The sequence below is a fragment of the Vairimorpha necatrix genome, chromosome 10 (assembly GCF_036630325.1).
Source record: "Vairimorpha necatrix chromosome 10, complete sequence".
Classification (NCBI taxonomy): domain Eukaryota; kingdom Fungi; phylum Microsporidia; family Nosematidae; genus Vairimorpha; species Vairimorpha necatrix.
Window position 1 is genome coordinate 480,629 of NC_088825.1, and position 64,633 is coordinate 545,261.

At 29.7% G+C, this 64,633-nt stretch overlaps 9 protein-coding genes and 1 non-coding gene across 10 annotated transcripts; 3 read left to right on the plus strand and 7 right to left on the minus strand.

The window, feature by feature from the left end:
- Positions 1-5,017: 5,017 nt before the first annotated feature.
- Positions 5,018-8,174, minus strand: VNE69_10058 (reverse transcriptase domain-containing protein; the record flags this gene model as incomplete). The annotated part of the gene is made up of 3 exons (XM_065474780.1): positions 5,018-5,021; positions 5,155-5,381; positions 8,169-8,174. 3 exons carry the CDS (start codon positions 8,172-8,174, stop codon positions 5,018-5,020), a joined length of 237 nt encoding a protein of 78 aa, XP_065330852.1.
- Positions 8,175-20,034: 11,860 nt separating this feature from the next.
- VNE69_10059 (uncharacterized protein) lies at positions 20,035-22,311 on the minus strand (the record flags this gene model as incomplete). The annotated part of the gene is made up of 1 exon (XM_065474781.1): positions 20,035-22,311. The coding sequence occupies one exon, from the start codon at positions 22,309-22,311 to the stop codon at positions 20,035-20,037; it is 2,277 nt and encodes a 758-aa protein (XP_065330853.1).
- A 5,364-nt stretch (positions 22,312-27,675) lies between these two features.
- On the plus strand, positions 27,676-28,164 carry VNE69_10060 (uncharacterized protein; the record flags this gene model as incomplete). The annotated part of the gene is made up of 1 exon (XM_065474782.1): positions 27,676-28,164. One exon carries the CDS (start codon positions 27,676-27,678, stop codon positions 28,162-28,164), a length of 489 nt encoding a protein of 162 aa, XP_065330854.1.
- A 1,043-nt stretch (positions 28,165-29,207) lies between these two features.
- On the minus strand, positions 29,208-31,250 carry VNE69_10061 (ubiquitin conjugation factor E4 (UFD2); the record flags this gene model as incomplete). The annotated part of the gene is made up of 1 exon (XM_065474783.1): positions 29,208-31,250. One exon carries the CDS (start codon positions 31,248-31,250, stop codon positions 29,208-29,210), a length of 2,043 nt encoding a protein of 680 aa, XP_065330855.1.
- A 300-nt stretch (positions 31,251-31,550) lies between these two features.
- On the plus strand, positions 31,551-31,622 carry VNE69_10902. Its single transcript has one exon. It is a non-coding gene; the product is annotated as a tRNA-Glu (tRNA).
- A 226-nt stretch (positions 31,623-31,848) lies between these two features.
- On the plus strand, positions 31,849-32,601 carry VNE69_10062 (alpha/beta-hydrolase domain-containing protein; the record flags this gene model as incomplete). The annotated part of the gene is made up of 1 exon (XM_065474784.1): positions 31,849-32,601. One exon carries the CDS (start codon positions 31,849-31,851, stop codon positions 32,599-32,601), a length of 753 nt encoding a protein of 250 aa, XP_065330856.1.
- A 279-nt stretch (positions 32,602-32,880) lies between these two features.
- Positions 32,881-33,975, minus strand: VNE69_10063 (SWI/SNF complex component; the record flags this gene model as incomplete). Its single annotated transcript, XM_065474785.1, has 1 exon — positions 32,881-33,975. The coding sequence occupies one exon, from the start codon at positions 33,973-33,975 to the stop codon at positions 32,881-32,883; it is 1,095 nt and encodes a 364-aa protein (XP_065330857.1).
- A 164-nt stretch (positions 33,976-34,139) lies between these two features.
- Positions 34,140-35,099, minus strand: VNE69_10064 (pyruvate dehydrogenase E1 component subunit beta (ODPB); the record flags this gene model as incomplete). The annotated part of the gene is made up of 1 exon (XM_065474786.1): positions 34,140-35,099. One exon carries the CDS (start codon positions 35,097-35,099, stop codon positions 34,140-34,142), a length of 960 nt encoding a protein of 319 aa, XP_065330858.1.
- A 3,054-nt stretch (positions 35,100-38,153) lies between these two features.
- On the minus strand, positions 38,154-39,578 carry VNE69_10065 (uncharacterized protein; the record flags this gene model as incomplete). Its single annotated transcript, XM_065474787.1, has 1 exon — positions 38,154-39,578. The coding sequence occupies one exon, from the start codon at positions 39,576-39,578 to the stop codon at positions 38,154-38,156; it is 1,425 nt and encodes a 474-aa protein (XP_065330859.1).
- Positions 39,579-53,344: 13,766 nt separating this feature from the next.
- On the minus strand, positions 53,345-54,586 carry VNE69_10066 (putative SP-containing protein; the record flags this gene model as incomplete). The annotated part of the gene is made up of 1 exon (XM_065474788.1): positions 53,345-54,586. One exon carries the CDS (start codon positions 54,584-54,586, stop codon positions 53,345-53,347), a length of 1,242 nt encoding a protein of 413 aa, XP_065330860.1.
- Between the last annotated feature and the right edge of the window lie 10,047 nt (positions 54,587-64,633).

Genomic DNA, 64,633 nt, shown 5'->3' on the forward strand with positions numbered 1-64,633 from the left:
AGGATTTCTTCATTAAATGTATTTTAAAAAGTTCTAACTTATTTGCAAAAGAATTAATTAAGCTCATCATATCTGCAATATGTGAATTCTTTTGTTGTAATTTTAAATTTAGTTCGTTAAATTTCATTGTGATATCCGCTAAAAATCCAAGATCTAATAGCCAACTTTTGTTTTCTAATTCTATATAAGTTTCATTTCTCATTGCAATAAATTCCTTTAGTTGAGGTAAAAGCTTAATAAAGCGTTCAAGAACTTTGCCTCGGCTAAGCCATCTCACTTTTGTATGAAGAACTAAATCTTTAAAATCTGCTTTTTCTTCCTTCATAAGCAGCTTAAATAGCCTATGTTGAGTGGCTTTGGCTCTTATAGAATTTATAATTTTAGTAACAATTAATAAAAAATGATTTAAATTAACACTTTTTGAAAATAAATCTTGTTGATGAATTATACAGTGATATGAAATAAACTTTGGAAACAAAGAATCTTTTCTACATAAATCAATAAATCCGTTTTCTTTTCCGACCATTGCTCGTGCACCATCAGTAGTAATAGAAGAAAGTTTTCGAAGTGGTATATTTTTATCGACAATAAATTTTTTAAATAAAGAAAAAATGTCTTTTCCCGTTGTACGAGCAGTTAAAGGTAGAATTTTTAAAAATTCCTCTTTAGTTGAAAAGTCATTAAATACCATTTTTATAGAAACAATTAGTTGTGCTGTGTCAACTACATCGGTAGATTCATCAAGCTGAAAAGAGAAATACATACAATTATTTAAGTCTTTATCTAATTTTGATTTTAAATTATTAGCAATTAATTCTATTCTTCTTGATGCAGTTCTAGCTGATAACTGCAACATATTAATAGCTTTTAAAATTTCTGTCTTGCTTTCAAAATCTTCAAAAAGAGAATCCGCCGCTGTTATCATAGCCTCTTTTATAATTTCTGCATCAGTAAAGGGTTTTTTTTTTCTTAGCCAACAGATGTGCAACTTTTAGTGAAGCTTCAGTGGCCGCCTTTGAAAGCTCTTTTGGCTTTGTAAAACATCTCTGCTGTTTTACAATTGCTGATTTTAAAGATATCAACTTACTTTTTCGCAGTTCGGACTTCAGTGGGCATTCAATATTTATATTTTCATGCAAACTATTGAAGTGTCGTTCTAAGTTACTTTTTTTGCATATTGCAATGATTTTGTTGCACAATAAACAAATGCACTTACCTTGAAATTCTAAAAAGAAAAAATCTTCATCCCATAAATTATTGAATTGATAATTTCTTCCTTTTTTTTGAAGGTTCCATAAAGGGTAAAAAAATTTGTAATAAATTTTTAAAATCTATTGAATGTTGAATTAGCATTTTTTATGGCAAGATTATTGTCAAAATAATTATTAAAGAACTTTATAATTGAAATATATAAGTTTATTGTTACAATCATCGGTTAAATTGCGATGTTACCCCCCGCCCCTAAAAAAAATAAAAAAGGAATAAAATTATGCTCCTAAAATGAACATACAAAATTTTAGAAAATTAATATATAAAAAAGAGGAATTATTTTTATTTCTTCTTGAAAAAAATATATTAAAGGTACCAATGTGCAATAAGTGCATGACACCCATGACCAAAATTAGAAATAATTTGGACAAATATCGTTGTTACTTACGACGAATTGGGAGAAAATGCCCAAACAAAGGTAACATTTACAAAGAAAGCATTTTTAAAAGTTCTAGGTTAGACATCGAAGATCTTTTAATTTTGCTGTGTGAATGGGTTAAAGGTGTAAGCAATGTTTCGGCTACTATCGAATTGGATATAGATAGTAGTACCGTATCTCGCTGGTTTACGCGTTTTAATAACGCTGTATTCTTATCCTATTTCGACTACCTTCAAAACAAAACCATAGGAGGTTTAATTGCGTAGTTGAAATAGACGAGACATTGCTTGTTAAAAGTAAAAACCATAACGGTAGAATCCTTCAATACCAAGTTTGGGCCGTTATTGGAGTTGTACGAGGAGACAGCAATTCTTTTTTTTTCGAAATTGTTGAAAATCGATCAAGAACTACTCTTGTCGATTTAATAAAACGGAAAATCGCACCTGGATCTACAATTATTACTGATTGTTGGCGGGGTCATGAGGGGTTTTCGGAACTATGTCCGGATTATAACTATTTACATTTAACTGTAAATCATAGCCAAAATTTTGTAAATCCAACAACAGGCGCCCACACCTAACAATTGAGGGAATGTAGTCTGTAATTAAAAGGGAATTGCGCAAAGAAGGAACAAGCCATGGTTCTTTAATGAATCTCATTCGAAAACTTTATATGGCTCGTTTTAAGTTAATTTATAGAGAATCACTACTTGAAAGAATGTTATGCTTTTTTGAGATTAATAATATATCTGTTACCAGCGAAGGAGCTGGTGGTGGGAGAAGACTTGCTTTTAGAAGTAACTTGTTTATTTGGCATGCGTATTTTAGGGGTCTCCCTTAAATACTTTTCTTTGTTTGTTTGTTTACATGACAAGCGATGACAGTAAACAAACAAACAATAATGTTAGGGAAGGCACTTTAGCCTTATAACAAGCGGATCTGATATATCCGGTAACACTCTCCCCTCCTTAAGACAAGGCTTCACTTCCAGGGAAGAGGTAGTATCTTCTAACATTTTTCCGTCCTTTTCATACACTACGAAGTCACATCGATTTATAAGATGTTCTATTCCATTCTCTAGGCTTTTTACTTTATAAGCGCCTTTAGTCTTGTTCTTTGTAACGATATACGGTCCTATATATTTCTTGTCTAGTTTACTAGACATGTTCCTGTTTTTGATAAAGACAAGAGACCCTTCTTTTACGTCGTCAGCAATCAGTTTCCCTTTCATCTGTCCTTTATGCTTCTTAATCTTACTATTATTAATATCACATATAACTTCTTTTATCTCATTAGTTACTGTAGTACGCTCATTAAGGTATTCTGCTGGATCTATAAATAGCATTTCAAAGTCACTCGGAAGTTCTTTGATTATCTTAGGCAATGCGCCTTTCCTCCCATAAAGCATTTCAAAGGGGGACATCTTTAGTTCACCGATTGGGGACAGCCTATACTGCATAAGGATCAGTGGTAGTATTCTATCCCACTGATTTTGATAATCTGTTACCGCCTTTGCAAGTTTTACAATCAGGCTTTGATTGGTCCTCTCTACAAGTCCATTGGATTGAGGGTGATACGGACTGGAATATCTAAAACGAGCGCCGAAGAGTTCCGAAATCTTCCTAACAATCTGATTTGTGAACTCTAGCCCTTGGTCACTTCTTATTACGTCTACCGTTCCATGCCGGCTGAAAATATCCTCAATAATAAATTTTGCTATTTCAAACGCAGACTTATGTTTTACCGCCTTGGCTTCTACCCATTTAGTCATGTAGTCCGTTGCTACGATGATAAACCTTTTTCCGGAGGAACAATTGGGCAGGGGCCCTATACAATCGATTCCAATCATTTTAAAGGCTGACTCGAGTTTTGAGGGAAGGTTACAAAATTTTTCCTAGGTTTCTTGTGCTCTATACGCGCCTGACAACCGTTTTTTCTCTCCTGATATCTTTGGGGCTAATATCATTAGCCAGGTTCTGCGATTTTAAGAAGAGATTGTGGCCTCCGTACCTCCATGTCCTATGTAATGATGATTTTCTCTAATCATATCGTCTTTTGTTAATTTCGTGTCGGAACTTACGATATCCATACTCGACGCGTAAACCCTTGACAAGCAGTCTGGAAGGGTATGAGATTTCCCCTCCTTATATTCTATTTTGAATCTTAAATCGCTTAAGAACATAAGCCATCGTGCAATTCGTCCCTGGGGGTTCTTAACTTTATACAGCCACTGTAGAGGTTTTTGGTCGCTTCTTATCAGGACCTCGTCGTGCAGATACATTTTAAAGGTTTCTACGCAGAATATTATAGCTAGGGCTTCTTTCTCCAGCGTCGTGTAGTTCTTTTCATGCTTATTAAGCTTTCGGCTAGCACAACGAATCGTTACTTCTTCTCCGTCTTGTACCTGTTTCAAAGCACCTCCTATACATTCTTCTGATGCATTTGCTTCAATGATAAACGTCAGCGTTAAGTCTGGGAGTGCCAGCCATGGCGTGAAATAAGTTCTTTCCTTAATGATTCAACGTCATTCCGCACTTTCTCTGTAATTTGAAGCTTTTCGTTGATTGTTCGATGTATTTCTAGCGCCTTTTTACTAAAGTTGTTTATAAACATCCGATAGAATCCCAGAAGTCCGATTATAGAGTGTTATTGTTTTGCATTTTAATTTCAAATTCTTTTTCTAAAGGTCCCATACGAGATTTATCTGAAGTGAGCTATCCGGATTTTACACTGTATCCCAAAATATTGATATCCTTTGTCATAAAGTTGCTTTTATCAAAGTTTACCTTAAGCCCGTTCTCTGCTAGAATTTCCAATACTTCTTTTAAGTGCCCATAATGCTCCTCTAAAGTCTTTGAGTATACAAATATGTCGTCTAAATAAACGACTGTGGTCCTATTTAGCTGTTTCCTGAATATCTTGTACATTAGGCTCTGAAAGGTAGCTGGAGCATTAGTGAGACCAAACGGCATTCTCTTAAATTGGAATTTGCCTGACGGTGTCATAAACGATGTGTACTTCTTAGATGTCTCTTCCATTGGTATCTGGTAGTATCCCTTCTCTAGGTCTAGTTGAGAGAATATTCTTGCACCGCTTAGATATGTTAAGCATTCTTCAATCAGCGGTGGCTGACATACCTCTTTCACTGTATTATCATTAAGCTCTCTAAAGTCTATACATAGCCTATATTCACCATTTCTTTTCGGAGCGACAACCGTTGGGGCATTCCAAACGCTTGTGCTTTCTTCTATCACGTTCGACTTTAGTAACCTCTCCACCTCCTCTTGGATAAACTTTCTTTTGTCGAGGCTCAGTGGGTAGTTTCGCTTGCATATTACCTTCCGTTCACTCAGTTCGATTTTATGTTCCACTAACTTTTTCTTTCCTTTTGCGGTTTCCAGCTTCCTTTTGTAGTCATTAATCAATTTATGAACATTATAATTCGAAGATAGATCAGGTTTTGATAACTTTGACGGTGTCTTTTCTAAATTAAAAAGTTTATAGCACGTAATCGTTTTATTATCGATTTTAACTGACTGACTTCCATAGTCTATTTGAACATTATGTTTCCTCATAAAGTCTATTCCTAATATTATATCACCTTCAAGGTCTTCCACTACAAATAACGCTGTTCTGTAGTCATCATCATTAATTTTTATTTTAGTCTCCACTGAGTTTCTGATCTCAGTGCTAGCAAAGGCAGCTCTTAGGTTCACTCCTTGAACGGGTATGAGCTTTTCTCTTCTGACAAGATCATGATTAATGAATGAATTTGATGCTCCCGAATCAAACAGTATCTTCACTCTCTCTCCTCGGAATAACCTACTACTATATTAAAGTTATTATCCTCGGACGACGGAACTGCATTCATAGACAACACTTTCTTTCCTTCGTGTTTGCAGTCTCTAAATAGGTGCTCTCCACCACACTTGTAACATTCTAACTTTCTCTTAGTGTTATTAGTTTTCTTTTTCATATCAGACTCGGAACTCCTCTCCTTTTGCTTTGAGTTTTCGTTTCTTGTTCTTACTGTCTCGATTAGTTTTATGTTGTTGCTGTGAATCTTTAATAGATCATTCCACGATGTGGTTTCCTCCACTCTTTCTTTTAATGATAGTGGGAAGTACCTAGATAATTCTCCAATTATCTCAGTAACGTCAATTTTAGCCTTTTTGTTTAGCTTGATCAATTCGTAAACAAAGTCTTCTAAGTTCTGCGACTTCGGTCCAGTATACAGTTTCTTATAGAACGTTTTTACAGAGATGCTCCCTTCTCTGAGCTCTTCATTCCCATACTTGTTAAGAAATCTCTGTTTAAAGTCTGTGTAGGTTTCTACCTCATCTTCAATCATAGCCTCGTACCATAGTAGAGCCGAATCTCTTAAGTACTTCTTCGTGTACTTCATCAGCTTCTGATCCTTCCACTCTCCTTCAATGTAACTGAATTGGGTTAGCCATATCAAGGCATCCTTCCCAATTTCTCCTTGAAAATACAACATTCTGCTAGTTGTAACTCCCAGTTTTTCCATCATCGCTTCTAGTGTGTTGGTTTTGATCCCGTTGTCGCCAATGTTACCAGCGAAGGAGCTGGTGGTGGGAGAAGACTTGCTTTTAGAAGTAACTTGTTTATTTGGCATGTGTTTTTTATGGGTCTCCCTTAAATACTTTTCTTTGTTTGTTTGTTTACATGACAAGCGATGACAGTAAACAAACAAACAAACAATAATGTTAGGGAAGGCACTTCAGCCTTATAACAAGCGGATCTGATATATCCGGTAACAATATCATTTTTAAATTACGATTTAGCGCCCGAATTTGATTTTGAATTAATTGAATAAATTTTGTTTCCCCTTTTTTTATTTTTTCCCCTTTTTTTTATTTTTTTGGGGGTGGGGGGGGGGTAACATCGCAATTTAACCTAATCATCATATGTAAGAAAATTTTTGTTGAAAGGTCTTTTTGCTTAACGAAAAGTAGCCTAACTCCTTATAATGTACTCCCAATATTTAGCATTAAAAATGTAATTGATCAAATTTTTTTCAAAAAATTAAAATTATAAATTTTTAAATTTCTTCTCAATATGAAAAATGAAAACGGGCGCTTCGTTGCCGACCTTTGATCTAAGGCATAGTCGAATTTGAAATATTTCGACTCTCACTTCTAATGCTCGCTCGTTTATTGACCCTACAATCATGTACAGTTTTTAATTGTACTATCTTTCCGATGACGATTTGACAAATCGCTGTATATACTATAATCGTATCGTCGCCCTACCTCACTTCTTCAATCCTTTCTTTTCTTATTGGGTTTGATATTTTACTTTTTCAATACTTCATAATTTTTTAAGCCCTAAAACACTGGAAAATAACACGGGAATTTTTGTAGACTAATTTTCAGTTAATGAAATTGAGGTGCTCCGGAGGAGCTACCCCTGGATAAAAAAAGCTGTAGTAAATTACAGGGTTGTTTATTATTTTAGGCTCTTGGGGGCTTCTGTCAGGGATATAATCCCTGGCTTTGTAGCTCTTCTTTGATTGTGGGTTCCAAGGAATTATACATCGTTCCTCTGTTTCGAGATGTCTTTGGGGTTGATAGCCGAAAACGAATAAATAATTAAATTGAAAATAGATTGGTCAAAATGGCCTATTTCCAAAAAATGTAATCGATAATGTTAATATGTTTATTGTTATTATCCATAAAAATTAGGGGTTACATATAAAATATTTAAAAATTATCAACATCTCCCTCTACAAAATTGGCTCATCAACTAAAAGCTTTACCCGAGAAGCGTGTCTTTTTATTTTCTTTTTTCCTATCTTGATTATAAACGCATTATTTTTTAAAGCTTTATAAACACATCCCCGAACATTAAACTTGGGGCTTACCTTTTCCTATATTTCCTTCTTGTCTGATTAGCACAACCTCCCCTGGTCTAAACAATGTTCTTGCATACCTTTTCCATTCTTTTTATTGTATGTTATGATATTTTCCCTTTGAATCTGTCTTAGTTTGTCTTGTACATTTAATAAGGTTGCATCTTGTAGAGTCATTAAGATTTCTTTATGAAATGTGTTGTTGTAAATCTCTATAGCTCTTTTTAACTTCGTTTTTAAAAAACTGTCTTCCTTATTCTTAAAAGTTAGATCTTGTAGTGTCCTATTAAATCTCTCTACTCTACCATTAGATTGGTGATGGTAGAGAGACGTATAATGTAACTCAATATTATGATGCTTACAAAAATTGACGACCTTTGAACTTAAATTTTCTTTCGACTGATCTAATATAAGTGTTTTTATCTTAACCTTTTCGTTACTTCTTCTATAAATCTTACTACCTTTTCATCGTTTTTTGAACTAAGAACTTTTGCAAAACCTTTTATAGTAAAATAATCAATAGCCGATATAATATATTGCTTCCCTATTGGGCCTATTATATCCACCGCAACCTTTTCTCCTCTTTCAAACGCCGTAACAAAAATAAACTTTTTTCTCTTTTTTGAATTATATTAACAACATATCTCACATTCATTTACTACTTCCTTAACTAGTTTTTCTACCTTATTAATTTTGAGTCCTCTTTTTGTAATTTCATACTCTAATGAATGTTTCCCTCTATGTAATAGTTCTAAATGAATAGCTCGCACAATTTCTTTTTCTTCAACCTCATACTTCTCGATTTCTATATCCTTTCTGTTTTCTTTGTCTTCTTCCTGTTGTTTATTATCCTACATTATTTCCTCATCTTCAACGAAATCAAAATTTCTGCTTAGACAATCTACGTGAGGTATGTCTTTGCCTTGTCTGTACGTCGCCTTAAAGCAATATCTAGACATTCTATCTAACCATCTTTGAATTATTGGGGAATTTATTTCACCTTTAATAAGCACTTCTAATGCTTTATGATCTGTAATTACCTCGAATTTTGCACCATATAAAAAGTAATTCTAATTTTCCATGCCCTATAACATGGCTAAACACTCTTTCTCACTAATACCGTAATTAATTTCATGATCTTTTTGTTTTCTAGAAGCAAATGCAATAGGTATCTCCTCTCCATCAATGATCTGATTAAGCACTGCCGATTCCATACTTAGAAGCGTCAGCTGTCAAAATAAAATCTCAAGTATAAATAGGTTGAAATAATTCTATGTTCGTTTGAGAATCTCTTTGATCTCCTTAGAAATTTTCTCTTCTTCCTCTGTTTAAATGAACTGTTTCTTGTCTTTTAATAATTCATACAGTGGACTACATATACCGGAGCAGTCTTTAATAAATTTTATATAATAGTTATTAGTTTCAAAAATTCCTGTAACTGTTGCTTATCCCTTGGTGATTTTAGATCTTCTATTCCTTGTAATTTATTAACTAACAGGAGTACCTTATTTTCTTCTATATGGTGTTCTAAAAAGTCGATTTCACGCTGTCTAAAACTAGATTTGTCTTCATTTATTTTAAGCTTGTTTCTATCCAAAGCTTCTTTAATTCTTTTGTATGTCTCATCATGTTCTTTTTCATCTCTGCCAAAAATTAAAATATCATCACATAACAGAAACAGCTCTTTCCTATTTCTTCTTTAAGTGCAAAATCCATGAACCTCTGGAATATTACAGGTGAATTTTTGAATCTCTTTGGTCACACCTTCCATTCATACAGTCTATGTTTGAATCTAAATACTGTCTTGAATCTATCTCTTTCAATCAACTTAATTTGAAAACCCCCATATTCCAGATCCAACTTTGAGAAAAATTTTCTTCCACGCAAATTACATAAAATCTCGTCTATTCTGGGGATGGAATACCCTCCAAGTTCAACTATTTTATTTAACGCAACTAAATTTGTAGTCACTTGAATAGAACCATCTGGTTTTATTACCGGCCGAAGATTATTAAGCCATGTAGACTTAGACTCCTGAATGTATCCCTTGCTTAAAAGCTTCTGAATCGCCATTCCAACGCCTTCTTCCATGTTCTTTGACAATGTATATAAGCTCTACTACTTTTTTGCCCGCTTCCGTCTTGATTTCACACACATATCCTTCATCTTCTGTTTCCATCGTCTCCCTCATCCCATTTTTCCCGATCAATATTTTTTCAATTCTCACTTTGAGTAAAATAAAAAATTTTAAACGATAAACTTGGGATTTATACGTCAATTCAATAAATGTATGTTTGTTTACTATGATAGGCTTTTCAAGGTAGGTCTTAAATACCATTTCTTTAGAATTCCATTGAAATGGTAGATTAAACTTTTCAGCTACCGCGTTACTGATAAAGTTGTACGTTGATCCAGTGTCAAAAGTAACAGGAACCTCTTGTCCATAAAAATAAACTGAATTTTCTTTATTTTTAATAATGTCTGATAATTCGGTGCTTATTTCATTCACTTTCTTACTTCCCTGTTGATTATAATTGGTTCCCATACGACAGTTTCTTGCAATATGTCCTAATTTTTGACAGTTGTAACATTTAATGGTTTGTTTAGTAGTTTCGATTTTTAAACTTTCAAGTTTCTTCAGTAAATCTTGCATTTCTTGTTTTCTCTTATTTTCTTCTAAACATTCTTCTTCTATGATTGTCAACTTATCAATAATTTTTTCATCCAAAGATCCACTAATTTCCAAAAAATTTTTTACTCTTCCAAGTTCATCTCTTATCCCACCTGTAATAATCTCAATTATTTCTTCCTCTTTAAGTTTAAACATCCGTGAGGACGACTTTACATTCTCGATGTACTGTTTAATGCTTTCGTATTTGTCTTGCTTCATTCGGTAAAGTTTTGCTAAAGACACTTTTTTACGTCCGAATGTTTCTGAAACCTTCAAGTATTTCACAAAGTTCATTTTTGTACAACCTAAAATAGTCTCGTAGTGCCAATCGAGTAAATCGTAACTGGCTCTACTCACAATCAATTCAATCTTTCTCTCGTCCTCCATATTCTTAAAGAAGGACATCAACTCAAGTCTTCGTATCTCATTTACTATATTATCTCTATTAATCTCTTTATTCATGGGTTCTCCCTCATTCTCCACCATGTTAATATGTTTATTGTTATTCATTCTAAAATTAGGGGTTACATTTAAAATATTTAAAAATATATCAACAGATAAAATAAAATAAAATAAAAAAATTTAAGGTAGTTATAATACCTCGAAATAATATAATATTTTTTGGTCTAATATCTTACTTACTAATTACTTAGCACAATAAGGACTCACAATCTCTTCTGTTATCCATAAATTTCCTTCTGAAGTCCACAAACAGGAGTTCATATATCCCGTGCTGATTAGTATCAAGCCATTGTCTGATTGACATAGTTAGGATTTACAATATCATTTTAAAAGCTCTTTTTCGTATATTTACTTCTGTTCTGTATTTTAATTGGATTTCTTTGACATGGATGTGGAAATTTGTTTACTATTTAATCCCAAGCCATTAAGTAAGAAATAATTTTCAGTTTGTGTTTGTAGAGAGAAGCCACATGATTTCCAAGCAAGTCGAATTGAGGGTTATTTTCTGTTTCTACAGAATGAAGGTTGTTATAGCTTGTCATTGAAACCTCAATAACAATCACTTCCTTAAATCAAATTGTCCACATTTAGTATATCAGGCCCGTTATACATTATTTTAATACTTGAATGTATTCTACTGTCGACTCTATCTCGACATACTCGTTAGATACTTATTCTTGGACTATGTGATTCTTGATTCTTTCCGCATGGGATGGCTCATAAACCATACAAACTGTTAAAGTATGATCGAGTGCATCATTCAGCTATCTCATCTAAACATGCTAAACATACGATCACATTGTGTGGCATAAGATCTATCGTCATTGCAAATTCGTGACAGTGGGGGCATTTATCTCTTTCTCAAAGATAACATTTGGTCCTGTAATGGACATAAATCACCTATCTATCTTGGGCTTCGATTTCCTAAGCCCCTTTGCGGCCTGTTTTATGTAATAAGTGGATAGTCTCGCGGTCTAAAAAACTTCAAACGTTTTATTTTTGTTTTTATAATTCTATAAAGAGTTTTGGTTTGTGACTTTATTTAATTTTGACTGTGACATTTTGCTTAAGTCTATATTTATTTTTTATATATCTGTCTTAGTTGGTAGATATGTATAGCAAGTTTTCTTGGAGTTAAAAATCACTTTGCGCCTTAATACAGATTCTTTTGAGCTTTCAAATTCTTTTGCCAAATTATAATTGATATCTTTCTTTTTTATGTTCTATGCATTAAAGACCTCTTCCAAGTTCGGCTCCGAAGAGATATAATCTTTTTTGTTGAAGGCAATTGGTGGACGTGATTGTTAGTCGATAATTTTCTAACGTTGTCGCCTTTGTTTTTGTATTCTTTTGGTTCGAATCTATTATTCCTAAGTAATAATAAAAAGGATCATTTCATGTATAATAATTGCTTTGAACAAATGTTTCGCATTTGGCTTTGTTTTACATAACTTTTAAAAAATTATAAGATGGCCGCCCATGGGTTTCTTTGTTCTTCATTATCTTACCGCCGAGGCTTTCCGCAATGCCTAGATATTTATATTCCTCATCCCACTCTAGCAAATTATCTCTATATTTAACATTATAATTGTCGTAGTTACTTACTCTTTAATCGAGCATTTATAATTCTTGGATTTTTTTATATTCTTATAATATTTTAACCTCATCTTATGGAGGAAGATAACCAAATAAACATTTCACTAGCAATAATATTTGCAGCCGATTTTCTGCATTAATTTCTAGACCTACAGTAATGAAAGAAATATTTAATAAAAAGCAAATAAAAGATTTATTGAGTTAATTTAAAATTAAGATTAGATATTCATAGCACAGCTTTCCCCAGTATCGCTCATGGAATTCAGGTCTTCACAGACTTTGGTTTCCGTAGAATTATTTTGTTTTTTATGACTTCAAACTTAAAGCTTCATTCCCTTTTGCCGAAACCACTTCTTTAATAGTTGCCATATTCGCTAGTGCGCTTACATCTCTAGCCACTTCTTCCTCTCCTGCATCCCCCTGATCGTATCCTCGTCGTCGTTCCAAAGAGATAAACTCCAGAGTCTTCTTCGTCTTGATAAAAAGCAACAAATATTATTTAAAAAAATTGTTTTCATGATTCTGACTTTTGACTTTAAATTATATCATTGAAATTTAAAAACGCTTAAAAATTATCTAATCTCGAGCAAAATACACTAAAAACGAGAATTATGATTTTTACTTTACATACAACAAAATATATTGTACCCAAAAAAATTTAAAGCCTTTATATTTTTATATAAGATTAAATATGTTTAGAACAAGTAGCTAGAGGTGTAACAAACTAATTCGAATTTAAACTTTTGAATAAGAAGTGCTATATATAAAGACAGAAGGGCATTTTAACGCTCGTGAATTAAAATACCTAAATGGTAACTTAACTTATTACATGTAAATTATATGATCGATGTCGTGATTTATATGATAAAAATTGTTATAGTTAAGGTATTTTGAATGAAAAGTAAACAAAACATTCTGTAAAAAGTACTAAACTTAAACAAAACAAAACCAGATGAGGCTGAAGAAAAATCAACCACAATACAATGTACCCAAGAAGTAAACGCCCCAGAAAGCCGCCCATTGCTGTGGTCATGGCTTTTGGCAACTAAATTAAGCTGCCCCATTTTTGAGTGGCCAATAAAGATGCTGGAAGGTGTGCTAAGAAGATTTGGACAAATGCCAAGATATAGTTGGAAAGCTGTACATGGAATATATTTAGGAAATAATAACGTAGATATAAGTATCACGGATTTAAAGAAGAAATCCTAGTAACAAAGTAACCAATGTAAATGGAAATAGTGTTCACAAGCAAAGTTTAAGGAAGATCAGTGTAAAAGCGTAAAGCACTAGATTCGATTTGTAATCACATCTCTTTTATAGAGGCGAAACAAGATAACATGAATAAAAAAACTCTACTCAACTTTTTTTGAAGTAGTAAATATACAGCCTCTTAGGAATCAGAAAGAACCTATAAGATACCACTTGTTTTTCTCGATACAGAAGTTATTACATGTATTAATAAACAAATAGGAAACTATCTACAGAGTCATAATCCTGTAACTCTTGTCCCTCATAGCTAAGCTATTTCAAGCAGCTCAGCTTACTTATAAAGTTATTGTTATGAAGAAAAGAAGAAAGTTTTGAAAAATTGATAAAATCAGTAAATGGATTAAATTTTAATAAGAGAAAGTTAATTTTACTAACAAAGAAGAGAATCTCGGGGATTAGAAAGCTTTAAAATCATTTTTCAGCACAAATAAGCTTTCGTTTAAAAGTAAAATAGATAAGGTCAAAGTAATCGCAATACTATATAAAAAGAAGACAATATACTGTAAAAGAGAAAATGTTTTACAGGATATGTGAATACAGAAGAAAAAATCACAGTTTTGAATTGAATAGGAGCAGGTTTTATAGAAGCCTTGGCCAAGAAGAAGTAGAGACTCAACACAATGTGGCGGAAGAAGAGATTAAAGAATTTTGGTCAACGATGTGGAATGCAAGCAGCGAAAAAAAAACAGAACAATAGGGCAAGTATCTAAAAGAATTTCTTCCGTTACAAGACCAATCAATAACATATCCATCATTTAAAGAATTTGAGAGCATTATTAAAAGACTTCCAAATTAGAAGGCAGAGGTTAAATGGAATGTTCAATTTCTTCAAAAAAAGATTGACTGAATGCATAGATGCCTATACGAAAATATTAAGAATTTCAGCCTAGAAGAGATTGAAGAAGAAGAATAGTTTTACCGTGGGCTAACATATTTGATACCCAAGGGAATTCCCAAGAAAGGTGGCGAATTTAGAACAATAACGTGCATGTCAAATTTTTCAAGCTCACCGCCAAATGCAAAACATAAGTAATGCAATTAGAGATAGATTCAAAAGACCTTCTTGGAACTGTGAGAGGAGCCCAAGTGCTAAAGAACAAGTTATGCTTAACCTCTGCATCAATAAAGAAAATAGTAATGCATTAAGGACTACATGGATCGATGTGAAAAAAAGCTTTTGACTCTATCCACCATGAATCTTGTGAATTGTTCAAAATGTCTCAATTTCCCCGAGTGGATTTACAAGACCCTAAGAAACGTAACATCGAAATGGTCTGTCAATCGTGGATAAGGAAAAAAAAATCCTAGACAAGAAAATATCCAAGGGAAATTCTGTAAGGAGATAGTCTTTTACCCCTATACTTCGTATTATGCCTAGATTCGCTCAAAAGATACCTAAATATGAGACATCCAAAAGTCGGGGGTCGCTGGAAGGCGAAGAATAATAAACCAATCACCTATGTCGATTGATTGAATCGAAATTATTACAAAAGAAACCGAAACCGCAAAGAATATATCACTAGACGTTGATTAGTTCATTTGTAAAATAGGTCTGGAAATAAATATAACTTAGTCTGCTGCTAACAGTAAATCATGTAAAAATTTGGCCGATACAATTGATATTGCAAAGAGATATAAGTATCTAGGAATAAAGAGACCGATCAAAATAGAATAAAGCCCTGGACATTTAGAAAACTAAAAGAAGAAATTTCAAAAAGAGTAAGGACATTGGCACAGATGCCGATGAGCGGAAAGAATATGTTTAAAGCGATTAATGAATTTGTCATAAGTAAGCTAAACTATTACATTGGGGTTATTAATCTTGAACCAGAGGATTTTATAAAACTAGACACAGAAATAGGGGACTGCTAACAATCCTTAATGTACACAAACAACCTGTTTGTTAGGAATGGCTTTATTTGGCAAAACCAGATTTAGACAGGTGGCTAGTATGCAGCGAATTTAAAAGTTAATCGGCACTTTTAAATCTCTTATTAGAACAGAAAGAATAACAAAAGAAGAGCGACCATATTAAAGGTAGAAACTGAAAAAAGTCACATTTAGCTTTCTTTTTTGCCTTTTTTAAAGAAAAGTACGAATTGAAAGACCAAGTAAGCGATGCGAAAATGTTTAATGACAAGCAAAAAAGCAGACTGAATAACGATATTGAAAACAAAATATACCATAAAAAGGGTTCTAGGATAATTCACCGACTATCAATTCACCATAAACCAATTCACCAAAAAAATTGAAACATATATTTTATGGGATATCGATGATATATATATATATATGTTTAATTTAAAATTTTTTATGTATGGATCATATATATTGTGCAATATAGCATTTAAATATTATAATATTTATATCACTGGCGTGTTTACCGGGGAGCTTGCCTGTGGCAAGGAGGCATTCAATGATGCTACGGTTTGGAGTGCCGTGAAAACCGGAGCTTAGATGGTTTAAAGGAAAAGATTGTTTATTGTTACAGAAAGAGTTTGGCTTATCTGATTATAGAAGGAAGAGTGTTTGTTAGTGTTCGAGTGATGTAACATGTCGATAATGGATTTTCTTTATTTATAGTTAGAGTAACCATAGAAGCAAATGTGATATAACTAATCAATAATAACTGCCAATCATTGATCGTTCCGGTGAAGGATTGGCGTTTTAATTTTCATTGGTTAATTATAGAACATGTGGTATAATCCATTATACCACGATCACTAAATGAATTAAAAAATGTAAAAAGTATAAAAATGTTGATAAAAATTAATCTGAAAATGATAGATTATGGACAACGCGACTTCAATTCCTCAAAATTAGGCCATACAATGTACTAGTATATTTGTAGCATTAATGTTTTTACATTGCATTGCGGTGTAATGTTCTATCTAAAGATTTTGTAAAAAAGTCTCATCCAGTTCGATACCAAAGTGCAATGAAGGTATCTAGGCACACTTGGTAAGGCGCAGGTTTGAAAAAAAGATGTATGTTTCCATAAAAATTATGCATTGTTTTTAGATTTTTTAACATTTTAATTCTGAACCCCAAATTTTAATAATGCAGATCGAATATTTACCCTCAGAAAAAGGGAAGAAAAAATTAATTCTAGAAGGTCATCTTTTCTTTAAAGAAAAATAGGGTTGGGAAATAGCCAAAATATATTGGAAATGTGAATATTATCAAAAGTACAAGTGCAAATGTAGAGTGATTACAATGTGTAATGGGGCAATTAAAGTGTGCGGCGAACACAATCATTCTGAAGATGCTGCTATAGTCGAAGCCGATAAAATATAAGCAAATGTTCGAGCCTTGGCAAAAACCTCTAGAGATGCGCCACAATCAATTATATCGGATTGTTTGTTCCTATGCAGCCAAGCTGCAGCTCCAAATTGCCTTTGATTGACAATATGAAGCGTAGCGTTCGTTATATTCGACAAATTGCAGAAACCGGCCCGCACTCCCAAATTCGCGGCAAAAAAATTGAATTTACAGACGAATTTAAGGAAACGGCAAGAGTTGACCTCTTTCTATTGTATAATTCTTGAGCAGATGAAAACAGAATTTTATTTTGTCGACGAATCACAATTTACGGCTTTGGCAGATAGCCAACACTGGTACGCAGATGGCACCTTAAACCCCGTACCATTATTATTTCATCAATTGTGCACATATTACGGTCTAAAACAAAGAGCCTCTATTCCCTTGGTCTTCGCTTTATTGCCAAATAAATTAGAGCAAACCTATCTAAATTTCTTTGCACTTTAAAAGATTTGAACCATCATTAAATCCGCAATCCATAACTGTAGATTTTGAAAAGGCCATGATGAATGCTATTTCAGTACAGTTTCTAAAAAAAGTGTAAAAGGATGCTTTTTCATTTCCCACAGTGCATTTTTCAAGCCGTTCAAAATCATGGATTCAAACTACTGTACGATACAGATCCAGAATTTGCCCTGCAAATAAGATTCTAGCAGCCATCGCATTTGTACCTTCCAATTTTGTTGTTGAAGTTTTTGAAGAATTGTGTGACAGAATTTTGCTTTCGAAGCTCTGGCCGTCTATAGATTATTTTGAAGATACTTGGATTGGCCGCCCAAACCGAAGACAACGTCGAGCCCCGAAATTTGCATAGCACATATGGAATATGTACTCTGAACAATAGATGGTCTTCCTAGGACCAACAACTCGGTCGAATGTTGGCATCGTGGGTTCGAGTCGCAAGCTGGTGGTACTCACCTGAATATTTGGAATTTATAAATTGCTTAAAAAAAACATTTTTTAAATAAAGTTCGAATAGAACAATTATTGTCTGACTTTATAGCTCCTCCTTCTAAAAAAAAGTATCGCGATTGTAGAACGAGGCTTCTAAATGTAGTGTCCAATTTTAATCGAGAAAATATTATAGAATATGTTGGTGTCTTTATAATATTTAATTAATAAACCCCTTATGCTTGTTAACTCCTTCAAAAGAATATATTCGTGCCATTGCCCATAATCTGTCATTTTAATATTAAATTAATAGATTTTAATATTTTATATTATTTTTTTATTTTTATAAACATTTTGATACTTTTTACATTTTTTAATTCATTTAGTGATATAAATATATATTAATATTCAAATGCTATATTGCACAATATATATGATCCATACATAGAAAAATTATAAATTAAATATATATCATGATTATCCCCATAAAAAAATATATATTTCAATTTTTCGATGAATTTGTTTTCAGTGAATTTGTTTTCGATGAATTGATGTCGGTGAATTGATTTTTGGTGAATTGATGTCGGTGAATTCTCCGGACACCCATAAAAAGTTATATGAACAGTCTATAAATCCTAATTGTCTATCAGGGAAAGTTTTTTTGTGGTAAGAAGAGGAAATATAGAGCAACAGAAGAGGGGGGTTTATGCTTTGTGCAAGATAGAAATATTGTTCTTGGAGAATCAGTGAATTGCCCACACTGTAGAGGAAAAAGAAAGACAGTAGACCACCTAGCAACAAGATGTTATCGTATGCTATAATTTGGTTATACTAGAAGGCATAATAAAGCGGTTAGATGCATTCACCTCCAACTTTGCCTAAAGTATGGACTTAAATCATCTAAGAAAATACGAAACCACGGCGTGCAAGAAATAATAGCCATTGATGACGCAGAAATTTGGGTAAACAACAGGATCAACACTGATGTAAAGATACAATTTAATAAGCCTGATATATTTGTACTGGACAAAAAAAATAAAAAATAACGCTAAACGAAATAGAAATAACCTCCTATGATAATTTACAGAAAGTATAACAGTAAAAACTTAGAAAGTCTAATATCATAGCAAATGAATTGGGCCTAATGTACAAGTGCTTAGTTCAAATAATGCCATACGTCATGACATTGTTCTGGGTTTGTGACGAAATACCACAGCAATCATATTAATGCCATCAGCCTATTTACTATTACCGAAGCTTACATCCAAATGAGAATTATATAAAGAAGAAACTAGAGAGCATCTCCTTTGAACACCGGCAGGGACATGGCGAAGGAGGATCTGGAACCAAGAATATAGTAGAGGTAAAATGAAGATGGTGTGACCAGATAGAGTGCGCGGCAATTGATGTAAATTGAAGAAAAAAAAAATTCAATAGTAGCTTTTATATATAAATGAATTTAAAAAGGGTATGCTTATTGAAATTTATATTTTTAGTTTAACAAGGATAGGTTCCGCGTTAGCGTCTCCTGCTTGTAGGTGGCTTCTCGTCTCCATAGTCTTTTCCACATCGGCTTCGTCTCCTCTCCTTTGGTAGTCCAGAGAAATGCTTTCGCTTCAATATATAAATTTTACATTCTGGTAATTTAACACATGATTTTTATACTTTTCCCTTTAATTAAAATACTTAAAAAATATCAAAAAGCTTAATTACATGATGGTATTTTAACACTTCAAGATCTAACAAAAAACAAACAAAATATGTGGAAATATAAATCTATATTTAATCAATAGTCTCAAGAAAATGTTAAATGATTTTTTTGGATAGATATTGTGAACGTATACAATAAAAGAGTACGGAAGATCGAATATAGAGATGAGAGAAAAAGCTAGAAGCCTCACTAAGACAATTGCGATTTAGACATAGGTATATAGAGGATTCACATTTTATTGATTTTTTATACAATCAGATATCATAAATGATGTGTTATTTATCTATGAATAGATTTTATACAGGCTATAATTTAATACTGTTTTTTTAAAAAATAATTAGAGTTCGACCATGTTAAGTCACTTGTATATGAAAACTAAAGAGTTCTTAATAGAACTATTTTAGTTAAACCGAGTAAACATAACACTAAATTAGAACCGACCATTCAGAAATCACATTTTTTTAATTTAATATTCAAAATGAAACGATAATTTAAGCATATGACATTTCTAGTTGGTTATAAATATTTTAAACTTTTTCGTAACAAATATCATTGTTTTTATGCTTAACAATATTATTTATTAGTTAATTTTTTCTAATGATTTTCCAATATTTTGATCAACGTCTCGTTTATTTTTATACTAATATCATTATGTAGATAAGATATTAATATATCTTCTTCTAATATGGAGAGTGTATTTTTCATATTATTTTCGCACTGTTTTATTTCAATTGTGTCATTATAAAAAAAACTTCTAAATAAATCTATAATTACTTTTTGAAAATATATTATACTGTTGGCTCTAGCATTTTTTTCTATATTAATCTTTATATTTTGATATAATTTTAACTTTGCTTCCTTTTTATAATCATTTAACAAATCTTTATCAACACTTTTAACTACATTTTCTAGTTTTTCCATAAAATAATTATTTTTAAAAATCTTTTCAAGTTCTATATTCACTAAATTTCGTAATTCGTTCTCAAAATTTGCTCTATTCTTATAATCAAATAAATTCCCTGCGTCTCTAAGTAAAGCTTCGTCTATTATCTTTGTTATGTCTTCATTAAATTCTATCATATTTATGTCTATCAAAATATTCTTTACTCTATTTTTAAAATATTTTATTTCTTCCATTGATGTATTTTTATCAATTTTCTCTACGTCCTTCTTTAAACTATTTAAGATATCAAGTTTATTAAAATCTAAAAAGTTTTTAGATAATCCTCTTCTTATTGATTTATTGTTACGTTCTATCTCGGTTTCATCAAATCTTAAAACTTCGAGGACTTCGCTTTTTTTAGCGTTAAATGTATACCATGAATTTTTACAAGTATTATTTTCTAATCCTGTAAACAAGGACGTTATTCTAGATAAATATGTTGATGTGCTTATTCCGTAAACTTCAATAGTATTCATGTGGGAATTTACTAGTTCTTGAAATATCGTTAACAGGCTAGTCTTTTTTAATTTTCCTAGTATATATAGTTTTAAAATTTTTAAGGAATTTTGTGAAAAAATTTTAACTAATATATTGTTTCCAATATTTTTTAAAGTGCCAAATATCGAGTTATTATCGTTTTCAATTTCATTAATGAGGTTTTCTGCTTCGATGAAAAGACATATTTTCATTATATATGCATTAGATATGTATACATTATCGTTTAAATTGTCCAATAAATTTTTTATAAGTTCCTTTCTATTACATTCATCAAAATCTTCATTTTTTATGATTTTATCTAATTCATTTTCTTCTATCAACCCTTGATTCAATAAAAGATGACTAAATAATATATTTAACGCTGTGCGTGGTTTATTTAGAATTCTATTGGCGAGAAGGCCTATTTTGTTATGGCTATTCATTAATCTAAAAAATAATATAATTATTCTAAAATTTTCATTTTCTTCTTTTAATGCTAGAAACCTTTTAAAAATTTTTTGAAATTCATTAAAGCATCTCTTATCAATGTTTTTAATTCTCAAAGAGTATATAAAAACATCTTTTTTATGAGAAAAATAAATTTTATGATTTTTTATCTTGATCTCAAATGTACCATCAACAGACTTAATTTTGTTATATGTACAGTCCGGAAAAAACCCCTTGTAATTTGTTTTAATATTATTAATGTAGACATAATCAAACAATTCTCTAAAATGCTTAGATATAGTCATATCTATAATACCATTGAATGATGAGTCCGCAGAAACCAAATTGAAAATTTTTTCGGCGTATAGTTCTTTGACATTTACTTCAAAGAAACAATACACATGATTAAAAGTGATACAAAAACCTATATGTTTTATATCTTTATTTTCTACGTATGCAATATATGAATGCTGTTTAATGGGATCATAGTTATAATCATGAAAAATCTTCATTTTTGTTAACACTGTTGACAATAAAGAATATTCATCGAGAATATATTCATATGAAAGTTCGTCGTCAGAATTTCTATTAATATTTACTTCTTTGAATTTATTGATTATTTTTTTGAAAATAATATTATCTTCAAAATATTTTGGTTTGTAAATTAGTACAATAGATTCCATAAACTTAGAATTTATCTCGTTTTTTAATAAATATTCAAACTCGTATACTATAATTTGGACTGATTTATTGTCACAATGTAAGGTAATAGAATTTAAATTTTCTCGAATAGTGGCATTTGGCTGTATTCTCGAGATATCCGCATTAAGTTCATTTTTTGATGTATCAAATCGTATTATTACAATAACATATTGTTTTAAAAAGCTTAACGTGAGATAATCTCTCTCTTGTATCTTATAGTTTATCTTAAAATTCAAGCTATTATAAAATTGTTTACAATTTTTAATAATAAAGATAAAGTAAAATATTACAGCGATATTCATGGGTATTTCATTAATAACATATAAATAGATGAAAAGTTAAATTTTAATTTAATTTACAAACAATAAAAATTAATAAATAATTGTAAATATTGCTAGTTATATTTGGCCGTTCCGATCGACATGTTATTATCCTCGAATATAATGATGTATTTACAGCGCAATATTTGTTGAGTCAACTTTTTCCTACATATCATGGTGCAATATGAAATTGAAAAAAAAATAAAATATACTCTTTTAATACATAAGACAATTAGAATATTTTCAAATATATTGTTTTTTTTGTATTCTATAAATATATTACCTTTGCCTTATATAACTTTACGAAAAATTACGAAAATATTTGCTATTTTGTACAAACTTATTAATATGTATTTTTCAGTCTTTCGTTCAAATGCATATGCTACAACAAGTAATCCCATAAAAGAATGAGAAATACATTTTAGTAATTATTCTATGTTAGATGATGTTGTCGTTAAGCTGAATTTAAAGGTGGTCGAGCCATTGGTTATAATTGTGTATACCTTTAATGATTGGTTTATCATTAGATGTGTTGTACATCATAATGATAGAATGTGCAGATAGTATATGGTCATGAAATATGAAACTTGTAAACACCAAGATCAAATGCATATACTCAAGTCTAGAGCCCAAATTTTTATAAATTTTGAACTTGACTTACTTTCTTTATATTTATACGTAAAGTATTATATGGGTTATATAAAAACTTTTTGTTAGAGCACTTTGTAATTAGATATTTACGTCATCATAATTCTCGACAAAATAGGAAAGAGAGATCACATGTGTCATGTATCCGGGGTACATGGCCATTTTTATAATATCTCTCTAAATAGTTTTTAATGTAAATATGTTTATTGATGGTTTTAGTCTCTCTCTTGGATTCTATATATTCCATACCCTTCACAGACAGACTTTCTTTTATAGTTTATTTTTAATTTATTAATTGTTGTCAACGCTAAACACAAACATTGGCGTACTTACGAATGTAGTAACGACCATCCAACTTTCGTTTGTTTGTTTGTTTGTGTGACTCATCATTACATGCCGTTTAAGATGTTTGACAGCTGATCGTTTTGACAGTTGTCTATGTGATGTAGTCATGTACATCACATTCTGCCCTCTCCTAAAGCTTTAAATTTTTTAAAGATACCACTTCATTCTTATATATTCCTGACCACTCTTCATGTTTCAATATTTCGTCCGGCGGTTCTACTATTATATTATTTTTATTAATTTTTATTATTTCCTGCTTATTCTTCGTGTTTATATTTTCTAACTTTTCTTTGTGCTTATTTCTTATTTTATATGTCTTCATTTGTTTATCTTTATCACGGTATTTTATTTTTGTTAATTTAATATCTCGATTTCTTTTATTGTCATCTTTATTATTTTTTATCGCATTGGCAAACTTTTGGTCAATATCTGTGTTTCTTTTAATATTTTTATCTTTTACTTTTAATATGTTTGTTCCAACTACATTCTGTAGTTTCTCATGGCTAAGCGTTTTCGCTATTATTTCATCATTTTTCGATGTTTCATGTTTTGTTTTCACTTCTTTTGAATTTTTTTTATTAGTTACTTCTTGATTTTTTATTTTAATATTCTCGACTTTATTTTCTCTATTAAATACTACCTCTTCTGGTATGTTATTTTTCTTTATTTCTCTAATTGTAAATAATTTTTTTGGAACAATATTCGGCATTTTTATGTTTTCTAGATTTTTCTTAAGCTGCTCTGAGGTATTGTTTAGTCTAAAGCAATCCTCTGTATTGTGCGTACTGTTTTTATGGAGGCGGCACCATTTATTTTTCTTATAACCGTCCTTTTCGGTTTCAAATTTGGATCTATCATTATGAACTGATTCATATTTTATTCCACGCCTTTTTCCTTCAAAAATCAAACACTCTTCCACTGTTTCTAAATACGTCATGGTTTCTTCGACGTTATTTTTTCCAAGCTCTAATATCTTAAGACGAGTGGAAAAACCTAATCCCAAGAAAAAACTCTCTCTTAACTTTCTTTCGTATTCTTTTCTCGTTAAGTTTTCTAGTCTAGCATACTGATCTACTAGATTCTTTATTTCAAACAAATATTCTTTAATGTATCTAAAATTAATTTGTTTGCATGCCTGTAGCTTTAAATGTAGCATCTCAGGACTTGATCTTTGACTTAAATTTTTCTCAATATATCTTCTTATTTTCTCTAAATCTGGTAATGCAAATATTTGTTGCAATGCGGGATCTCGCACTAATTCTGCTAAGGCGATTTTCTCTTTTTTAAAATCCCATTTTTTGTTCTTAGAAATTTGGTTGAACTCTTCAAACCATGTATCTAACTCTATTTCATTAAATTCTTTGATATTTTTTATTATGCTTAAGCTTTTCTTAACTTCTAAATCGATCTCTTCGATCGTATACTTAAATTCTAACGCTTCCTTAGTTACTGCGTTTTTGTCCCCTTTCGATACTTTGTGGGAATTGAATTCAATTATGTCATGTATCCGGGGTACATGGCCATTTTTATAATATCTCTCTAAATAGTTTTTAATGTAAATATGTTTATTGATGGTTTTAGTCTCTCTCTTGGATTCTATATATTCCATACCCTTCACAGACAGACTTTCTTTTATAGTTTATTTTTAATTTATTAATTGTTGTCAACGCTAAACACAAACATTGGCGTACTTACGAATGTAGTAACGACCATCCAACTTTCGTTTGTTTGTTTGTTTGTGTGACTCATCATTACATGCCGTTTAAGATGTTTGACAGCTGATCGTTTTGACAGTTGTCTATGTGATGTAGTCATGTACATCACAACATGGACACTATTTTTAAAGATATTGTAATCCGCTGGCCAAATATTATGCCGAGTGAGCCCAGCGCAGCAAATATATAAAGAGTAGTCATTTTGGCATTTTTGAAGATGATATTAAGTCTCTCTTTTTACTAGATGACATCCTCTTTAGGCTAATCTAGAAGTATTCGATAATATATCTGTTGTAAATCATTCTGGCATATATGTATAAATTGTAAATTATATTTACAGAGTAAAAGTCCAGGTACCACATCGAAACTTAATAACGGTTCTACTTAATAGGAGATATTTTTGATTAGCAATTTACAAATACAAGTCTCTCTGATTCCTATTTAATATTTCTCCCTACATATTATCTGCCCAACAAATGTACTTTGTATTTGTTCATAGGTCTTAACGCTTGTTAGAAATCGTATTTTCTCGTTGCATGAGATTAGAATTCAAAAGGCTGTCTTGAAAAATTATTAATAACTAAACATAAACGCCAATATAAAAATATTCGACTTACTATACCAAATCCCCAAATTCTTTGTGCACCTCTTTTAAAATATCAATAAAACTATACTATGATTATTTTTTTTTTATATTTCGATCTTTTTTCTATTTTTTTGTATAGAAGATAGTTTTTTCGAAAAGAGCACATAATGATAAATTTTTATTTTGTTGCAAAAAACGTTTCAATAGTCTCGTATCACAATCTTCAATTATAATTTTATAGTACCTAATTATCTATATATTTTTTTTGTATAAATATAAATTACTCTATAAATGTTTATATTTATTATATAGAATATTTCGTACTATAAAGGTAGATATTTAAACATAAACAGCTTTTAATACTTTTATAAATTCAAAGTAATGTGTTATGAAATAAAATAATAGAAATGCAGGTAGTCCCACTTTTTTGAATAATTTTTTTTGCACGATGTTTTAACACTAACCTAACGAAAACATAAATCACCAAATTTTTTTTTGAATATAATATAAAGTTATAGCGAGGTATGTTACGCCCAATCAAAGTGTTATTTTGTTCCTCTTAAAAATTTAAAAAATGTATCTATTTTTTGCAGTAAAGTTTACTGTGGGAAGTTACGTAAATATCAGAATTATTTTTTGCAAAATTTTTTGGAGATCAAATATTATTCTATATATAGTGCGTAGATATATAAGTCACGGAGAGATTATAAAATAGTCAATTCAATTATAAAAGTCCGCTACATTTGACTAGCATAGATTACTTTGAATGCTCAAAACATTCTTAAAAGTATTTGCCATACAATTTAATATTATTTTTTTTACATTGCATTTGAAAATAGTAAAAAAAGATTTTAAATTAAATACATATTAATTACGTTTTTTTATTTATTCGTTTAATTATGGAAATTGTGATTTGATAATCTTAATAAATGTATATTGTAATTATTAGACGAATATAAAAAACTTTCCATTATAATTTATAATGGAATAATTTTATCGGATACTTTAAGATGATAATAAATTAGTACACATATGCTCAAGTTCAATTAAAAATTATCTTTGTTACTAGAAGGAGAGCTTTTATTACAGAATCTTTTTATCTGACAAAAAACCATATAAAGTTAGTATATTTAATAGAATTACGATCTCCTTATAAGTTTAGTTTCGTATCCGAAATCAGAGGTTTTAAATTTTTGAGCGACAGATTTATCATATTTGTGCAATACAGCCAGTAACAAGCGCTTCATAAATTCTTAGATATTTTTGTTTAAGATGTTCGAAAGCTCTTTAATTCAAAAACTTGAACTTTTACTTATTTTTTCCAGTTAGCGCACTGTAGCTCCAGCCACTTCTGGTCGTATCCTAATCTTCGAATTAAAGCGAAAGACGATAATGTGTTCTTCAGCACAATTTAAAGATGTATTATGCTCAGATTTTTTAGTTCGCTTTTGTCCGTTGCACTTTCTATAATATTTTGTCATCACTTCATTTTACATGAATCCTTTCTTGTCGTGACTTATACTTAGATCATTTTCCTCTTGTCTATTCCTATTTGGAATTTTTATATTTCTTTATTCTTATCAATAACAAGAATATTCGGGTTGTTAAGATTATCTTGTATATGACAAGATATTAAAGTCTGCTCGATCACTTATACAAATTTCTGTATCAAGCTTCCTCTATGATTAAAATATTTATATTTTGAGTGTTTTTTTTGATATTCATTAAATCTCATCATAATTATTTATTCGTTGATTCATGTATAAAAGCCTTAGAGAAAGCATTATTTCTACAGAGTTTTTATTTAACATTACTATAACATACAGTTATCCTATCCCACAAGATATTTTTTTTAAAAATAATTCCAAGTTTCTTCCTTACAAATTAGTATTTGAAATTTTTATTTAAATTCACTACAAGTACAGAGAAGTCTCTCCGACTTGTTATGACAACTTTAAAAAACATAACTTTACTATAAATAAGTTTTTACACGTTATATTCTATTCTTTGATCAAGAATCTTGATATATTTTTTGATTAAACAAATATGCCCATGAATATGATTTTTTTATTCATTACTTATTCAACACCAACTAATCACACTTCTGTACCTTCTATTTCCACTTTAATTTGCGTCTTAGAGTCAAATTTGTACAACTTAAGAGTTAATTTTTACAATGATCGAGAATTAGAAAGAAATAATTTGTTTATTAAAATCAATAAAACTAACATGTTGTATAACAAGTTAAAGAGTTCTCTAGTACATGGAATTAATAGATTAATTTTTTTATTAATAAAAAGGACAGAAAAAAATAAGTATGAATTAGTTAGTAAAATTGAGAATTCTATAAATATGAATAATGCTTGTATTGAGAATTATATTAAAGTATGTAATGAACATTTAAATAGTATAATAAATTTGAAGAAGGAGAGTTTTGAGAATATTGAACTTTTAAATCGTAAATATTCCCAAGATGTAGGGAATATTAAGAAAGAGTTAAATAGATTGAGAGAGATAAAAGCTTGTATGCGCAAAAATTAAATAAATTTATATAAGATTTATTGAGTTATTACAAATATAATGAGTTTTTTATGTTTGCTTAGAATATTATATTTTATTTTTTATATAAACTTAGATTTTTTATATAAACTTAGATTTATTATGTTGGATTATATTTCTAATATTCGCTTAGATTTTTTTATATTAGCTTTGATTTTTCTATAAGCATAGATTTACTATGTTAGCTTAGATTTATTATTTTAGACTAGATTTCTAATATTCGCTTAGATTTATAATGTTAGCTTAGATTTTTTCTATAAGCTTAGATTTATTATATTTTATTTTACATGTTAGCTTAGGTTTGTTATGTTAGCTTAGGTTTTTTTATGTTAGCTTAGAATTATTATTTTAATGATTTTTTCTATAGGCATAGATTTACTATGTTAGCTTAGATTTTCTTATGTTAGCTTAGATTTCTAATTTAGCTTAGAGTTATAATGTTAGCTTAGATTTATTATTTTAGACTAGATTTCCAATATTCGCCTAAATTTATAATGTTAGCTTAGGTTTTTTCTATAAGCTTAGATCTATTATATTTTATTTTACATGTAAGCTTAGGTTTATTTGTTATCTTAGATTTGTTATATTTTTTTTTACATATATACAAATTTTTTATATTTTTTTTTATTTTACATCTATGATTAGCTTTCTTTGATTTTTATAATAGCTTAGATTTTTTTATTTTATCTTATAATTTTCTATAGTTTTTTTTACATATGTATATTTTTTATATTGGCTTAGATTTATTAGTTATCTTAGAATTTTTTTTTACAAATTTAATCTTTATTTATAATATAAGCTTAGATTTTTTTTACAAAGATAAACTTTATTTATTATGTTATCTTAGATTTTTTTTACAAATTTAATCTTTATTTATAATATAAGCTTAGATTTTTTTTTACAAATTTAATCTTTATTTATAATACAAGCTTAGATTTTTTTTAAATTTAATCTTTATTTATAATATAAGCTTAGATTTTTTTTACATATATATATGAATTTTATAAAATTTTTTTTTTACAAATTTAATATTTCTTTTTATTTTTGATTCTCTCTATTTTCTTCTTCACCTCTTCATCTTCTTCTATTTGACTCTCATTAATTTCTTTCCTATTAAATGGGTCTATTCCATCATTAAGCATTATCATATTGTATGTACTCCTGTCTACTGTCACATTACTCGTCAGTAATCTTATTGGATCTTTTATTAAGTTATAAGTCAGTGGATCATAAAATCCTTCTTCTTCTTCTTCTTGTTCTTTCTGGTTTTCTTTAAATTTCTCTATAAGTTCTTCTAGTTCACTGAGCTGTGAATTATTAAGAAGAAATTTGTTCCTACAAATTTCTTCTCCTCTTACAAACAAATTCAGATCAAAATACATTTCTTCATTACAGACTTTTTTTATAAATTTCTGGTCTTTTATATTTAGATATATTAGTAAGATATTTCTTAAGAGATCTTTAGGCTTAAAATTCAGAGATTCTTTTGTTATGTCTTTAAATGTTTTTAAGATCAAGTCACTGCATTTTGGGCCGACTATTATCTTGAGATTACAGTTTAGTATCTTGACGAATATTTCTATTAATTCGTCTACTAAAAGTAGATCTTTATTTTTATTTATAATTTTCCCAAGGAGTCTAAAACAAGTGTCTACGAAGATGAAATATGTGTGGACTCTTTGTTTTTGTCTTTTTAAATCAAATAACAAGCTATTTATATCTTCAATGTCTCTACTATTTATATTTCCAATGTCTCTGCTATTTATATTTCCAATATTAATATCTTTTAGATTTATTTTCTTGGTTATTTCGTTGATCTCTTTAATTCCTCCTAGTCCTCGACTTAGACAATATTCAAAATCACTCATCAGGTAATTCACTGCCTTAATATTCTGTCTACATGTCTTAAGTACTGCATTATTCTCTACTAGTATTATATTTATTAAATATCTTATTTCTATCTTGTGTCCTTCTTTCTGGATCTTATTGTAATATTCTATGATCTTGTTCATTAGACTGAACTTGATAATATTCGGATTATTAGCGAGGATCCTTAAGATGTGGTGTTTTAGATCTTCATATTTAAAAAGGAATGAAATGACCGAGGCGTCAGGCGGGAAGAACTCAGAAATGTACAAATAAACAGAGCAGATTAATTTGAAATTCGGATTATCTTCATTTTGTACTGTGTGAATGTAGTCGCTTAGATATTCCCCGTATCTCTTCTCATTCACTATATTCTTCAATATCTTGTCTATTTCTTCTGTCTCTTCTTCTTCTATCCTCTTCATTTTCCTCTCTTCTATCATCTTTATAAAACTAAGTTTAAACACCTCTGCTTTACTATAAAAGATGAAATTTGTAAAAGACTCCTCTTCTCTTGGTATCTTCATCTTTTTACTAATAATAGTCTCTAAGAACTTATTAATTAGTAAATTCAAGGAATATGCCTCCTGGTCTGTCATAAAATCTTCTTTTTTAAAAAGCGTCTTATTCCTCTCCTGATTATTCATAATTATGCATTTAATGCTAAAAATGAAGTGTCTCTTTAAGAGAGGATTCTGACATATTAGAGTCTTTATTATAGAATAAATAATGTCTATAAAGTTCTCTTCTAAGACATACCAAGGATTTGACCAGATTGATTCGTCAGAGAATATTTCTAATATTTGAGGAAAAGATAATAAATTCTCTAAGAAATAGAAATATTTCTTAGAGCAAATATAAGAAAAGAAAGGAATATAAAAAGATAAAGGGAGATTTGGAAGAATATCAAGAGTATTAAAAGATGATTCCTTTACTAAATATTCAAATGAATTATTATTAAAAGGGAGTTCTTCTATTTTTTTAAGTAAGAAATCTTTATGATTTTCTGAATAATCTTTACTATAATTCTGGAATATTGTAAGAAGAGGATCTTCAGAGATCTCAATGAAATATAAAAAGAGAATTTCAGATTCTTCAAGATCCAAAGAAGATCCTCCATCGAATTGTAAATCTAAAGATTTAAAGAAATCAACACGACTTAAATATATTTTAGACTGTGACATATTATTAGAATTTGTCATATTAGAATTTGTCGTGTTATTAAGATTTGTCATATTTTAAAGGGCAAAAAATAAAACTAAATTGTTTAAATTTCAAAAAAAATGTTTAAATTTCAAAAAAACTAAATTCAGCATAAATGGAGAAGAAAATTACAAAATTAATTTAGAATTTATTCTGACGATATTTTGGAACTGAGTTTTACAATAATATAGATTTCTATATTATCAAATCTAGAGATCATATTTTTATGATACTAAGAGTTATACAAATTCAAAAACTTGCATTTTGTTTATTTTATATTTTGTTTTCTTTTTTTACTATCCTTGTTAGTCCAGTGGTTAGGATATCGGTCTTTCACACCGGGGGCCCGGGTTCGATTCCCGGACGAGGAAATAAATTTTTAGAAAAATGAAGATATTTATAATATTCTGTATACAGACATCTTTCTGTCTATAGACTAAGAGGCTAAAGTCAGCTTAGACTATGCCATCTTTCTGTCTATAGACTATGCCATCTCTCTGTCTATAGACTAAGATATCGCCATCTTTCTTTAAAACTTTACAGCTTAGACAAAGAATAGTCTTTCTTTTTTTATCATTTCACCCCTCTTTTCGTTCTATGTTCTTTATTAAGTCTTCTCTTCTCCCTTTCTTTTCTTTATTTTTCTTCTTCTTATTCTTCCACTCTCTTTTTCTTATCTTCGTCTTCCAGAGACATTTGGTCTTCAAGTGCTCTTCTTACACTTCTATTCCCATACACTGTACTTATAAGAGTATAGATCTCTTCTATATTAATAATCACTCTAATACTGACATAATCTTCTGTCACGGGTCTATAATCTCCCAGAAGATCTTCAAGAGATTATTATATGAAATGTCTTCTTTTACTAATTGTAATGTACTAAGTTTCAATATAAAAGGCATATTTAATAATAGAGGTATACCATCAGAGAGAGGTATAAAGAAGGAGTTAGATCATATTATAGACTATATTAGACAGACTAATACTAAGAAAGTCTTCTTTGGGCAGTCTCTGGGCTGCTCACTGGCGATTTATCTTAGTAAACTTATAGAAGGCCGAGTTATACTAGAGAATCCTTTTAGAAGTTACAAAGAAGTAGTAAGAAGAAGGAGAATATGGAGACACATAGCATTTTTATTAGTAGATAAGTGGGAGAATAAGATGGATAAAGTAGAAGAGTGTCTCTTTCTACTGAGCAGTGAAGATAAGATAGTTAGAAATGAAGATGGAGAATATTTAAGTAGACAGTGTAAGAAGAGTAAGATAAGATATTTAAAAGGATCTACACATTTTAATAGTGCGAAAAACAAGAACTACTACAAATTCATAAATGAATACATACAAGAATAAACGAAATAAAATAGATTTATAATATTTATAATATGTATAGATTGATATTATAATATTTAGATTTGATATTATAATATTTAGATTATATCTATAAATTTGTTTTATAATATAAACAAATTATAAAACAAATCTATATATCAAATCTAAATATTATAAATCTAAATATTATATATCAAATAATAATCAAATCTAAATATTATAAATCTAAATATCAAATCTAAATATTATAAATCTAAATATTATAAATATAAATATTATATATCAAATAAAATATCTTTTTTATAGAACATCCTTTAATAATTCATACATTATGTTCTGTACTCGCTCATCTCTAAACACCCCCGTCTTGTTACTAAACTCCTCTAAATCTACACTTATCCACTTATTTATAAAATTTAAAGGATTAAAAGAGAAATCTTCTAAAATCCGGCGTCTTTTTTCTAAATTATTTTTAATCTCAAAAGTCGTGTCAATTCGTCTTTCTAAATTGTAAACATCTTTATGATGTACTTTAGGATGCTGAAATAAATCATCAACTTCCAAGATAATATCATAACATCCATCTTGAACTAATATCTCAATATTATCAAGAGGATATAAATGATCATCTACTAATTCAGGCAAATCTGTAAATTTAAAAGAGTCGACTTTGAAAATATTCCTTAATTCTTCAGTGCAAGTTACAAGGGAATCTTTGTCTAGTAAATTATTCTTAATGGCGTATTTGTAAAATAAGCCTAAGAGATTTGGTTTAGAACATGTGGAGACTTGGAGAAGAGAAGAAAGAGAAGGACTCAGTTTCATGATATCCCTGGAATTATTAAGAACGAGAACTAATTTAAAAAACTTTGCATTTTTTGAGCGGAATTCAAAGGACTCGACATCATCCCCTTGCATCATCCATTCACAAATATCATCAACATCGTTATTGTATTCATTAGAATTAAGATCATGTAATTCTTGGTATTCAATTTTGTCTTGGTCTTCAATTTTCTCTTGATCTTTATTAGAACTGTCTCTTTGATCGTCTTGATCTTTATAAAGATCATCTTCAAATTTGAATTCGTCCTTAAATTTAAGATCATCTTCAATTTTGAATTCGTCTTCTTGATCTTTGAAAGATCTTATTAGATAAATTCGCTCTATTAAATCACTTAATTTCATCTCTCGATTATTCTTAAAATCATTTAACACTCGGGAATCTAATCTGAAGAAAAATCCATCAGAATCAGAGTAGGAATTTATATAAAGACGGAGTGTCTTAGTACACTTAATTCTCTTACGATGCTCGGCCTCAATCTTAAGTCTCTTAAGAAGACACAAATCATTGATCTGATTCTCGACTTTCTTGAGATTTTCATAACGGGAAGTCATGGGGAACGAAATAAAGAAAAACATGAAAACAATACTACAATACTATATAAAACATTACTATATATAAAACATTACTATATCAAACATCATATATATAAAACATTACTATATAAAACATTACTATAAATTTTATGAATAACTATCTGTATCAATTTTAATTGAATTTATTGCATTATTTTGGTCACTGCATCTACTACATCTGAATACGTAGGATAAGACAAACACTCAAGATTCTCTGCATAAGGCGTAGGAATATCCTCTGCCAAAACTCTCACTATCTTCACTTCACTCATCCTCTCATAAATATTCACTGCTATTTCACTCGCTACACTAAAACACGGATACGAAAAATCAACTATAACTACCCTCTTAGTCTTCTCTGCTGACTTAATAATACTCTCATAATCTATTGGTCTAATAGACACTAAATTAATAATCTCTATATCAATATCTCTCTCTTTTAATATCTTATCAGACTTAAAAACCTCTTTTAAACTTATTGATATACCTATAACAGATACATCTTTACCTACCTTCTCTATGACAGATTTGTCAAGGTCCTGTAAATAATCAAACGGAACTGTGTCATATTTATCTCTGTATAACATCTCATTCTCGAGAATAATAACAGGATTATTGTCTCTTATAGCACTTTTAAGAAGGCCTTTGTGATCTCTACCTGTATACGGGCATACTACTTTGACCCCGGGAATAGCGCCATAATACTGAGCGAAATCTTGTGTGTGCTGTGCAGCATACCCGGAATTAAATCCATTTGGACCTCTGAAAACTATAGGACAAGAAACTTGTCTACCTGACATATAAGAAGTTTTAGCACATGAATTAATTATATGATCAATGGATTGTAAAGCGAAATTCCATGTCATAAAATCAACAACAGGGCGGAGGCCTAAGTAACTGGCGCCTACTGCGAGGCCAGTGAATCCCATCTCTGAGATGGGAGTATCACGGACTCGTCTCTCGCCGAATTTATTTAATAAATTCTTAGTTAGGCCATGTGGGCCTCCAGAGAGGCCCACTTCTTCGCCTATGATGAAGATATCAGGATTAGTAGACATTTCTTCATCAAATGCCTGGTTTATTAATTCTCTTATTTCAAACATGTACAGTAAAAAAACATTTATTTTATAAATTAAAAAACCAATAAAAAGTTATATGTTATTGATTTATTGGAATTTAGTGTGATTTATTAGTGCGATATAAGTTTCATATTAAAATGGTATGGTTGGTTGGTAATTTGTTACATGATTTTGAAATGACAAAAATTTTTGAATTATTTAAAAAAAGATATTAATAATAATAGTAAGCAGTCAACCCACAATATAAAGTATAAAAATATTATTTTAACTATATGTGGTATCCCGGGGAAGCTCTCCCGGTGATAAAGTACCACTCTAAAATAGAATTAATATATTGGCCTTTATTTTTAAACGTCTCTTTATACTCTCTCATAGCTGTCTTGTTACTATGTCTAAACACTCCTTGTGTTTGTCTCTCCATCTTCCTTCTGTACCCTTCCTTTCTAGAATTTTATTTATAGTAAATAAAATTCTAGAAAATTCAATGATAGATTTGACAGGGAGTGAAATAAAATAAATGTTGTAGAATTACAGTCTACAACATCCTGCCCCCTCTCAAAGCTTTAACTGTTTCCTGTGAAACCATCCTGATAATTTATATACTTTATACCTTAATTTAGTTTTTTCCTTTAGATTCGCCCTGTATGGACTTATAAATTTTTTATTAAGTTTGTTTGTCGAGAAGTTCCTCGCATAGAATAGAACTTCGACCTTATTTTTCTGCTTACACATTTTTATCTTGGTCTTTTTCTTTCTTGGCCGATCTGATGCATTAAAAATTACCTTACCTTTATAAGGATCATAAAATCTTATTTTTGAAATCTTATCTCGATATTTTACTACAGGGTTAACCTGATCTTTTGTTTTATCTTTAATAATTTTACCAGTTTTACATTCTGTTACTACTTTCTTATTTTTATTCTTTTTAACCCAATTTTGTTTTCCAAATACTGTATTTCTTTCTTTCTTATGTTTATTCCTACCCAATTTCACATTACTATCTTTCGTTTTGGCTGTATAATTATTTACTTTATTATGATCTTCATTTTCAATTTTTTCATCTTCCACTACGCATAGTCTTTCAATCATTATTTCGTCCAATGTTTTTTCCGCTACCTCTTCATACCCAATGATTTTGACAATCTTCTCGTTCACAATAACTACCTTATTTTTATAATCTAAAATGCAATTGTTGTTAAACAAGAAATCTCTGCCTAGAATCACATCATACATGCATCTATCAAAGACGTATGGTTCAATAGAGTAACTCTTGCTTACTCCTTCAAATTTAAAGTCTAATTCTGTTGACATATTAGTGGTAATTACTTCTCCATTGGCTATAACCGTTCTTATAGATTTGTTTTCTCTAAGCTTTAAATTTAATCTTTTAGCTAATCCTTCAGATATAAAGCTTCTGCTTGCTCCGCTGTCTAACAAAATGTCCACGTTACTTTCCTTAATATTCGCTCTAACAACCATTTCTCTAATGTTGTCTTTTTCTTCTTCCATGACATTCATTTCATTTCTTCTTGGTAAATCCCTATAGTTTTGATTTCCTTTTTCTTTATTCATGAAGCAATCAACAGAATTATGTCCGTTGTGCTTGTGGTATTTGCACCACTTCTTTTGTGTTGAAAAGTAATTATTTTTATGTGTTCGTTCAAATGTTTCGAACTTTTTTGAATCATTTCTTGGATTATTTAAATTAAGTATTTCTTCTTCCATCGTTAACAATTTCTTCATATATTCCTCAAGGTTGTGAACATTGATATTATCAATTAATTTTCCTCTAGTGTTGTCACCTAGCCCATTCTTAAAGTACTCCCATAATTTTCTGTTATACTCGTCCTTGTTTATCTTATATGCAAGACTATAATATTTAACGTATTTATTAATGTACTCATAGTATTCCTTGATGGTTACAAAATCGATTTGTTTTGCATTAGTAAGTTTCTTAATCCATCCCTCAGCTTTCTTCACGCTGTATACATAACTGAAAATTCTTTCTTGTATTTTCATTAAATCTCCTTTAAATATTTTGTCGTCTAAGGACTTATCAGAAATCAAGTCTCTTAGTATGAGCTCATATTGCTCTGGATTCCATTTGTTTCTCGTGGTAATCTTCTCAAATGTTTTGAACCACTCATACATATCAAATTTTTGAATATCTTCTATAATATTCAGTTCTTCTTCAATTTTAAATTCCGTTCCTGGAATAGTGTAACTTAATTTAATTTTCTTCTGGTTTACTTCACCATAATTAGTTTTATTATCATTCACTAGTAATTTTGTACTCGCACTTGGCACTCCTACACTCGCTCTTGAATTCAAGTTGTGGTATCCCGGGGAAGCTCTCCCGGTGATAAAGTACCACTCTAAAATAGAATTAATATATTGGCCTTTATTTTTAAACGTCTCTTTATACTCTCTCATAGCTGTCTTGTTACTATGTCTAAACACTCCTTGTGTTTGTCTCTCGTTCATCCTTCTGTACCCTTCCTTTCTAGAATTTTATTTATAGTAAATAAAATTCTAGAAAATTCAATGATAGATTTGACAGGGAGTGAAATAAAATAAATGTTGTAGAATTACAGTCTACAACACTATAAAATACATATAATATATCTAAATTCACATTCTGTATAATAAATTTTTTAGTAACATTATTAGACAATTCAATTAGATGAGTGCAATGTCTATTAAAACAAAAAGCGGACAATTGGGATGTAAATAAAATCTGTCCATAATAAACGAGACATGACAAAATAAACCTTCTATAAAACAATGTATAATAGTATTCATAAGTTAGTTGTACTAAATTGAAATTATAAAAGATACTAAAGAATTATTAACTTAGGATTAGAAAGTATAAAATGGTATATTTTGAGAAATCTTTGTAAAAAGATAGGTACTTTAGTCCTAACGAGGAAACCAAAATAGCATTACATTCTAATTTATACGGCAAAGAAGATTTTTATAAGAAAGAGAATCTGTTTGTAAATATAAGCAACAATATTTCATACGATTATCTTTTTTCAGAAAAAATAACACATATAAGACTCATTAAAAAAAAATTATTCATTTATTTTTAAAAAACTTCCAAGTCAAAAACAATGAATTTGCCACCGCCATACATCCCCAAAAAAACATTGGATTCGTAAAAATCTTCTTCAAATCATCTGGTTTATATTCGCAAGTATCGTCATCTGCCTTATTGTAAGATGGCAACTCTGCATTTGAGCCAGAATCTCGTTTTAAATTAATGGGGTCTTTTGATGCAGATGCTACTGGGTTGTTTTCGCTTAATGGGCATTCACCATTGGTATTGGTGCAAAGGACAATGCCAAATTCTCCAGCATCTGGGCTATAAGAGGTGGTATCTGACAAACTACTACTAGAATCTACATCGAAGCCATATTCCGTCCTTATACTTACTTCTGAAGTTAATAAGGGATCATTTGCCGAATTTGAGTTAGAACTATTAATGCTTACCTCTTGATCTTCTTCTGATGTTTTTTTCATTAAATTTTCATCAAATTCATTTTTTATCGTATGTTGTTCATTTTTGTTGTTAAGAGCATATCCCGTCTCTCCGGCTCTACGATCAACTGACAAATTCTCGGTGGATTTTTTAGTGTAAATATCTGATAATACATTTTGATTATGATTTAATTGATCAAATTTTGATAAAAAATTGTCTTCCACATACAGAAATGAATCGCGAGATTTATCTGTATTATATTTTTCTTGTTCAAATTCTTTCAATTTTTTAAAGGTCTTTGCGTTGGGATCTTCGTGTACTTCTTCTGCTAAAGTTGAGTTTTTGTTAATTAAAAAATTTTCATTATGAGAGCTTTCAGATTCAATTTTCGAATTGTCTTGATATTCCCATAAATCTAAAGAGACTTTACAAAATGTTAGTTCTGATTCGGGATTTTGATCATCAGAAACAATGGAATAAAAATCGGTGTCATGTATATAGGCATTTCGAAATTCATTTAAATTGGAGTTTTCGTGCTCTGATGCTGATGATGTATCATTTGACTCATTAATGGGATCATCTTGGCACATTTTTTTCAAGGTAGAATTTTCGTTAACTATCAAATTGGCATTAAAATTATCAACGAAAGCATCTTTGCAATCTTTTATTTTGGTTTTTGAATCGTCTTGAGCTTTTGAGTTATATTTATGGTCCGTAGATAATTTACCATATAATTGTTCTGATTCGTTATTTGAATTTATATAGAGAGATGGACACTCTGAAAATTCACTAAAAGAGAGGGATCGATCAAATAAAGAAAGTTCCATGTCTGTATTATTTGAAATATCATTTAATGAGTAACTTTTTTGCAAAGGATCTGCCATTGAATCGTTAATTATTATCATATCTAAATTTTCAATGTTGATTGAACTGTCCGTGTCCAAATTCGGAGCACTTTCTTTGTGATCTTCTTTCGTTGATTTAGAAAAGCTTAAAAAACATAAAATGTATTTTTTTATCATAATTAGGGTTCAGAAATATAAGAATATATAACATCCCCCCCTCCAAGACGGTTAGTCTCCTACATCACCATTGACCCTAAGCAGATTTTTCAAGTCATAATGTCTCTTTTTAACATATCGCCCATTAGATAGCTTCACAACATACGAGTCCCCAGGGCATACCACCAATATAATACCTTCGTCTAAAAACCTTCCCTTTTCATATTTATTACATCCTTTGATGTTTTCTTTCTTAGCTATCCTTACTCGTTGTCCTTAAATAAACCGCTCTCTATATCTTCTAACAAATCTTTTACTGTAGTCTCCTTCTGGTACATTTAATATCATCACTTTCCCTGTATTGTCTTTTACCGCTTCATTGGGAGTACTTCTTATACCTCCATGGTAACTATTATTATAAATTTTAAAGCTTTCAATCACTATGTCTTCAAAACTCGCCGTCTCTTTACTCATTTTCAATATTAGCTCTCTCAGCGTTCCTCTAACTCTTTCAACTCTACCATTGCTTCTATGAGACTCGACACTCACCTTATTATGGGTAATATCCAATTTTCTACACAAATCCTTAAAGTCAACATTATCAAATTCCTTCCCATTATCCGTTATTATTTCCTCCGGCTTTCTGCCATTTCTACATAAGTATTCAATAAACTGGGCCACAGAGGATCTCTTTTTATCGTATAATACACATCCCCACGCTATCCTCGTATAGTAATCTATCGCAACTAATACATATTTGCCCTTATCTCTAAAATCAATCAAATCTAACGCTACTTTTTCTAAATACCTGCTTGTAGCAACAAAATCAATCCTCCAGACCTTTTCCTATTGTAAATTTGACACTCCTCGCATCTTTTTATCATTTTCACTATATCTTCTTTTATTCCTGGCCAATAATAATCAAACTTCATGGCATAATACATGCTTCCTAGTCCTCTGTGTCCATGCTCTTCATGATAACGTCTCATAAGCTCATCTCTTTCTTCTATTTTAGGAATCAATGCTTTCCTCCCCGAATCAAATTTCCTGAATTCTATACCGTCTATTGTCTATTTTCTCGACGTGCTTCAACCATTTACCCCCAGTTTGGCGCTCACTTCTTTTTTATCATTTCTTTTCTTGGATCAACCTCCTAGTGTATCCCACTTAAAGCATCCGCCACGGCCATATGTTCTGGTTTCCTGTAATCTATTTCAAAGTCAAACTCTTGGATCTTCTCAATCTATCGATTAATCCTATTATTATTAAAACACGGCTTTCTTCTTATTTCCGCCAATGCTTTGTGATCCGTCTCTACTTTAAATTTTCGTCCTATTAACTCATACTCAAATTTCTTTATTCCCCAATATATGGCATACATTCCCTTTTCACTTATACCATATCTAGTTTCCATCGGGGTGAATTTCTTCGATGCCCATTGTACTGACACCCACTCTTCTTTATCATTCTTCTGCATGAATACTGCGCCCATTCCTATATTGCTCGCGTCAGTTCTTAATAAAAATTCAATGTCATAGTTTACAATTTTCAACTTACGCATACTTCCTAACGTTTCCTTCATATTTTCGAACTCTTTATTCTAGTCATCAGTCCAATTCAGCACTTTACTTTTACCTTTCAAGCTTTCAGTCATATATAATGTCTTCTCCGCATAATTTAATAATCCTCGAACCATTCACTCAGTTCTAAAAATCTTCTTATGTCAGACACATTCTGCGAGTTGGAAACTCTAGTGCTTCATTTTTCTTGATTTCGGACGGCATCATATCATCTCCGTTTAGTGTAACTCTTAATAACTTTACTCCTTTTGGCAATACTGAATTTTCTTTGAATTTATCCAAATATTATTCCGTTTTAACAATTCCATCGCTTCTACAAATGGTTTATCATGTTCTTTTCTAGTCTTCGCATGAATCACTATATCGTCCATGTATACTTCTATTTTACCACCCAAATGTTTTTCAAAAATCTTATCTATAATTTTCTGCATGATCCGAGGCGAGTTTTTAAACCCCATGACCATACTATTCCACTCATATACTATCTTATCATACTTCAATGCAGTCTTATGCTTGTCTTGCTCTTCTATTTAGATCATAAAAAGCCTCCTTAAGGTCTATAAACATTGAAAAAACTTCGACCCTTGCGTGTTCCTTATGATATCCCTAATGTTTACTAATATATAAGGGTCTTTCTTTACTAAATCATTTAATGATATGAGATTGCTAACCAGCCTTATACTTCCATCTGGCTTAACTAAAGCTTTAATCGGGTTTCTCCATTCCGACGTCAATCTTCTTTTGACATTCCTTGTCTCAAACTTCTAAATATATTTTCTCAGCTCTTCTTTATGCGCTTGTGGCACCTGCTGACCTTTCCTTACAACTTTCTTGCCTTTTTCAGTTATGATTCTGCAATTTTCAATATTACAATATCTTATTTTCTCTTCTTCGTTGTCTATAACGTTCCTAAACCTCTTTCTCATGTCTTCTAATGTTAGACCGTTCTTTTCTACCTCATCATAACATCTATTATTTCTTGTCTTCCATTCTTGTTTCTTTTGTCTTTTCGCATCCCATGTGTTCCTATACGTCCTTTCATCACAGCTACTGCTCTCTTTTCTTTAATCTTTTCACATTCGTCTTTATTCTTAACATTTCTATATCTATAATAACACATCTGACTCTTATGTCCCATTCTTGAACAATTATAACATCTCATTGTTCTTCTCTTCTCAAATATTCTTTCCTCTCTACTATTATTTCTAATCTCCTCTGCCACCATCTTTGTGATCTCCTCAATCATCCGTAATCTCAAATCCTTTTCCTCCTGTACTTTAACCAATTCCTCTAATTTGGTTTCCATAACTTTCCAATGATCTCCAATCTTAATATTCTTAACCATAAATTCTTTCAACTCATCAGTTCCAAGATCAAAAATCTCCTTCTTTACATTCTTCTTAAAATCATAATCAGACAATACTAATCCATAAACAATCCTCTTAAACTCTTCTAATAACCTTTTGGCCTCTTGACCACAGCCAACACTTGTTAACTCACAATTCGGTATCGCCCCCATGTATTTATTTATCATAATTGGGGTTCGGAAATATAAGAATATATAACATATTATATCTTTTGCATTTTCATAAAAAATTGGATCATAGGTGGAACATCAATGGGAAATTTCATCTTAAAGCTGAAGAAATCACTTTTAATTTTAGTACCATTTTTAAGAATTCTGCTAGAATTGTCCGATTTCTCAATATTCTCACACAAAGGTTTTTAAACCCCAAGAAGAATTCCAAGTCACTAATAGTTTTTTAAGAATTTCTTTTCTGAAATTTAGACTACTACTTACTTTTACCGTTAAAAGGAATAAGATTGAAAATTTCATGGGGCAATTAATACTTAACTTCTATAATATTTGGTAGAATTAAGGTAATTATATAGACATAACTAAGTTAATCGATATTTTTCAAAGTTTATTATGTTAAACAAAATATACGATTTCAATATAAAATAGAGGTTATTAAAACGAAAATTTGTGATTGATGACGTCGGCAAATAAAAGAACGAAAATGTTTTTTTTTATTAAATGAAATTTTTATGTGTTCCTTTAGCATATTTAAACCTTTATTTTATAACATGAGGTTTTATTTAATACAATTGTTTTTAACTGTGAAGCTAAATGATTCTATAACCCCCACAATGACGTTGTGTGTCATTATAGTATCTGTTTTGTAATGATTCATTCTTAGTAATTCAATAAAAGATTAATACGACTATTACAATATTTTAGTAAATTTATTGTTTTTGTGGCACTAAGAATAAAACCATTCAATTTATAAATAAGTGGCGGAACCCATGACAGGAACTAATTATTGATTAATTGTGTCTCTATTAAATACATTTATTTGATATTTGAATCTTTGTAGTGCTATTTAAATTTATATACATGCATAGCATAAAAATATTAAAAATAAATAAAATGTAAAAATAGAGTCTTCTGTTGGTTCTATTTTTATATCAGGCTTATATTTCCGTAAAACTTAGGCTCTAATGTCTATAACTTTATTTCAGAACATTCTCAAACAAGTTTTTATTGTGAAATTTGCAGAATCAAATGATACAAATATTGTCTTGAGCATCGAAAAATAATCTTTGATGCGATTTAACGATGCAGAATAAGAAAGCTGAAATACATGTGCGGTGTTTGTTTTATATATTATTTTTGTAACTTTCCGGGAAAGATAAAACTAGCCTTTTTCTACTAAGAACTTCTCAAATTTTCATAAAAAAAACATTGTTATTTTTCATAAAAGTCTAAAAAACGGTCAGAGTTGTACGCACCACGTTCAAATAAAATTCTCAATAATTCTTTTTTGATATTGCATCGTGCAGCTAATATTTTATATACTTTTGCTGCCACATTCTGTATGGTTTTCTTTTTTTCTAGGTGCCCATTCCTCGTGTCGCATGAGCGTTGAACCCCATTTAATAAAATCAAACTAGGTGAAAATCAAAGATCTACATTTTTTCCAAGGCGAAAATACACTTTTATTAGTGTTTTATGGAAATTACGTAGATATGGCGTACATAGAGAGAGAGTTTTTCTTTCATTATTCAGCCTTTGAATGTTTCTGATAAAAAAGATATGATCTAATTTACATTTGTTCATGTATTTAACTCTTTAGAAATTTCTGTAAGGTAAAAATGTCTCTACAAAAACATTGTTCTAATTACTCGATCGTATTTAAAAGTATTTTGATTTGAAACAGCTGTGGAGTAGGCCTATTTGATGGTTGTGATGTTAATTTTAATGTATGTAATGGTTGATGATGTAGATCAAATATTCTTGATATAGCAATAATACATCATTTTAATCCTCTAATTCTAAAATGACGTTTTCTGATTCGGTAATGATTGTTTTTCTTTTTTAATTATCAAGAAGAGGTTAAAATTATAAAATTTATGATACTTAAAAATATAAATATGGTAATATAGTAATACATAGCTATAACTATTACTGGTCATTGTTTTTTGTTCTTTATTGCTCTCCTGCAATATATTTTGTTTTTTCGGCAAACAAATAAATATGAACTACCTAAAATGCGAACTTTTTTTTTGTATCTAGATTCCATTAATGAGAGTTCTGGCTTATGCTTACATCTTATGATGGTTATTTCAGTACTGACTATAGAATGATAAAGTTTTGTTATTAAATATTCAAAAAAATGAACAAATAAAAAGTAAAAAGGCATGAGAGAATGGTGTTTTATTTGCACTTATTCTTAAATTCTAGCAATTTTTTATCACAGACATACAGGACAATTAAACCAAATAAAAAACCTCGTTTGAGGTTAAAATATCAATCAACCGACTCATAAAAATGTAAATATAATCTTTTAATACATTCCAAAATTTATCCTGATTATATTAAGATTTTTCTTGCCATGTTTTTATGATTAAAGTAAAAAATATAAAAAGAAAATGCAATATTAATATTTAATCAAGAAATTTATAGGAAAATTTGATTTAGTATAACTTAAATGAATTTTTTTTAAGAAAAATATAATTTCAAAAAAAATAAACACAATTATTAAAAGAACTGTGAATATTTGGCGCTAACAAATTTAATAACATAGCTAAATTTTTTAAAAACTATGAACTAGTGTTTAAACAAATGTAGTAATGAAAAGTATCAACATAAATATCAATATATATATATATATATATATATTTAAATTATAATGGTTAAAAAACTCTTTATTTTCTGCATGATTCTGTTGCGTAATGTTAATTAATTTTATAATAAATAAAGTAATTTTAATTGATTTTTATGTAGACATAAGCTATTAATTAGGTCTGCGCTATTATTTGCGACTTAAAGAACAGATTTAAGTCGCATACAACGGAACAACAAAAAGGAAGTAAATGAGTTTTTATGTTCCATATTAAAATATCAATTCCCTAAATACCACTACCTCTACGTGTACGGTTAGTTTTTAACAATTTTTAAAAAACAGTATTTGATTTATTTTGTCAAACTTAGCAAATCATTTACTTTAGATTATTCGTCTTTTTTTATGATTTTTTTTTTACAGTTCGACGCTTTTGGACTATTAAGTTTGTTATTACACTTATTTAACATAATATTTTCCTATGTTTTATGCTGTCCTTTAAGTATTTATATATGAACCAAAACCTATTAGTTTTCAAGTCCATATTTTAAAATTTATTTGTTTGCCGCGAAAATACATTATCCTAAGTCAGAGATGGGCAAAAGCCGGCCCTTTTGCTAATTTTATCCGGCCCGCTGAAAAATTCTAACGTAATTTTTTTAAAACTCTTTATGAGATTTTGTTGACATAAACATTATTAGTATGCGAACTGTATATATAATAGGCGAAATAAAATAAGCGTTTGGCTTATTACACTAGTGTGAACGATGCGGGTCGCTCGCGACAATCGCTCTCATGGCGGGGGGGGGGGGTTCATCGAACACAAAGTAGATCGCGCTAGGTTTAAAATGCATGTGTGGACGACATATGCTGCACTCCTCTCAGCCTCTCAATGTTTAAGGGACGACAGATCGCAGCCCAGGTATTGTTAATTATTATTTTATTCTGGTCGCATACTCTTTTTTAGTTCGAATCTACCATTGGTTTGCATATATAAAATAGAAAAAGTGGACTTTTTGTAAGTAAATTTTTAAAACTTTGGTGTTTTTTTATTGTTTTTATTTAACTTATTTTTTTTGTAGCCCTTTTAAAATGAGAGAAACTAAAAAAGAAAAGTTGATTTGGAATGCAGAAACTTCAATGAAGCTTAGACGGTAAAATATCTTTTTACAAACATTAATAAGAAAGCATTTTGTTTAGTTTGTCGGGAAACAATTGCTGTTTTCAAAGAATACAATTTAAGCAGGCATTTTACAACAAAACATCCAAAATATGCATCACTTTCTTTACAAGAACTTCAAAACATAGCTGAAAACTTAACAAAAAACTTGAATCAGCAACAAATTTTTTTTTTCCAAACGAATTAATATTGTAAAATCTACCACAAAAGCAAGTTAAGCTGTCGCACACAAAATTGCTAAGTTCTTAAACCGTTTTTAGAAGCAGAATTTGTTAAACAATGCATGGTACAAGTGTCGGAGATATGTTGTCCTGAAAAGAAACATATTTTTGAAAATCTAAGCCTTTCTTGAAGAAGGATAGTACGCCGGATTGAAAATATTTCAGGAAACTTACTTGACCAGCTAAGCAGAAAAATTGCTGATTTTACCTATTATTCTCTGGCTTTAGATGAGTCCTGCGATATTACAGATACAAGTCAATTATTAATATTTATTCGCGGCATTAATAGGAAATGTGAAATTAGCGAGGAACTTCTTAGTGTGCATCCAATGAAAAATACAACTACTGGTAAAGACTTTTTCTCGCTGTTGAAGAGTGTTTAGTTAAAGTTAGTTTAACTTGGAATAAAATAGTAAGCGTCACTACGGATGGCTGTCAAAGTTCAACAGGGAAAAATATAGGCTTACTTAAACGAATTCGCGACAAAGTAAAAAAGTTACAACCAGAACACTATATATTATTTTTGCACTGCATTATTCACCAAGAAATGCTATGCGGAAAAGTTTGAAATTGAATCACGTCGTTACTGTTGTGACCAAAGTTGTGAATTTTATCCGAGGACGTGCCTTAAATCATCGACAGTTTCTTGAATTTTTGAAAGAAATTGAAAGTGACTACTACGAAATTCCCTATTACACTGAAGTGAGATGGCTTAGCATTGGTAAAGTTTTACATAGATTCCAATATTTGCTTGATGAAATAGTATCATTCTTTTCGATAAAAGAAAAACTACAAGATTTTCCTGAATTGCAAAATGAGGCTTGGCTAAACGATTTCTCGTTTTTAGTAGATATAGTAAAATATTTGAATGAACTAAATATAAATATACAAGGTAAAAACCAATTCGCCTTCAATATGCACTCAAACGTCAAAGCATTTATGACAAAACTCAATTTATTTGCTGAAAACTGTAATAATAAATTATTAAATCATTTCCCCTCATTGCAAGCACGGCGAGAATCATTAAAAAATACAGATTTTTCTAAATATAGTGCAATAACACAAGACCTGCTTTCTGAATTCCAAAGAAAATTTCAAGATTTCAAAGATATTGAAAAACCTTTATCATTAATTAGCCATCCTTTCAATTTCGACATGCAAGAAGCTCCTGTTGAAATTCAACTAGAACTAATTGACTTACAATCAAATAATTTACTAAAAGCAAATTTTCACTCAAACGAATTGAGTGCTTTCTATGGCGCGTTAAATAATGAACATTTCAAACATTTTTTGAACTATGCTCAGAAATATCTTGTTTTATTTGGTTCGACTTATATTTGTGAAAGAACTTTTTCTTTAATGGTTTCCACGAAAAATAAGTATCGATCACAAATTACTGACGAAAATCTACACTCGGTATTAAGAATTGCTACAAGTGATTTAGAACCTAATTTTAAAGAAAAAAATATCGGATGAACATTCGACATTTCACGTTTCGCAATAATTAAATATTTATTTTAACATTTGATGTTTTTTTTTCTTTTTTGAATTTTTTTACTATTATATTTAGAGATGCAATATAAATGTTAAATTGTAATAACCATGTGTCAATAAAAAATAATTAATATCGTTAAGACATAAATAAGTAACAAAATAAAACCTTTTATTGTGTGGTTTATCTAATAGCCATTTATTTATAATAATATTTCCTTAAAATGTACTTGACATATTTTATTCTAATTGAAATGATACTTAATATTTTTGTAAAAAAATGGGCAGGGAAAAAACTTCATCCAAAATTTTTGCTTGTGTAAAGCAAAGCCGAAATAATCCTCCGGCCCGGGAGACATTTTAAAAAATTCATTTTGGCCCACAGCTTTAAAGTATTTGCCCACCTCTGTCCTAAGTTGTAAATATGTGGGCACTTTGAACTCTGCAAAAAGTACAATTTTTAATTACTTTTCTACATAAATTTGTACAAGAAAGCATTTTTTTCCCAAATGATTTTTAGATTTAACTTTTCACCAAACTATCAAATCTAAACTTTATATTTTTTTACGTTTATAGCCTTTGAACACTAATGGTCACGTCTATTCAAAAAGATATGCAATGGAAATGAATACCTTCCATTAGAGGCAATTTATTCCATATAACCTGTTTTGTAAGTTTACAATCACTGGGACTTTCGGTACTTTTTGTAAAATGTTTGGAACACTTGTTTGCGAACTTTAAAAATTTTATGCCTCTGATCATAAAATTTGGTACGTCGGTTAGCGCTGCACAATGTACTTTAAAAATTAAAAGGAAACAACAGCAAAATTCTGTAACTCTGGTAGGCGTATTTCAAGACCGTAAAAATACATCAAGTAGAACTAGCGTCTCGTGAACTTATTATCAAAATCCTGTAACACACGGCAGTTCCCCAGAAATCTGGGAAGAAAAAAGAACAACAACCCCACAACAAAGACGTTTGAAAGTGAGGTGTGTTTGGAGGAGAGTATGCGAGATCGGGATGAACGTAGGAGTCTTACGATCGATACGATGATATTATCCTCTTTGCATTTCAATATTGCCCGGTAATGTAATTGCTTGCTAAATTAGAACGCGTGAAGTTATAAATGAATTGGTTGTCTTGGAACAAAGTTAAATGCTTATGCGGTGTGTGATGAAGTGTTAAATTTGATAGTGCAATTTTAAGTAATGCATATATTTTAGTATTAATTGAATGATGTGTCGTCACATTCTAATAGCACTATGTAAGGGTTTACATTCCCTCTTATTATCCTAAAAGTTAAAAATTTCGTCAGTAATGCAGAAAGTGAGCTACATTCTATCGAATTTCGATAATGTGTATTATTAATATTTTTTGGAAGAATTTAAATATTTTAAAAGAAGATCATAAATGCTGTTAATATAATAATTTTATTAAATGTACCCCTAACCCACAATTATCTTTTTAGATGCAATCAATTTTGTTTTTTTTATTATTAAAGGCGAAATCTTAAATGAAGCAAAGTTATTAATTGCATAAAATTCTTAATAGATTCAATTAATTTATTAACTCCTATAATACTTTGTAAAAATTTACAAAATGATAATTAGTATTTTTTGTTTTCTATTGAGCTTTCATATGACTCATGGCAAATACAACCATTACGATGACGTATATAAGCCGCTGTGATCATTTGTTGCGTACTTTTGAATTGTATCAAAACATTTTGCAAAGTTAGAACAAGTTTAAGTGTAAAAAACAATATGATTTATGTGATAATAAGATACAACTTGATTAAAAACGTTGTTATTGTGACTGATAGGGTGGACTATGAAAAAGTGGTGGAAAACTTACGAAAACACCTCTAAAAGTCAAAAACTAATGCATCGTGCAAAATTTATAGAATATGTCTATCACGCAGATTTTTAAGATATAACATGTCAAACTCTAGAATAATTATGCTTAAATATCCTAACAAAAAAATTATTATAAGTCTGAATTAATTTAGTCATCATCATCATGCACAATTATATAAAAACATCGTAATTTTTATAGACAATATAAAATGTCGAACAGATAATTACTTGTTTGTAATTCTCTTAATACGTATGTCAATAGTTTTTTATTTATATTTTGTTGACTTTTTATAGATATTAACGTTTTATCCATGTTTATTTTGTGTTTAATTCTTATAAGTGTAGGAGCTAGTAATAGTAATTTATTCAGAAAGCAAATGCTAAAAAAAAATATTGCAGATTTAGAATACAAAATGAAAAAATTAAGCTCTATTCTTAATAAATACTCCAATTTTAGAAAAGCGTATAATAAAATAAAAGGACATGTTAAAATGATTACAGATGGGATTAGGGTTAAAGTTTATTATCCCATTTATATTACCACCAAAGTTCAATTCTTTATGAACCATGCAAAAAAGTTAGTTAGCGGTAAAAAATTTTGTAAAGAAGAATACATCAAAGAAGTTTAAGACAGAAAATATCTACAAATAAGCGTCGAAATTGACGCTCCCATTATTTTACATGGGTTCATTTCAATATGTGTAGTGTATGGAATTTTTTTTCAGAAGTTGTTGAGAAAATCATTAATAAAAAACATTTTTAATTAACTATTTAAACTGTCTGATTGATTTGAATTGTTCTTTTGTATACTTTTTTGAAAAAAACACTCAAAAAGTAAAAAGTAATTTTCTATACTTGTAAATTAATCAGAAAATTACTTCCATTGGAGTAACTTGTAATAAATGACTTTTAAATTATTCATAGTGAAACAGATTGGATATTATAGTATAGAAATTAAAAGGTCATTATATAAGTTGGAATAACTCAATAAAATACAAAATAAGTTGAAATATTAAGTTAGGAATACAGTATCCTCGCAAATGATCTAATTCGATCGAAAATTTGCAAAATTTTCAGTATATTATTTAATGAGAGAGGATAAATATTGAATTACCATGTTACGCACAAAAAAGAGAAATAAACACCTTTTTGATCTTACTAAAATTTATAGTCCTGAATAAGACAGAAAATAATTTCGTTTGAAAGAAAGGAGAATTGTGCTCAAAAAAAATTCCCGTTTATTTCATCTATCAAGAACCAGAAAGTTTGTAAATGACATTACTACTAAATAATCTATTTACTAATAATGAACAATAATTTTTCTCAAATATGTTAATCCGAAATGAATTATGCCCGATCTTTTTGCTTCCTTCAATTTTTAAAACACTGCACTAAAATCAACATTCAAAAATGGAGGAGCAAGAAAGGACATGAATTTAAAACCAATTTAATATCAATAATAATAAATATGCATAGATTGTCACAAAATTCGATAGTAAATGATATAAAAACTCGCAAATAATGTTTTAGCGCCGGAACGGCTATTTTAAATATGTTTTTTTTGCACTATAAACCATTTGAGAATATACACATGTGTTTTAATGTCCAACATCTAAAATATAAAAAAAATTTCTACAGATTTATAATCATATACAAGATTTTTTTACAAATTTCCTTTAAAATTATACCCTCTTTGGTGTCTGTAATACTTAACATAAATTTTAATAGTATTAAAATCATTTACAATTGCATTTAAACCCATATAGTATTTGTTTAAGTTTGCTGTTTATAGTGAAAAGTATTGTTGTTGCCTTCTTGTTCATTTTTTGTCACAACATTTTTGGGTTAGCGAAAAAGGTCTCTGAAATGCCATACAGTAGTGAATACGCTCAAAAAAAAAACTATCAAAAGTACTAACATTGTCATAAAAACAAGATTGATTACATAAAAATCAAGTATTGTGATATTTTTCTGACTTGAATCAACATGTGGTAAATTGAACATACCTAATGATTTATAAAAAATTAATTACAATTTAAACGCTGATGCTTCTTCGGAACGATCAGTTATGGTCGGATATCATTAGTCAGGCCAATCTAACTTCCTTCTATTGGCTACTATGTGATATAAATAAAGAAATTCCATGAACAACATGATATATCACTCGAACACTAAGAAACATCCTTCCTTTTAAAATTTAATAATTCAAATTCTATTTATAACAATAAACAATATATTCCTTTCATCTATCTAAACTCTGGGGGTCACGCACCCCTAACCGTAGCATTATTGAATGCTTTCTTGCCACTGGCAAGCTCCCCGGTAAATACGCTACAATGAGTAATTAATTTTCTATATAATTATCTATAAGACACCTAAATTACATGTATTTATCTTGTTCTTGCATTCAAATAATTAGAAGAAGATACTTGAGTTTAGTGAACATGTATAATTATATATGCGAAATATTTGACTTATTTGTTTTATGATTTTTTAATGTATTTCGTCTCTTATCATCATAATTTTGGGATAAAATAGATTTTGTATTTAGCATAACATGACTATCAATAGAATAAAAATTTCTTCTTCTATTTAAAAGGCCCAGCCTTTACCTAAATGTGTAAAATTTGATCTTTAAAATGGGTTCCTTATGGATCATATATATGAATTCACAATTTATAAATTAAACCATTAACTTACAATTATCTTTAACAGGGCATGTTTCGTACAAGCTTTTTTAATAAAATTATCAAAAATGTTATAAGTTAAAAATAATACTTATACTGCAATAAATACTTGAAAATTAGCCTAGAGGAAATCACTCCAAAAACACCTAGTTAAAATACCCTGGTCTTTATTAAAATATAACTACTTAAATTAAAGAATAAATTTTTTTGGATATATAATGCAAAGATTTACCATTTTAAAGATTAGTTTTATACTCACAGAGCTGGTTACCCAAATACTAATCTCTTTTTTTATAACATTTAATTTAGACTCCAACAAATTGATAAATGGACGATTAATTAAATAAAGATTATTTTTTTTATAAATTGTCATTTTGTTTTTATATTTTAAAGTTAAGCATTAATAATAAACATCGGTTAATTTACTTTTTCGTTTTTTAGCTATTTTTATATATTATTTATAATTAAAGGTGTGTTTTTATAAAAGGTGTGATTGAAGACTATAAAGATACTTAATTTTTCATTATAAAAAAACATGACTTTGTGCCCAATAACTTTATCCGATTTAGAAAAATGTTATAAGATGTTTTTTTAGGGAACATAGATTGTAGATAAAGATTATTAATACACAAATAACTTAAATTTCTTTATTTAATTTTTACGTAAATAGTGATCAACATCACTGAATTAACGAATCCCAAAGCCAGCAAGCCCCAAATAATCATGTTGGTATATCCATCGTCGCCTTTACTTGGCTGCTTATTATCATCATTTTTGGAGGGTTCAGGATTTTTTTTAGGTGGATTAGGTCCGCCGTCATTGATAGGAGGGATTGGTCCGCCATTAGCCGAGGGACTCAAAGATTTGTTTTCTTCATTCTTACTAGTCAAATTCTTCTCATCTGCGTTGCTTTCACTGCTTTTATTTTTATCACTAATAGTAGAAACATCTAAAGATTTAGTCTCTTGAAGGCCATTATCTGGGTTTACAGCTTCGACAGTCGCATCCTTTAATTCTTTTTCAGTAACATCAGAGTTACTTCCTTTTATTTCTTCAGTAGGGTCTTCCTGAGTTGTTCGACCACAAGTAGTAATTGGTTTATCTTTATCAGCATTTCCTACGGCGGGGTTAGATGCATCATTTTTGGAAGAAAATTCCGAACCACTCACTTCTTCTTTTTTGGCATTATCCGCAGCTTTATCGATAGCGCCAGATGAAGTTTGATTATTTTCCCCTTGTTCTTTGTTTGTTGAAGAATCGGGTGCAGTAACATTTTGAGAAGATTCTGAACCACTCACTTCTTCTTTTTTGGCATTATCAGCAGCTTGATTGATAGCGCCAGATGAAGTTTGTTTAGTTTCCCCCTGTTCTTTATTTGTTGAAGAATCAGGTGCAGTAACACTTTGAGAAAATTCAGTTTGCTCTCCTAGTTCTTTAACACCAGGCACATTGGTTCCAACTGGCTTTTCGTTTGCTGTAGATTGTTTCTCTACATTGACATTTCCAGCTGATTGATCTCCAGTTGGTTGGTTTTCTATATTTTTGGGGGTGTTAGACACTTTTTCGCTGTAAATTTTACCATTTTGATCAATTACAAAAATTTTGTCCTTTACTGCATCTTCTGCTTTAACTTCTGAGTTACTAACAGGTCCCCTTTGTGCAGAATTTCTTGTTTCTTTTTTCTGTTGTTCTTCTTTTGGTTTATTGTCGGATGTTATATCAGGAAGATCAGTAGATGGGTTGACTGAACTACCAGTAGTTAGTTGTTTATCTTTTGATGGTGCCACAGTTTTTATACTCTTAGATCTCTTACCAGCTGCCTCCTTTTTTGCTTGTCTTCTTGCTGTTTTGCTTGCTAAAGATAGACTCAGTAAGAACAATATATTCATTTTTGGGGATTAATATAATTTTTTTTATTTATACTTTTTAAAAAAAGGAGAATTTTTTTAGAAAGTATGTCATCAAATGTAAATTAAAAACTGCTACTACAATTATTAAGATTATATTTCTTGGACAAAGTTTGATAATGGAAAATCGATTGATTTTTTTGACAGGCGTTCTGATGTGATTATGAAAATTTTGACATGTATCTAACTTTATAAAGTATGCACTTAAAAATAAAATAAAGTAAAAGTTTTTTTTTATTAATATAACTTTTTTTTAATATATCTTAGTAATTTCTTTTCAAAAAAAAGCATGTTCATTTTTACAAATAATTATTGTATTATCACATGTTCAAGCTCTTATAAATTTCAGAAATTACATATTAAAAAAAAAAAATTTCTTTAAAATTTTTATTTTTTGCACTTACTGAAGTTAATATTTTCAGTTTAACAACTGAAGCTACTGGTACTGTTATTACATTAGTTAATTTTTTTTTTGATATATGTTGTAATCTAAATTCTAACGACATGTCAATTTTCTCAATTAAAATACGGCCGAATTTTTTTAAAAAATTATTTGTTACTAAAATTTTATTATAAAGGAAGTAAAAGAATATGACGTCTCAAAAAAAAGGGAGCAAAAATATTACAAAAAGGATTGAAACATTATTCAGTGGAATTTACTCATCATGAAAATTTTCCAAGACTGCAACTTTAGATTTAAATAATATTTTAAAGAAAATGTTTACATCAAATTTTTTTTCTTTTTTTCCAAATAAAATTGCTTGGCGAGTAACAAAAAGAAGAGACAGTGACGACAACAACGATTAAGAGGCATTACTTCTTACCCTCTCACACTAGGAATGATTTTAGTACGTCAAGGCAATTGATGTGCTTAGATATACTAGGAAAGAAGTTGCTCGGAGGAACTATAAATGTGAAACTTACAGTCATCTCATTTTCTAGGCGGAAACGCCACAGAAATGGGTTTGATGTTTAGTAAAATAAAAAACCAAATATTTTTCAGAGATTTTTTACATTGAATACTGAGCTATTTTGATTTAGTTCTGATTATAAGATAGAGAAATAAAATGCGGAGACAAAATAAAATAATTTTTATTTACTTTAATTTTAACTATCTTTAACTATTAGTTTTAAATAATTTCTTACTTCACATAGAAATTTTTAACCAAGATTAGCCTCGATCATTCCCTGTAAAAATCTTGATTTTAGTTTTTTATTTTGCCAATCATATGTAAAGAATATAGTAATATATAAATAAATGAAATTTTAGTCGAGGGAGATATTGTATACTCCACGAAATTGTTTTTTCTATATAATAACACAAACATGATATATCTTTCTTCAGGGGAATATAAGAACCAATGAATTACATTAGACAAAGCAATATAGATGTCACAAAAATTGTAATTATTAGATCTAAAAACTTTTTTTTACTACATATAAAATATATTATTATTGTCGCTACTTAAATTCAAAATTCCGGAGACTAAAAAATTAAAACATACTTATAACAAGAGTATTTATATAAAAGTCTCTGCATAAATATCATTTGTTATTTTAAATATTCTATAAAAATCGAAAACCATATATATCTTCCATATATACTTTCATGATTCCTCATCTTGTTCTCAATTCAATCTTTAATGACTCTTAATATATATGTTAGTGTGCTTTCCCTAGTCATTAGTTAAAGTCAACTTTATGATTAACAACTCTATGCACAGATCCAATGCCGGGAACAGGAGAATGATAAAATGTAAAAACATAAGTTCATATTATCGTTTCTTAAATACACCCTCCCAAATAGCTCTAGCATTACAGGTGCACTTTTTTATAATAAATTTTAAGAAAATAGTCGTCAGCTTCATTTTCTATGCCTCAAACAGATAAAGTCGTCCTATGTGCTTCCTCTCTTCTATAGTATTCGCAATGATACGACCTCTATGTATTGCCTCATATCGACCTATAAAGTTTCCCTATATTTTACAAAAATTGGTATCAATTTATTTTTTCAAGAAATAGGTATTGAAAGGAATATACATGATCTCAAAAACCGTACAAATTACACAGACAATAAGTTGTCTTTTTTATATCTGCAATACAACATTCTTAATTGCATGTACGTATTATCCTAAATTCTTTAGGAACTAAAATTTTTAGACTATTTCTTTTTTAAAGCCATATGTACAATAAAATTTTATGTTTTCGATGTAGTTTTTAAATTTGACTTTGTAATACAGGGTTAGCAATTTTTTCGTCCAACTTTTGCATTTTTTATAGTCCAACTTTTGCATTTTTTATAGTCCAACTTTTGCATTTTTTATAGTCCAACTTTTGCATTTTTATAGTCCAACTTTTGAAAAAAAATAACAAAAACCCAGAATTTGATACAATGAACAATCAATAGAATTATGTGTAAATAATATACAACCTCATTTAATTAGATAAACTCGTTTTTCTGCCTTGCCATTTCTAGCCATCTTGCCATATTAGTGTAGAACCCATTACCCGAAAGGCTAAAATCATTGTTCAACACTTGCTCCAAATCTGTTTCTACTGTATTATTTAAGTTTCGTATAGCACAAAACCTCGATTTTATCATAGAAAAAAATTCTTCAATAGGATTAAGATGTGGGGAATATAGAGGCAAAAAAACATAAGATATGCCTAATTCTCTTAACTAATCCAATACTTCTCTTGAATGATAAAATTTAGCATTATCCATTATTAAAATCTTTTCAGGATTTGTTTGAAAAAAATTGACAAGATTTCTTATAATAAATTCGACGAATAGAGCAGAATTATATACGCCCCTTTTCATTTCGTATGCTATTTTATTCGATTTTGAAATCACGCAAAGACAACTTAAATTTTTGCCTCGATTTGCGGGGACTGTTTTAAATGCTTTTTTTATAAGAAACCCCATAATGCCTTGTGGTATGGGCATTAAATCCAGTTTCATCCAAAAAATCAAATTTTCTAGTGAATACCCCGATATTTCCATGGCATATTCAGCTCTTTTATCAATTTTGTCCTGTGAATTACGCTCTGCAGGAATTAGAGATAGTCTTTTTCTTGTAATATTGCGATATTTCAACTTTCGAGAAATAGTAGACAAAGGCATTGAAACATTTGCTAAAGTATTTAGTTCTTCTTTGATTTCACTAAGAGTCTTGTCAGTACAACGTGCAATTATGTTTTTTAGCACAAGGTCGATAGGCTTTAATACACTATGAGATGATACTTTGATACGATTTATTGTACTTGTAAAGGAAATGGATTCTCCCTCTAACATTTTTCTATGTATCCTCCAAACTGTTTTATAACTTAGAGCTAATGTAGTAGCTATATCTTTTAATGTCAAGTTTTCATTTTTTATATGTTTTTCAATAAGTTTTAAGATATCTGGAGTGACTGTAGATCTTGGTTTTCTAGGCATTAGGGGGGTTTCCAAATAAACAAGGCCTGGGGAAAAAAAATGGACTATAAAAATGCAAAAGTTGGACTATAAAAATGCAAACCCCTGTAAAACAACACACACTTTATAGTATATCTGTATTAGTTTTAAACTTAGAAACACTTTATGGCGGCTTCCTCATTAATAAATATTATGCTGTAGAGTTTTCTAATTTGCTTTGAGAGTGAAAAATCAAAATTATAAATCACGGGCATATATAATTATTTTACGTTTGAAGTAATTTGCACTTTAGTCCCCCCTACCAATATAAGTACAAAATTTTTCATTTTTAGCCCCGATTTTTGAAAGTCAAAACGAAAAAAATGAGAAAGAGAAAGAAAAAATATTAAAAAATTAAATTTATTAAATATGTTAAAAAATCATCTTTAAATTTCTTAAAGGCATATATCTCAACAAATATGGCCAAATTAGATTCTTAGTCCTACATCTAACAGGAGTTTGATGTTTAATTGCTGCCCAATTTCCTTCTATTGTATTAGTGTGTACCTTAGTTATAGAGTCTTAAAATATTTGCTATGATTTTCAGTAGCATGTTTCTTGATGTACTCTTCCATTTTAGAGTATCCTTTCCACATGTAAGAGTGCACTGTGGAGTCATTATTAATATATAACATTATAACTTTTTTAATATTTCTTTCGATCTATTTGAACAGGAGAAAAAATTATTTCTCTTTCTAATGTCTTTTCAACCATTCAAAAAATCCGGACTTCCTTAATTCTATGGCCTACGTTATATTTACGCTTACCAAATTTGCTTTCATCAATTTCGACTACCATATCCATACCACCTATTAAACTCGTTTTTTCTTCTATGTATTTGAAATAAGCTTGATTTAAATAAAATTGCTTAAGGCATCTAGTAACAGAGTAGGAATTGATGTATAACAACTTTGCGATATGAGTTGGCGAAATTTTTGTCATGCAAAGGTTTTAAATCTCTAACATTAAGATGTGATCCAAGTGGTTTTTGCAAAAACGGAATTTGCGAAAAGACTTCTTTCTTTTTAGCATTTTTTTTTGTTAATGCATATCACAACATTTTGCTTGTTTATTCTAAGTTTTACTGTATAAACACATTTACTACATGGTATTTGAAGTAGTTTATATTTTATTACTTCATATAAATCGATAATTTCTTTGTTTTCAGCATAAGAGGGAACAATTTCTAAAGTTTTAAATTAGATAAATACAAGCAAAATTACGTTAAATAGTCTATACACATAAAATTGTAACAATTTAATTTATCACTTTTTTTTAATGCTGATATTTTTTTTGATAAATAAAATTTTTTTGTTCAAATAGAAAGCTTTTTAAGCTATAAACACCATATATGAATGTCTAAAGATAAAATAATGTTTTTGAATTATTATTTTTTTTGTTTAACGTTTTTATGTAAGACTTTTTTATTTCGAGTTTTCCCCCTTCTCGTTTTTTTTCGTTTTGACTTTCAAAAATCAGTACTAAACATAAAAAATTCTGTATTTATATAGGTAAGGGGGACTAAAGTGCAAATGCTCCGATGTTTTAATAACATATGGTCAGGTTTTTAGCCTTTTTGTTTTTGGATATAAAAAGCGCCAAAAGAAGATTTACAACAACAAAAAATAATTATAATGGCACAAAAATAAAAGAAAATAATATATAACCGCAAAATTAGACAATAAAAAAGTCAAAATTTTAAAAAATAGTTCATATTATGAAGTTTGACTTATATTTTAAGTTGTCAACATAGATCTTATGAGATTATTCTTTTTATTGTCTAATTTTTTAGTTTTTCTTCCCGAGCTGACCGCCTCGTCGCTCAAAAAAACGGCGCCAACAAAAAAAAATTTTATTTGTTTGGCAAGGAATATAAATGAAAATGTATTATTTTTAAGTTTGATTTTAATGCCGACTATAATATTGACACAGAAAACGTATTTTCTAGAAGACTGAGATTTAAATAACATTTAAATTGCAAATATAAAGAAATAAATATTTGACAAATTCATATTTATTGAAAATTTAAACTACTAATCATAAGTGGAATGTTTCAAAACATTTGTCATACCCTCACTATGATCAATTATACCCAAGGAAATAGTTGTTTCAGATTAATGTTTTAATTGGTACTCGAATAACTAAAAATTTAATTTGTTTCGGAAAAAAATACTAAAAATTATTTTTAAATAAATATGAATACTCTTTAACCTGCAAATCTCTTTACATCTCTTTTTGAAAGACTAACAAGATGCCGCCAAGATATGGCAACATTCATAATGCGTTGATCTGCGAATAAGAATATTAAATAACATTGTTCTTCTTTTTAAAAGTCTCTTTTGGTTTTAGCGGTCGGAAAAAAATGGTTTATAAGTTTGCTTCAATAATGTCAAAAATTATTTTAAGCACGTCCAAAAGGATAGATTGTATGATCTAATTTTTGAAAAAATACATGCTAAACACAGTTTGTTTGTAAAGCAAATGTTCATTGATATATATTTTGTTTAAAAAGGAATAAAGTTGGATAGAAATTACACAAAAAAATATTAGTATTAATATTTAATGATTAGAAAAGCGTCAATTGTCTTTATCATATTTTGATCATATCTCGTATATAATTATTGTCAAGTTAGTTTCAATATAAAGATTTGTATGGGGTTGGAACATAAAGTTTCATTATTTAATTGTTTTTAACTCATGATATACTTCATAGAGCAATTTGCTCAAATAATTTTTGAAAATCTTTGGCTATTATCAACATTTTGTAAAAACAATGAAGGGTCCAAATTTTTAAAAGTTCACTTTTTAGAAAAGGAATAGCAATCCGACAAAAATAAACAGTAATCAAATGTAAAAATATAATAATTAACATTATATTAATTTAAATTTATCAAAAAATTAATAATGATTTGAAGGAGCCTTGAGTCATATTTCTTTTAAACATGTAGAAAATTAAATAAATTTCAGCAAGTCCATATGTCATACACTCATTCGATACGCTATACTAGAAAGGAAAGATATACGAGCCAGAACAGATCTAGAGGCATCTTGAATAAAAGAAACACATTTATACACCTGGGGAAGGTATGCAAGCTGCTGATGCCGTAGAATCTACGTTGAATTAGTTAGGTTATTAACTGACAAGCGAGTCAGACGTGCAATTCTCTTAGAATCCTGCTGACGCAGGTCACAGACACCCCTGTCTGTGGTTCTAATCCTAGGGGATAATTTTTCTCGTACAAGCAAGGCCATAGGCATGTTTGTTTGTACTACAAATTATTGGCTGTTGAAGTTTTAATTGTTGGGTGGATTTTATTTAATTTTAATGAAAAAAATATTTTTGAACTAAATCGAACAAGGTTATTGCGAGGATAACGTATTTTCGAAACTTGTTCCTGCTTTTTTTAAAATTTCTATTTTATTCATTCCAGCTTCTATACTTACCGTTTTTCCTTATTTATAATTAACAAATCATATTCATTTTGTGCATCATATATATAATAAATGATTTCAAGTAGCCTAATTTAGTGTATTGATTCGACATAATTTTTGTACATAACATTCGCAATAATTCTTTGCAGTGTCATATTGTGGTCCCCTCTAGTGAGGGAGCCAAAACGAAAATATTGCTCCAATAGGGGGCGAATGTAAGTTTGTTTTTTAACTGTTTTATTTATGTTAGAAATTATCTTTGGGGTTCCCATATTAGTTGTATTGTCATATTGATAATTTCTGTGTCTCTCATTTTATTGTACCTTTCTTTGAATATTTTTTATTTGTGAAAAATAATCTCTATAAAATGCTTTTTTGTATGATATTAAAATAAATTAAAATTAAATGTCGAGAATAGTAGAGATGGGGTATTTAATAATATATTCGCTATTTATTGTTATCCAACATCCCGCCAGAAAATAGGAATGCGGTCTACTAATCTTTTTTACAATTTGGCTTTTTAAACATTTTTCTGATTCATGTCCCCGTTGTTTACAAAAACTGCAACTTTTCTTATTGGTGAGCTTATTCCCTCTTGTTCTGCTTGTAAGTATTTTAGAAGTGTGAGCCAAGAATTCCTTTATATCAGTGTGTAGTCTCAACATTACGTGGACTTCCACAACTCCCATAGCAACAGTAAGGCTTAGAAAATTTATTATCACTTAATCCGTGGTTTTAAGTTGTTTTAAGTCCTTTACAAGTCAGCCAAAGTATTCGGTTACTGTTTCAGTGCTTTCCCTTGTATGCACATACTTTTAAAAAGCTGTAAACTGTGAGTTTTTGATCTTCAGCACATTTTTCGATGCCCTTCCATGTTGTAAAACCTTCTTGTAATATATACTCACCCGAATCGATACGTGCATTCCTAATAATATAATTGAATTTATACTTGTCTTTAGACTAGACTGCAGGTTCAAGAATCTTATTTTCATATTTAAAGTTGACCTGATATGGTTTTAGTATCTTGACTAGTTTCTGTTTCCTTTTAAGGGTAATAAATAAAAATTTATGTCTTTTGGGTTTCACCAAACGATCAGATAGTTTGTATTGATATAGCTAAGAATATTTTTTAATCAGTTTGTCGTTTACTTTTACTAAATAGAAGTCGTTTATTACACTGTACGAATCATTTCTTTTCAATGTATTTATCGTTGAGGTGTCTTGTGCCTGCATTGGATTTTGTTGAATAACACTTTTTCTACTATTTCAAAGTTTTCACGCGGGAGTTTTATAAATTCTTTTCCGTATTTTGAATCTTTGTTATTCAATTCTTTCAATAATTTATTATCAGGATCATTCCATGCTTCGATCACCGTACAACCTATTGCTTTATTAAATGTACCGGGGTTTCCGGGTTAAGAGATCCACCCATATAAGAGACCATGGATCTCTTATATGGGTGGATCTCTTATAAGGATATAAAATATTTAAAATTTCTTTTAAATTTTTTTTTCTAAATTTACCCCCATGAAAAAGAAATCTTACACTCTAAAAGAAAAATTAGCAGGATTACAAAGATTGCGTGAAAACAATGGAAATTTAAGTATGACTGCTCTAGAGTTGCAGATTACTAGGAAAATGCTTCGTTATTGAAAAAAGGCCGAAGTTAAAATGTTAGTCCAAAGCAACATTAAAAATATTAAAAGAATGCGTGCCGGCACTTCTGCCAAATGGCCTCCTCTTGAAAAAATGTTGGTGGATTGGGTGAAGTTAGAGCGAGGTAAAAAGAAGCGAATTATCTCAACTTATAATATTAGAGATAAGGCTTTTGAAATAGCAGAGAAGTTGTCCATTACAGATTTTAAGGCAAGTATGAGTTGGTTGATGGGGTTCAAAAGAAGAAATCATTTTTCATTTAGAAAAATAACATCTTTTGGACAGGAAGACAACAGAAGGCCTCAAAAGATTAAAGAAACCGTGTTGAATTATTTTGAAGCTTTTAATCATAAATTTAACTGTATGGACAGCCAAACAGTGGTGTATAATATGGATGAAACTCCTGTTTACATTGATATGATGCAATCGCGGACATTATCATTTACCGGCGAAAAAAACACTGAGGCATATACAACTGGAAATCTTAAGACTAAAATTTCCGTCGTTATTACTATTTCTTCAGAAGGTACTGTTTTAAGGGGAATGGCCATTTTAAAAGGCCTTAAAAACCCGCCAAAATGCTTTGTGCCAAATAATCTTTTTGTAGTTACATCTGAATCAGGGAACATGGATCAAAATCTGATGTTATTATGGCCGTGCATGTTTAAACAAATATGGGCCATTTGAAAATAGAAAAAAAAAACTTCTTATTCTTGACACCTATAAATCTCACTATACTGAAAAAGTTATGGAAAGTTTTGCTAATAATAACATTGAAACCGTTTTAATTCCCCCCAAAACTACGTCTTATTTACAACCATTGGATGTTTTGATAAATTCTTCATTTAAGGCCGAATTAAAAAGAAAATGGCAGGAATGGCTTGCAAACGGGCCAAAGGAATATACAAATAAAGGTTATAGGCGTAGACCGAGCTGGGAATATATTTTGAATTCAATAGCGGATGCATTAAAAAAAATAACTCCTGAAATGGCTTCTAAGGCTTTTAGATTGTGTGGAACAGATTCAATTTTTCATGAAAACAATACTTTTAATTTAAACTATAAACTTCAAGATGTTCTTAATTGTGCTGAAATTGAAGACGAAGGCCTAGACTGTGAAAATTTGTTTGAAGATTTTATAGAAATTTAAATGTTTATTACAATAAAGGGTTCATTTTTTCTAATATAATTTTTTTACCATTTGGCTTGGGAGGTAAATCTCTTATACTAGTATAAAAATTTCTTTTAAAAAAGTCGCAAAATTTGACTTTTGGGGTGGATCTCTTAACCCGGAAAACCCGGTAATATTTATTTTATTTTCCACATCATATATTATTTCTTCTATTGTTTCCTTTTGCTTAATATCTTTTTTTTATAAGGCTTGCCAAATTTTCCTTTGTAATCTTTCTATCATACCATTGGACTGGTGCATATCTATGGACATTCTATGGTGGGTTACTAACATATTAGACATAAGTTTCTTT